Source organism: Bactrocera tryoni, chromosome 2 (assembly GCF_016617805.1).
Source record: "Bactrocera tryoni isolate S06 chromosome 2, CSIRO_BtryS06_freeze2, whole genome shotgun sequence".
NCBI lineage: Eukaryota > Metazoa > Arthropoda > Insecta > Diptera > Tephritidae > Bactrocera > Bactrocera tryoni.
In genome coordinates, this window is record NC_052500.1 from 47,273,813 (window position 1) to 47,345,901 (window position 72,089).

Here is a 72,089-nt window from a genome sequence, read left to right on the forward strand (position 1 = left end):
AACGTTTTGTCATATGAGCGATATTTGTTTTACTTACAGTAACTTAAAATATTTTCACGACAAAAAAATGGAATTAAATCTCGAAGATTTCCCGCGATTATTTTTTTCAACTTTTGTCGTGGATTAACACAATAACAATGCACCGATGTACTCAATTAAACTTTTGGCGATGAAGCTACATCAAGGACCAGTGTTTATCGATGGTATGGTGAATTCAATTCGTATTCGTAGAATATTCCAAGACGAAATTCGGGAAGGTCGTCCAAAATCAGTTGTTTTTTCGGAAACTATTGATGCGGTGCGCAAACTGATATTGCCAGATCGTCGTATGACCTATCGTGAGATTCAGACAACTATAGGCATTAGTGGGACTAGCATACATTCAATAATGCTAAACATTTGACTTTGTTCACTTTGGATCCCACACAATTTGTCAAAAAAGTTTCGTGTCGATAGCGAGAGAAACGTTAACGATCGTGATCGGAACACGTCTGTGACCTCGCGACAGGTGATGAATCGCTGATTTAAGTAAACAGCAATATATTGTATAGGTGTTCCAAGATGAGCCGAACACTTCCGAGCAAATGATTGCCTATTTTTTTCGTTCTATGGGCGTGTCACCGCCCACTTTTAGGTAAAATCATATATCTCGGGACCTGCTCGACCGATTTCAACGAAATTCGATATATATAGAACCACGCCACTTCCCAAATAATAATTTACATTACCTAGTATAAAGGTAAAGGTCAAACTTCCGAACTTAATACCGCAAAAATTCCTCACGCTCGTAGATTTTGTAAGGGCTACATCGCGTTAAGAAGTCAAGTTGGCTTCAGAAGACGATGAAATTGTAACTTGTCTGAAAAATATTTAGATATTTAATGCATGTAAAAACGGATTTAAGTATTATTAATAAGCTAATTCACCTCCTCAGCGTTAACGTTTAGCGGTAGAAAAGCACACCTCGACGCCTTTATTTAAGTATGTCAGTAAGTCAAAGGAAGGAAGGACTATTCTCTGACTAAATCATTCAGGCCAATTAGCCTAACTTCTTTCCTACTAAAAACTATGGAAAAGCTCATAGACTATGAAATAAGGTTGAAGGCGCTGAAGATTGCACCCCTGCATGCTGTTCAGCATGCATACAGAGCGGGAAAATTCACCAATACGGCTCTGTACCAGTTAACCTCTGAGATAGAGAGTTTACTGGAGAGTGGGGAAGTGATGCTATGCGCCTTCTTAGACATCGAAGGGGCCTTTGACAACACATCTCACAGGAGTGTAGTCAGGGCACTGGAGAGAAGGAGAGTGGCAGCCCCGGTGCGTAGATGGAAAGAGGCCGTACTGCGCACCAGAATTGCTGAGACTACAGTAGGAGATACAAGGATTCGTCTTGGCACAACAAGAGGCTGCCCATAGGGAGGTGTGTTATTACCACTGCTATGGAGCCTTGTCGTGGACGACGTGTTAGCACTGCTAACTGACAATGGGATCCGCTGCCAAGGGTAAGCGGACGACATTGTAATTATTGCCATAGGTAAATTTGAGGACACTCTCTGCGACCTGGTTCAACGAGGTCTAAACCGGGCAAAGGGGTGGTGTAGAGGAGTAGAATTGAATATCAACCCCTCAAAGACGACCGTAGTCCCGTTTACGAGACGCAGGTCCCTACCCGGTCTCAGGAATCTCACACTTGGAGGTAGAGAGGTCGAGATGACTAGCAAGGTCAAATATCTTGGTCTCACGCTGGATTCAACTTTGCGGTGGAAGCAGCATGTGAACCAGACCTTGGTCAAAGCAACAAAAGCTTTAATGGTATGCAATCGGCTGGCGGGAAAATCCTGGGGCCGTAAGCCTAGGATCGTTAGGTAGTTGTACACCATGATTGTGCGACCGATAATCACGTACGGCGCGGTGTTCTGGGCCTCAATAGTGTGGCAGGCTTTGGTAGGAACCCAATTATCGAAGCTGCAGCGGCTAGCCTGTGTCTGCATGACGGGCGCAATGCGTACTTGCCCAACGGCAGCTCTGGAGGCCCTGCTGGAACTCACACCGCTTCACTTAGTGATCGTTCCAGTCGCCAAGCATTCACTTCTACAGCAGAGGGGTGTGGCAAAGGCAAAGTAATCTCGTCCCAGAGGATGGAGGTGATAAGTGGCAATATTCCAATAGCCCTCCTCCCGAAGGACAGCATTACCAAAACAATTAACTTCACAAAGAAGTTTAAGGTTACCCTCGGCAGCAAGAATGAGTGGAACGACTCCACTCTTGAGCTAATGCTGAGGGATAGCACTTTGAAGTGGTACACCGACGGCTCGAAAACGTCGGAGGGAATTGGGGCAGGGATGGCGGGTCCACGCACCAAGCTCTCCATACCGATGGTTAGCTTTCCGAGCATTTTTCAGGCAGAAGTCAATGCCATAAGTCGGTGTATAGAGATAAACCTCTATCGCAAGAGCGAATAACCATACTTAGCGATAGTCAAGCGGCACTAAAAGCGATCTCCTCTTACGAGATCAAGTGCAGGAATGTAGAGAACGGTTGAACAGCCTAGCTGAACGGAACCAGGTGCACCTATCCGGGTGCCTGGTCATAGAGGTATAGCCGGTAACGAACTGGCTGATGAGCTCGCCCGCTCCGCAGCCTCCACCAATATGGTAGGGCCCGAACCATTCACCGGAGTGGGTCCCCATACCTTAAAGGAGCTGCTCCGCAAGGAAGAAGGAATGGGCAGAGAAAGGCATTGCCAACGAGTGCATGCTATGCGACATGCCAAGTTGATAGTTGGGGGGTACAACCAGAACAGGTTTAAATCGATAATCAACCTCCCAAGTGACAAACTCAGGCTACTGTTCGCATTTTATACCGGCCACTGCAAGTTGAATAGACATTCATTCAACGCGGGCCTATCCTCTTGCGCTAACTGCTGGTTTTACGACAGGGAGCCTGAAACCCCGGAGCACCTGCTACTCGACTGCACAGCAGTCTGTAGACGCAGGTTGAAGGCCCTTGGATCCATGTTTCCGGATAGGGATCACATCGCCTCACTAGCACCCAGCAGGATATTGGACTTCATCAATGTGCTGGGGCTAAGTGAGTCCCTGTGAGTTATTAGAAGGCACAATAGACTTAAGGTCGCGGTGCATTCCTCAATTATGTATCTAAGTCAAAGTTTATAGGGCCTGACTTTTTTGCAATATTTGGATCGTGATCCATATTGATGATTGAGGGATCACAAGTGAATGCTACATGTTCAATAATCATCACGTCGGTATTTATTCGAAATAAATCGTGTTTTTCAAGCAAAGATATTAAAAATAGTTTTGTTTCGTTATTTGTTTAATAAATGTCGAAAGAAAATCTAACCTAGGATTTTATGGTTACTAGCAAACATTTGAAACAATTCACCGGACATTTAATATGATAAAATTTTGATTTAAATAAATAATACAATTTCAATAAAATTTTCAGTTATTTTTAGTAATTTGTTTTGCAGATTTCGAAGTTTGTCATGTTTAATAAAGTTTAAAGTTAATTGGCATCCCCTTTTTCTTATTCGCAGCTAAATTTGTCAAATTGTAATTATAGACATAGTCGTTCATTGTAGTATAAACATGAAAACGAATATTTAAAATGTATATTATAATTAGGTTTTTATTTATTCATTGCCTTATATCGACTTTCAATCACATGCTTACAACAATGCGACTGCAACTGAACCAAACAAAAGAATCTAACTATGTATGTATTAGAAAAAATAATGTTACCTATGCGATTGTGGTGCTTATATCTATATTTAATATTTGTTGAAATTAATTTAAAAAATAGCAAATTATAATTTCCTTTGTACACATCTAATTACAGTTTTACAAGTTAAATTGTTGCTTTATGTTATTCTAATTTTTTTTCTTATAAACTTATGCGTTAACTATATATGTATATATATCATATCAGTTGGCTACAGTTATTATATTGTATGTATAATGGAATTAAAGCTACAATAAAACTTAATAATGTTAAGTATAAATACAAAATAATTATTCTCTTTAATTCATTATACATATTGATTTCATTCTACTCATTAAAGTACTAATTTAATTAATTTACATCACCCACATATTTAATTCATAAGATTTATAATATTAAATGTTTACGTAGAAAACTTGTTTTTACGCATTAAATATAACAAGTGTACGCATATGTTTTAAAAAGAGAGTTCAAAACAAGTGAAATGTAAAGCGCTGTTGATTCCAATTTGGAAATCTTAAATGAGAGGATTGATTGGATATGCTTAAATAAGTTTATGACTACTTTACTTTTTACAGATTTATAATTAATATTCTTTTTTTTGTGATTTAGAAATAACTTGATTTCATATTTCTTACAACCACTTATCCAATAGTTTCGGCTTGGTTTTTGCGTTTGTAACATTATAGTAACTATAGGCATATGACGAGAAATTATGATCATAACACAGTACAAAAAATGTTTAGCAGTATAGTGCTTGTGATGAACTGGCAGAATTTATGATTGCGGTCGCCGTTCGTAGTCACCTCTACGATAATCGGGAGGAAAATCCATACGACTGTCCCGTGGCCAATCACCAGTAGATGCATAGCGCGGGTCACCCCGATATGGGCCATGTGGTGGTGCTGCACCCGGTGGCAAACTACCGTTGCCCATGTAATAGTTGGCAGGCATGTGATAACCAGCATATGGCAGGGGAGGAGGTGCATGAGGAGGGGGATATCTAAGTGAAACAAAATTTGAATTGACTATTATTAATTTGCTTTGCATGAGGACTTAAGATCGAAAGTTGGAATTAAATAGGATATTCACTTGAACTCCTTGAATACATACAAATTTAATCTTATATGTTGAACTAACTTACCGTCTTTTATCAGGTCTTCGGTCTCTATCACGGTCGCGATGATCACGGTGATAACTACCACCGCCTACGCTTCCACGGCCACTATAGTTATCGTAACGCTCTCGTTTGTAATCTGCGTTGCCGTAACTAAAAAATTTAAGTATTGCGATTACTATAAGAGTTTACACTCAAAAGTTAAAATCAATAAAGCTTACCGATCACGACCATGGCCCCAACGATCATTGCCATCTATATAAGGAGAAGACATATTACGTGAGTCGGATGCCCCACCAGCAGAATTATAGTTGCCACTGCCAGCTACATTACCCGGGGTTCCTGCCGCAGTAGGCGGCATTCTTGAATTACCACCGTGTATACTACGATTATTTTGCGTTGAAGGCGAGTTCATGGAACTGCGTCGATCGCCACTACCAGCAGGTGTCATACCACTGTTGCCACGATTTATAGAACCAACGCCATCAGTGGTGTACTGTTTTTTCCGTTCATCATTGCGATCGCGATTTCTAGAAAATATATTTATTATGAAAGTAATTACCATTTCGCTTTTGATAATCTCTTTTATAATTTTTGTTGCAGTTTGCAGCAGTATAAGGGCTGCATATATGTATGTATATTTTATGAACACAACGAATGATTATGCTTTATAAATCGAATTTAACGAAGTGATGTAAGTGAGCTATGAAAAACATTTTGCTTATGGCCCGAAGAAAAAAGTAATATGTGAAAGAAAAAATACGAAACGTGAAAAAATTGTTTGCAAATCAACACTTGCAAAGCTTTTGAGTACAGATGTCGCCATATACATTATTAGAGAATACATTTAACAGAGAGGAATTTGATTGCATACGAGTATGCATATAATTGTGTAATTTAATAGCTATGAAACTTACCTACTAGCAACGTTCATATTTTGACGTTTGTACGACATTCCCTTGCTATCGATAGCATTTCCGCTGCCTACATCGTTTTCATCCCGCTTTCTCTTCAACGACGGATCTATTACAGGCATGCGCTTCGATTTATCCGCATTCGGGCCAACGCCAAGTTTCTCCTTCTTATCACGTGTCTTGTCCTTCTCTTTAGCTTTATCTTTCTCTTTGTCTTTCTTCTTCTTCTTTTTCTCAATAACCGTCGTGGTGCCGTTTTCAACTTGAGCTAAAGTTTCACTGCGGGGGCGTTTTTTGGGCGATTGAGAATTCGCTTTGGCACTTTTCTCAGTTGAATTCACAGCGCTCGCACCACCAGCAGCACCATTACCTCCTCCTGCCTCCTCGGCATTCTTTGATGTATGTTTGTACAACTTGAATAGCTTTCTCGCATCAAATTCAGTAAATTTCGACACAAAATACCATAAATTACTCCGCCATTCTTTCTTTTCAGGTTCCTTGTAAGCTTCCAAGCAAGCATCGATTTGACGGCCTATGGATAACAGACATTCGCGGGTGTGTCGCTCCTGTTCCTGACCGGAGAGACTAGTATCTGGTCGGTCGAGGGCAATTAGAGCTTTCTTCACAGGCCGCATTTTTTCTTTGCATTCGTTAAACACATTGGGATCAAGATCACCGAGTACTTCGAGCGCACGTGGTTCATTGTTCGCTGTAAAATGCATGGGTTTGTTGTTCGCCGTTGCTTCGGATGCACTTGATTTTTTTGGGCGGCCACCAGTTTTACCTTCTTTTCCTGTAGAACTGCGCTTGGATTTCTTTTTTATAGTTGCAGCTGCAGCAATATCTGTAGACTCCGCAAGAGTTGTAGTCGCGTCATGGTCAACGCTTTCAGTTTTGGAAGTACTATCGCGTGAGCGTGGTTTACGTTCAGCTCCTTCGTGTGCTGACTGCGATGCATCGTCCCCAAGGTGGGACTCGGATATGTGTCTTGGCTTACGTTCGGGTGTGAGAGACACAGTTGAATTAGTGCCGACATTACCGCTGACTTTAGCTTCTCGTGGTTTACGCGGTTTACGTTGTTTGCGTTGTACCCCCCTTTTTAGTTCAACATTCTTTTTAATAATTTTTAACAAGTATTCCGCTCTCGATTGTAAATGCTTCGCTTGTGGCTTACGAGAATCATTGAATAGAATTTTTTCAGTCAGTTTTAAACTTGGATCCATTTTCATCTGCTCCCATGAGCCTATACCATACTGATAAATGCCGCATAATAACTTAGAATCTTCTTCGACGCCCCAGTCCGTGTCGAAATTCGCAGGCCTAGTTTTAATGTTCAGCTGCCAACTGTAGCGTTCACTCGTCGCACTTGGTACGATATCATTGAGCGGCTTCAGTTCTTCTTCGCATGATAATAAGGTTTTGGCGTTAAACGAGACACCACCCAGCTTAACGGAATATGTGGCACGGGTGCGTCTTTGTTTTGCAGCGACAGTGTCATCTGTTTGATTTTTGGGCAATACTGGAGGGTCCTCTTTGTGTTCTTCAAGAAATTGCACGCATCGATCATGAAGCATCTCGCCGATTCTTTTTAATTCTGCCAACGGTTTCTCTTGCAGCTCAGCATCACATGCGATCGCTTCTAGACGTTCAAGTGGGGCGGGGAATTTCTTATATGACTTGATAAAACGCCTGATTTCAGCATCGGTAAATCCAGGTATTTTCTCTTTATTCGTAGGCCGGCCACGTTTTTTTGGACGGCCGTCTTCACCACTAACATCCGAACCAAGTTCATAATCTGAGTCCGCACCTGACTCTTCCGGTTGGCCCTTCTTTCCACCGCGTTTAGATGACACATTGGAATCCTTAAAATAGAATACATTTTCGTTACATGAATATACATATATAGACAATACAAAACTAAAATGTATGTATACATTTGAAATTCCATTCCATCCCTATTTGATTTATAACTGTTATATTTACCACTCAACTAATTAACCTTTTTTTTAATATATGTACATTGTGACAAAAAAGTACCCGCAAATTGTATAAAGCGTAAAATATTTAATTATTCCTAAATATTTATATTATCGCCTTCAAGGTAATCCTCACAAGATGTAATACACTTATGCCAATGATTTTTCCAGTCCTCGAAACATTTTTCATAAGCATTTGCGATGGTCTTCAGCTTCTTCAGCGAATTATGTTTTATCTCTTCGATCGACTGAAAGCGGGGTCCATTCCATTGATTGTTAAACCCTTGCCTCATCGGCAGTTCTGATGCTCTCCATGAATGTGGAAACGAAATTCGCACAATCAAGCAAGTTCTTTTTATGTTACTCAATTTAAAAAAAAATCAGTTTTATCGGGACGAGTCCAGCAAGAATGCGTTTCATACCCAAAATTCTATCATAATCATTCGAATTGACTCGCAAGAGATGTCGAGCTCTCTTGCCATCTCTCTAATACCTGGCTAGCACCATTATCCTTCACTTTTTTAATATTTTTTCCAGTTTGAAAAGGTGGAAAATCGTCCAGAACGAGGCATGTCTCCGTCTTTGAAGGCTTTGTACCACTTCCAAAACTCTTCTTTCGAGAGTGGAAACCGTTTTGAAAAACACTATTCTGAGAAAAACGCGTTTAAAGATTGGAGTCGCTATGTTCCCTTTCTACAAGATACGCTGTAGCGACCGTAATAATTTGAATTTCAAAATTTGAGAGAATGTTTATTTCAGTGTATACTATCCGATAATGCAACAAAAAAATCGATTTCTCGAAAAATTCACACACAGAAGAGGCCTTAAGCAACTGACATTATATATCGCACTCATATTTGGTGTAGTAATTAAGGACAGACTTACCTACTTAGCAAAATATATATTTTTGAAATAGCATTTCATTTCGGGGAATTTAATTACAATTTTTGGTTTTGGTGGTTTTTGCCACAATGTATACGAGCTATTGCTATAAAAAAAAAACGATACTAACCTGGTTTGCTGCAGCAGTCTTTCTTCGTGGAGGTAAATACAGATCTTCCATTTCTTTAACGCGTTCTTGATCTTCGACTTTCTTCCTGAAATCCTCCGGTATTATATCATCCCAATCTTTGGTATCTTCCTCCTCGCCACCCATATTATCGTCGTCTTTAGTCGCTTCACTGGGTTCCTCCTCAAATGTAGCGATACTAGCAACTTTAAACGCAGATAACAAATCATCACCCGGCATTTCGGGGTCTTCATTTCGCGTTTCTGCACGCCGTAAGATTTCATCAATATCGCAAACTAGCTCATCGTCATTCTCCTGCTCATCTTTAAATAACTCTTCGGCACCAAATTTTAAAATTGCTGACAAATCATCTTTATTAAATGGCGTAGCATTGGATGAGCTCGCACCACTTTTATCCAAAACAGTACGACCTGTAGTGTCCATACGCTGTATAACTAGATGATCAAGTACCATTTTCTGTTTCGCTCGTTCCACGATTTGCTCCTCAACTGAACGCGCTGTCACTAAACGATATATATTCACTTGATTTTTTTGACCAATTCGATGTGCACGCGCTTGTGCTTGTAAATCATTTTGTGGATTCCAATCGGAATCAAAGATGATAACTGTATCGGCCGTTGCTAAATTGATACCCAAGCCACCAGCGCGCGTGGACAACAGGAAACAAAAGTCCTGACTACCTTCGGCATTAAAGTGGTCTAAAGCTTGACGTCGCATTTCACCTTTTATGCTGCCATCAAGGCGTTGAAATGGAAAATGTCGTTTTTGCAGATAATCAGCTAGCACGTCCAGCATGCGCACCATCTGCGAAAAAATTAACACTCGATGGCCGGTCTCTTTCAGGCGGCACAATAACTTATCAAGAAGTACCAATTTTCCGGAACCCTTTAGCAAGGTTTGTAGTGCTTCCTCCTGCTGTAGACCTATCAATTCGAATTCTGATGGCCGAATGAGCGAAGCGTGATTGCAACACTTCTTTAATTCGATTACAATATTCAAGAACGTAGAGGTGGAGCCCTTTTTGCCTTTGCGTAAAGCGTCGAAGTTTTTCGTCAAAATCCATTTGTAGTATTGCTTTTGCATTAATGTCATTTCGACTCTTAATATTTGTTCTACCTTCGCTGGCAATGATTTTTCGACGTCCTTCTTCACTCGCCGTAATATGTACGGTTCAAGTTGCTGATGCAGTTTTGTATAACCCTTATCGGCAGCATTTCCATGTTGCAATTCGAACTCTTCCCAAGTAACAAATCGATCGGGCATAATGAAGTGAAGCAAGGCCCATAGTTCTTTTAGTGAATTTTGTAGGGGTGTACCAGTGATTAACAAACGATGATTTGTTTCGAACTCCTTGAGAGATTTATACAACAAAGAATCATCATTTTTCAAGCGGTGAGCTTCGTCAACTAGTAAAGCGGCCCATTGCAAGGTACCTAGGAATAATTTATCCTATTGACAAGTGAAGAAAATAAAGCAAAAACTTTGTTGAGGCTATTAGTTATAATACTAAAGGGTTCACAATAAATATTGCAAATGAAATCTTTCAAAAGGAAAATTCAAATTATTATTTTTCGAAGTTCACATCAGTGCTTTGTAATGCCAAAATTATAGTCCCGAGATAAATCGCTTGTTTTATAGTATATCATATTTTAACATTTTTTAGTTTAGTTTTTAATAACAATCGTGGAATAAAAATTGATTAGTTACAAAATTTTAAACCCTGCTCGAGATGTATTCATTTCCTATTCATATATTTATCTTTAATATTAAATTTTATTAGTTTAAAAATTTTTGCACATTACCTTCAGCACAATCTCATATGTTGTAAGAATGCAGTTGAATTTCAGTCTTTTCGAACCATCGAATTGCCATTCATATTGGCGTATCATTTCACGCGATTTTACATCACCCAAATATGTCACGACATTCATATCCGGTGCCCAGAGATCAAATTCGCGCTGCCACGCTGTCATAGTACTTAGCGGCACGACACACAAAAATGGCCCATATAAGTGATGCACTTTAAATAATGAGTAAAGAAAACAAATGGTTTGAATGGTTTTACCAAGACCCATTTCGTCGGCAAGTATAACGGAATTTTCTTTGCACCACGAGTGTAGTAACCAATTGAGACCATCCATTTGATAATCGCGCAAGGTTAAGCCTTCGCTTAGAAAGTCGGGTTGATCGCGTATTTTGTAGAATTTTGGTCGATACTTGAGCACCTTACAGTGGCGCGATGGTGTGCATTTGGATATTTCTCGCTCCTCATATTGTTCTACACATCGTTGCCATTTGCGTTGAACTAATGAACCATCTTCCCATGTAGCCTCAGCATATGGTAACGATTGCCATTTACATAGGTATTCAGACATGCCATCTGGCTTTTCGTTACGCGCTATGATACGATCTACATTATTGTAAGATTTGAGCAAATCGTTTTGTAATTCTAATTGGCATTCAAAGTAATCAATATCTTCGGGGCCAGCATACCGACGCCAATAATCAATATCTTGTTCCTTTTTCACAAAATTATCAAGTTTCTTCATGCCTTTAACTTTTTGTTCGCGCAGAGTAGTTTCTGACTCCCAAGTGTTGTGTATGTATGACCAACCCTTCCATTTGATCAAATACTGCGTTTCAGTATTCGCTAAATCGTTCTCATCGACACCGTCATTAGGATCGACGCCATGTTCCTCTATGGCATAAATTGTGGTTGGGTTTCCTGTACAGCCTTTTCGACCTTGACGTTTCGCCAAGATACGCTCTATTGTTTCACATTTCTCCTCTTCTTCTGCAGCCGCCGCTTGACTCTCATCATATTCGATTTCTAAGAGATCTTCCGAGTCGGTTTTATCATCTTCTGAAGCTTCTTTGTAGCTAACCGCGGCTGCAGCTCGTCGCGTTCCAAACCTAACAAAATAAATATCGAAAGTACAAAATTTCTGGCACAATTTTTTATGACGAGATTTGTTCATGGCATCGTAATTTATACGCATAGGTAATCTTACCTTTTGCTATCTTCCTCACCATCATCACTTTCATCGCTGGAATAGGAAGACTTTTTCCCGCGACGTTGTGATACCTTGGTACTGCCCGCCTTTGTGTTCACTTTTCGTCGGCGTGGCGCTGACATATCGCTGTCCGCATTGCTTTCATCACTTTCGTCTGAGTCCCAACTAAACACAAACAAAATTTGGTCTTAAATTATAGCCTTTTGTCTCCCTTAACAACACTGTGTTTAATTACTTTTGTTTTTTCCGTTTTTTCATTGCTTTCTTTGCGGTCTTCTCTGCTGTTGTTACAATTGGTGGTTTTCTAGCAGTCCGCGTACTTCGTTTTGGCTGGTAGTCGTCTTCATCGTCTTCACTGCTACTGCTACTGCTGGCAGTTGGTGACTCTGCAGCTGACGAGTTAGAACTCTTTTCGACAGATTCTCCAGATTCCGATGCTTCGCCGTCGTCATCGTCATCGTCTTCAACATGTTGCATTTTTTCAACACTGCGTTTGGATAATGTTGTGGTAGCTGCTAGGGTTGACTGGGATACCATATTTGGGGTCGATGTTGCCACGTTCTCGGTTCTAGTTTTGCTCTCGCTACCTTCGGCTGTGTTATTGTGGTCGACCTCATCCTCGTCTCCAAAGCTTGTGTCTCCTTCTTGCGAGTCTTCTTCGCCGTCGTTTGTTGTATTTGAGGTATTGTTGTCTGTTGTTGATGTGTTTGTGGTGGTATTAACTGTTGTTGCCGATGTGTTGTTGGTAAGATTGTGTGTGGACTTATCTTGGTTAATTTCTGCACCTTGATTTTCTTCATCTTCGTCTTCATTGCTTTCTGAATTAGAGTCAGAATTCGAAACGCTCTCCGAATCGTTGTCATCTGAGTAACCATTGGTTTTGGTATCCTCTTGAGCAGCTGCTGCCGTTGGCGGAAAGCCAGAACTGTCGACATCTTTTTTTGCTTGTTGTTGGGTATGTCCATCTTGGGCATTGTCATCGCTGTCATAACTTTGGTCACTGGCATGCGAACCGCGGTCTGGCGAACTATGTCTTCTGCTTGAGTTAGAAGATGATGTTGAGCTATCTGAATCGGAATCAGATCCTGAAGAACTGCCACTGCCACTGCCAGAGGCGTTCGGATCTTCTTGGTTGTCGTCATTTTCTTCCGATCCTATGCTATTGATGGATTCATTGTGTACCTAAAATATAATACAGTAAATTTTGTTAAATAAGTGGGAAATTATTAAAAAAAAAACAAAAAATAAAGCCGATTTATAACATTTTGATACTCTGAAGGTGAGGGATTTTTTAAACCCCAAACAAAGTTTGTAACCCCCAAAAGAAAAGGTCACGACTCTATTCAAAAAAAAAATTATAAATTATCAGCGTGACGAGCAGAGCCGATTTAGCCATGTTCGTCTATATACATACATATGTATGTGCGAAGTGGTCCTCATTTTTTGAGATATTATCTTATCGCACATCCTTTCTCCCCAAGAAGCAGCTCATTTTTCAAAACCGTCACAATCTGAACTATCAAAATCAAGTAAATGTATGGAAGACATGCTTCAATGCAACAAGAACGTTAATTCTATTTTTTTTTTTGATACAAGTATCTTTTCTAGACTTCTGCAACTCGTTTAGTAAGCGAATATTTATTTACGACTTACATATTTATTCATAGTAACATATGTTCAAAAGAATTGCCTTTATAATTCTTTTTGTCATTAATTATTGTACATATTTTTTCGTACAAATTTAGAGTATTTTCCTTAATCGATTCAGTGAAATTCCCCATTACGGGCAATCCTTATAACCAACTTTTTAATTAATACTTTCATGCCAAATCAATTCCTATGACCGAACATGAATACGTTCCAATGAACGGACACGGGCACAATATTGGTCGTATTACAATTTGTAGTTCCATTTTTTTTTATTCTTGTTAATTTGTGGAATTTTGCGAGTTTTTTACGCACAAAATGTAAAAATATCAAATTGGCTTGCGCTAGCGCCTCTGCTTTGCGAGGGAAACAAACTAACGTGATAACTATCATTCATTCCTCCTTGCTATAGATACGTATGTATATACCAGGTGTGTTCCAAGGTAAACAGGATTTTTTGAATCTAGCGCCCCTGGTGGTGCCATCTAAATAATCATTGAAATTCATGGAAATGGAATCGAATATCTCCAAAACATCGATTTATCGCATTTTGACCGAACATTTATGCTTACGAAAGGTGTGTGCACGGTTTGTTCCGCACAAATTGACTGACGACCAAAAACTGCTCAGAATCCAATATTCGATCGACGCTTGTGACCGATTATTTGACCAAAAATCACATTTTATTTGGTTACATGGGAATATTGTCCTAAATTTTCAAGTAGATCCGAGTAAAAGTTTCGGAGATACAGCCTTGTTAACTCAGCTATAACCGCGTAAGCGATTTCTACGCCAGTAAAGAAGAAGATGTATGTTTATAACAAATAAAATATTTAATTTTTTATATGAGAAAAATTGTTTAAAAAAAGGGTGTTTTTTACCCGAAGAAACCCATGTAACCCCTTAATGTTTTCAATTAACTTAAAATAGTTTCCTTGGAGCGGTCGTTTGAGATGCTGAAAAGCCAGTAGTCACACAGAGCTAAATCAAGCGAATACGGTGGTTGCGGCACGATGTGGGTTGAAAATTTGCCGAAAAAATCACGAAGCATCTACATATGTATGTAGTAAGCGACGATGCATAACACTCAACACTCACAGTCGTTAACGCGACGCAGTTTTTGGAAAAAATTGAGTGATTTTGGATAAGATTGGTTTTTCAGGGGCCGAAATGATTTAAACTAAAAAGTCTTACTATTTTTTACTCATAGTGCACTAGTATATGATTATACACTCGGCGAAAAAAATCCACGCAGTCGAAAATTTTCTAATATTCTTATTTTGAGCTGTCATTATTTGTCATGTGACTACATTATTTTACCTTTATTGTTAAAACCGTTAGCGTCCGCACGTGTTCATTACAGAATTTGCGGTTTGGGATCAACAAAAAAGAAATCAGAAATCGTAGCTTTATATAAAATAAATTATCCAAAGGTCAAATAGCTCGTAAAATGGGCATAAGGGATTGGAAAGTGCGTATTGTAATTAAAAATTATACGTATTTTAATTGATTAGCTCGAAAAAAGGGCAGTGGACGTCCGAAAATAGTAAAACCTCGTCAAGAACGACAAATTAAACGGATGTGCATTAGTGATCGCTTTCAATATGCTGGAACAATCAATGCAACATTTTATGAAACCACTGAGGTAAAATTAACTACAAGTTCTATGCAAAATGTGCTGAATAATCTTGGATTCCGACCGCGACATCCAGCAAACAAGCCACTTCTCAATACGCGAATGAAGAAACAGCGACTAGAGTGGGCAAAATAACACAAAACTTGGACTACATCAGATTGTGGAAATGTTATTTTTTCTGATGAATTGAAATTTAATTTGTTGAAACCCGACGGAAATACCAAAGTGCGTCGTAGGAAAGGGGAGCGTTTTTTGGAAAACTGCGTTTAGCCCACCGAAAAGCATTCGTCTTATTTAATGGTGTGGGGAGCTGTAACCAAGTTTGGTGTTGGGCCGCTAATTATTCTAAAAAGATCTGTGAATGCCGAAATATAAATTGGAATTTTGAGAGAAGGCGTTTTGCCAACTATTGAACGGCTGTCCGAACACGCCCAAAAAGTTTATTTTCAGGGTATTTCAGCCCCTTTTCATAGAGCCAAAGCGATAACCAAAGCATAAAAATATTGAAATAGATTTTTCAATAATTTATTACAAACACTTACAGGTTTCAAAACAAAAAGATTTTTATGGAATAGGGTCTCTCACGTGGCCAGGAAACAGCCCAGATCTCAATCAAATTGAGAACTGCTGGCATTATTTGGGCAAAATGATAAGAGAAAAGCGTCCAAAAAGTCTAAAAGAAATAGAAAACATTATTGAAGCTGTGCCGAATGAAGAAATCAATAAAAATTATCTTCAACGCTTTTTTGAATCGATGCCTAAACAAATATCCGAGGTTGTTAGGAGGAGGGGGTGTTCTACAAAATACTAAAAAATTTTTTATACCAAATATGTTATTTTGATTCGTTATATATTCTAATGCTAAATAAAAATCATATAAAACATAAAATATGTAAATAAATTGTTAAAAAATTACATTATTGTTCATAACAAAATTTACTTCTGTGGTTTGTTATACTAATGTGTGTTTTCACATTTTTCACTATAACACGTGTTTAACTATAAGTTTTTTATATAAAAATGCTTGAAACATAAACTAAATAAAAGTATAAAATATAGTAATAAAATAATATGAGTCCAAGTTTTGCGCTATATAAAAGCACTCTGTAGAGTGCGTGGTTTTTTTTTCGCCGAGTGTAATACACAGTCATTTTCATATAGTAAATAATGTATATACATATGTCTTACCTAAATGCAAATAATTTTGTAAAGTGTACAAAATTTAAAATATTAAATTTTTTTTGGATTCTATGGGTCGTTTTCTCAATGTCTGGTTAGCAGCAATTTGTCAGTTAAGTTCTGATTAAAAAAGGTTACTGAAAAAAGTCTTGGTTAAGTTAACCAGAACTTCACAATGTTCGCTCTTTTGTCTTCAAATATTATCACTATCGAATACACAAGTTTGGCTGGATTTGGTATGCTGGCCGACACAACCGGCATCATTCATTTATTCCGAAATCACTACTAGTATTAGCTAACTGATTCGGGCGCTTTGATCACTATTGGTTTAAAAATCATTTCACAGACATATTGTAACTTCATATGGTATGTAGGTTACCTTTTATATTTATTAGTAGCCGGAACGGAACCGGATTTTTTATTCGGCCAACGACTGTCAGCCGCGATGTCTAAAATTGGTATCCCCGCAAAACTAATACGACTGTGTAAACTGACGTTGAGCAACATCAAAAGCTCCGTCAGTATCTGGAAGGACCTCTCCGAGCCGTTCGATAGCAGATACAATCTTTTATAAGAGTGTACAGCTGCTGGCGTATGCCGATGATATTGATGTCATCGGCCTCAACACCCGCGCCGTTAGTTCTGCTTTCTTCTGACTGGACAAGGAAGCAAAGCAAATGGGTCTGGCAGTGAACGAGGACAAGACGAAATATCTCCTGTTATGTCATGACAAACAGTCGTCTCACCGGCGACTTGGCTCTCACGTCACTGTTGACAGTCATAACTTTGAAGTTGTAGATAATTTCGTCTATTTAGGAACCACTAAACACCACCAACAATGTCAATCCAACGCAGGATAACTCTTGCCAATAGGTGCTACTTCGGACTGAGTAGGCAATTGAGAAGCAAAGTCCTCTCTCGACGAACAGAAACCAAACTCTATAAGTCACTCATTATTCCCGTATGGTGCAGAGGCTTGGACGATGACAACAACTGATGAGTTGACGTTACGAGTTTTCGAGAGAAAAGTTCTGCGAAAGATTTACAGTCGAATATTGCATTCGATGGAACGATCACCTGTATAAGATATACGACGACATTGACATAGTTCAGCGAATTAAAAGACAGCGGCCACGCTGGCTAGGTCATGTTGTCCGATTGGACGAAAATACTCCAGTTCTGAAAGTATTCGACGCAGTACCCGCCGGGGGAAGCAGAAGAAGAAGAAGACCTCCACTCCGTTGGAAGGACTAGGTGAAGGACCTGGCTTCGCTTGGGATCTCCAATTGGCGCAACCTTGCGAAAAGAAGAAACGCCTGGCGCGCTGTTGTTAACTCAGCTGTAATCGCGTAAGCGGTGCCTACGCCAGTAAAGAAGAAGAAGGACTGTCAGCACGGCAGAATACTGCCACTAAAACAAGAAGAACCTACTTTTCATTATCAGCATCATCCCTTCCAGAAATCTATAGGTTTTGTTTTGCGTTAACTCATGTGGCACCCGTAATAAATATTTCAAGGGGCAGCGAGTCTTACGACAGTCGACTACACGTAACCAGAACAAACCTTGATATTTATCCGGACCAGAACAATAGAGAACTACGGTCTCCCGCTACAAAAGTCCCGCTACAAAAGTCTGAATGATCCTATTTGGTAATATGGATGAAGCTTGCTCCTCAATTGAAGCTTGTTTTAAAAAATAGGCCCCACTTAATATTTTCCTTGTATACTGGCTCAAATATTGTCGACTGAGCCTCAAGATTTTCATCGATGATGTAAAAATTCCAACTGTAAAAATAAGTCATAAGGCTCATTCACCCCACTGACCACCGCAGTTACAGTCAAAGAATATTGCCGCAAATTACTCAGATCGGTAGATGGGACTTCCCAGGAAGAACAATATTTTCTAAATCTTTTGCATAAAAACACGTTATTAAGAGAAGAGAGCCCCAGAGTAGAGTTCTGAAAGTCAAACTAAACCCATTATATAAGAGGAATATTGACTGCCATCCAGTTTCAATTACTTTAAAATTACATTCAGACTTGTAACCCAATGGTCTGACCTCGGCGGAACAGCTTTGTTCCCACAACTGGACAAGGACTTTCAACTCGACAGCGACTTCCAACTCGATATTATTTGGGAAATGTTACTTCCTAACAACACCGTTGTTGTTGTTCTGAAATAATTTGAAAAGATCGTGCCAAGTTGACAATCCATACACGGATAAAAAGCCGTGTCCATTCCCAACTGTCAGTTTGGCTCTTTGTATACGGGATTTATTCAAGGGATTCATTTACTGATTATACATATAGTAGCTACTCAGTTTTTCCTGGAAGGTATGTTATTGTCGTTGTTGTAACGGTTAGCTAGTTCCCGTTAGGATGGTAAGGAATAGGTAAGTTGTCATCGAGGTCATCCAACGGTAGGCCGAGTAAACGCGCTGTTTCGACGGAGTCGGACCATAGGGAGAGATTTCAGATGTGTGGTGTTAGCAAGGCATACAAAAAGGTGGTTAGTGACATGCGGGGCCTCGTTGCACGCTGAACATACATTTTATATGTCAGGATCGATTCTTGATAAGTAGAAATTTAACCCGCTACAGTATCCAGAGCGAAGTTGCGCAATGGTCACTCCAGATTCTCACGGAAACTCGAGCTCGTCGTCTGCAATGGGTGGTGACTTGACTCCAAGTACGTCATTCACTGAGGAGTCGGCGAAGGTTTTAATGGCTCCAATGTCAATAGCGGTCAGTGCATGTCTGAAGGTTGTTGCGTCCGAAGCCTGGTCGGCGAATTGTTTTATGTTTTAGACGTAGTTGAGAAAGGACCTCTTGATGCTTCTAGGAGGCGGTTCCGCTGCAAGCAGATGACTGCAGGGAGCAAAAACTGCTCCTTCCTAAGCAGTTTTTCGGAGGAGTTTCGATGGAAGACATCCGTTGTAGTGCGCAGTGCAGTGTTTTGTCATGTCTGTAGCTTCCTCGTCTGTTTTTCATTACATCCAGGCGACTATATTGCCTCGTTGCCTTGTATTTTGCAAAGGACGTTTCTATGTCTCTTCTCCCTGTGCTGCCGACTAGAGACTTGAGAATTTGCGACTCTGTACTTTGGCAATAATTGCGGTCGTGTGAGGTGTGAAGGAGCACAGGCTGTCGAATATCAAAGCAAAAATCTTAAGGTTATTGACAGTCGGAATTTTAACGCCATCGACTGCAAATTAAGGTCAAGTCGGTACTCCTTCGTCCAGTTAGTGAATATGGTTGTAGTGGATTTAGTGGAGAGGGTTAGGTTCCGTACAAGGAGGAAGCAAAAAAGGTCGGAGAGATAGCCGTTTAAGTTTGAACACATGCCATCTATTTCTTTGCCCGACGTCATTATCGTGCAATCATCAGCATAAGATTCCCTGGAACTTATAGTTTGTAAAAACGTATAGTTTGTGGACCAGATCACATGAAGAATTAAATAAGCTTAACAAAATGGATTTATACTTGGGTATCGAAGAACTACCAACAATTTCCGAATTGGCTGGTATGAAATTGATAATATCTGCCTAATGAGGCAGAGGGACACGTTTTAAAAAAATATATTAGAGAAATTTTTAAGTTATCCACATAAACTTACAATACTTAATATACATAGATTTTTAAGGGTATTTACACTATGTAATACTCTAAAGCGAGGCTATCTCTTTTAGTTTAAATATATTTCGTGTTATATTATTTTAATAACAAATGTTATAACGCTAATCTCTGGAACAATGAGATTACTCATACCTATACACCATTTATTTTCCCTCGCAATTGTAAAACCTTTATTTTAAAGAAAAAAAGTTGTAACCCAACATATAAAACATAAGCTATGGATTGTTGCCATTAAATATGTAATCGTATTAGGAATTTTTTCATAAAATATTAAAGATAATTTTACTTACCTTAAAATTGATGAAAATTTGAATTAATATTAAAGGACTTCTTGAAGTCTACCACACCACATAATATGTATTTAAGCTAATAAATTTCTTGTAAGCGTTAAAGGAAGTCTCTCTGAGTATATAGTATATGTTCCCTTTTATAGTTGTATACATTTAAAAAAATGTCTTAGATGTGATCGAATGTATGTTTTAAATGAAAACTACTTCCTAAGTTTAAACTGATTACAACTTGATCACTTTTTATTACAATTATTTTTTTTTTACCAAACTCTTAAAGATCATATAAGATTACACCAAATATACAAATAAATAACTAAAATTATCAAAACCAAATTCAATATATTAATATAATAATAAGGATTGTTACATTTACACAAGCTAAAAACCGATTGTAAGATATTATATAGAGACCAGGTCCTACAATAAACAAGCCAATCCTTTCAAGAAACATAAAAAAATATATATTTTTTAAAACAATAGCTCGGTTTTAAAAAATATGAGTCCATATTTGCAGAAAAAGGCTCTTTACTGAATGAATAATGAATAGAAATAATTACATATAGACTTTCCTTTCAACAAGAGCAAATCCTCACTAGCAATGGCCAATTAGACAATATTACAGCTGAATTCCTTCAAAAATACCATGGTATTTAAAAAATACTCTACCATTTTAAAAAATATGTTTCGAAGACCAAAAAATCATACATTTAGAAAATTTTTTAATGGGTTGTACATTCAAAAGCCTTATAATATTATCATAGTCTGAAGAAGATTACTTAAATCCAATCTTTGTACTCACTAAAACTAAAATCCAGACTTTAAAAAAATTTTCACAATGTTTCGCCAGTTACGTAACACGTGGAAATTCTTTAAAACTGAAATTATACGTGAAATAAACAGTGTTTTACACCATTTTGTAGATAATTTACTTGCAGATCGTCCAGATTCTCTAAATTTAAACTAAAATAGCAAAAATGGGTCCCCAATGAAAATTCTAAATTTTGGTCCCATCGGAAACGTAGATCTTTCTAGAATACATAGAGATCAAGAAAACGGTGAAACAATATAATTTAGTTTAAAAAAACTACATTTTTATAAAAATACCCGCGTATTTAAGTCTTTAATACACCTTTTGCCAAAGGAGCCCTAATTGAGACTCCAAAGAAATAATTTGAATTGTAGCCACACCCTAATCGCGGAAACACCATCTTTATTTTCAATATAAAATTTACACTTTCTTTTAACACGATTTATTAAAAATATCATAATATTTACATTTTTATGCGGTCAAATATACTATTTTCTGAACTTATTTCAATGAGGCACTCACCTGGCTCATGATATTTTTGTCTCAGCAAGCACCTTTTTCTTAAAGCAGACATTAAACATACACTATTCTCTTTCAAAATTATCTAATTTTCTTAAAAAATTTTCACTTTAAATCTGATAATTGCAAATGGAAAATTTTTTCTCCAACGCAGCACAAAAATTCACGTCGTCCTCGTCTCCCATTCACAAGTCATTTGTCGAAAATCGCCATTTTGTCTTTTCGTAATTGCACTCAGTGTTGCCAATTATTCGAAGCAAGTGTCGAACTTCGAATTTTCAGCCCGGATCGAAGGGAGATATTCTGCAGCAACTCACGTCGATATATGGAAATGAAAACTGAGGCAAATTTTCATGTTCGTTTGAGAATGGTTCCAACTTGTTATGTTTGTGTGACATCCACAGTTGTCAAAAATGCACATCCCATTGAATTTGATAATTTTATAACTTATTTTCACTTCCGATTATCTAAATGTTTGGTTCTTGTTCTGATAACTATAATAATGCTGCGCCAGCTATTGTCGCTTGTCTTCGTACACGAGTAGCCATTTTGAATAATCTTCGAAGTTATACTTCGAAAAATTATTGTTCATTGGAAAAGACTTGATATAGCAGAAAACAGAGTTGCAAATATTTTTTAATGAATATCTTAATGGCTGCATATTTATAAGATATTTGATAGAAAAACCCTTAATACCATAAGGAAATGATATCATGATAACATGTCATTATTCTCTTAAATTATTATCAAAATTGCTCATATTCAGTCATTATCTTCAAACTGTATTCAACACATACTAAAGTTTTATTTATGAAACACAGTATTAAATTTCTTCAGAACACACTAAATATTTATATTTTCTAAAGCAATATTTAATCAACCACATCTTAAGTCTATTAGAAATGTTGATTACAACTATTTGCCTCCGTTACTTGTTTATATGAGTGTAGATCTAGAGAGTTTGACATAATAAATGGAAAAAATATGAATTTTTACTTGCACTTTTTATGAATGACCGACAATTTATATTCCGTTATTTAAAATCATTGCAGTTGGTCAACATTTCAAAATTAGAAACAGAGGTGTTATTTGCAATAAATTTTCATCAAATTGAACCCTCATTCAGTAATATATGTATAAAATGCAATGAATAGAAATACTGGCAACGTCGTTAGATGCCGCCAATAAAATTAAAAACAAATTTATTGAAATCTTAAGAAAAATGGTAAATGTGGATTAAAAGAGTGCAGTTAGAAAAAATAATTAAATAAATATTTCATCTGCAGCGACGTAGCTTGGCTCCTAGCCAAAATCGATCTGTAAAACTGCGTCCAAGTTGCGATTTTACGCCGCCCCTTCAAAATAAAAGAATTCGTAGTTGTCAAGAGCAGCTTGATCGAAAACAGAAACAAAATAAACGGGTAGTACCATTAAGTGAATATGAGCTCGCTATTGCCAAAGTACTTTCGCGTCCATTCAGAGTTCCAATTGCGGATTATGTGCCAGATTACAATGGAGGTAACCGGTGTCTTGGCATGCGACGTAGCAATGTACGAAAAGCATTACATGACCCACAAGCATGTAATGCTTTAGTCCTGTATACACCTCCAAATTATACAGAACATGAACGTCTCACAATGGATTCGAACAAAATACAGGTACATGTCGTTGTCGATCCCCTATTAAGCAATATTCTCAGGCCACATCAACGGGAGGGAGTACGTTTTATGTATGAATGTGTAGAAGGCCATCGAGGGACATTCAATGGTTGTATAATGGCTGATGAAATGGGGTTGGGCAAGACCTTACAATGCGTTACGTTGGTTTGGACGTTACTGCGTCAGGGTCCATATTGTAAACCTGCTATTTCTAAGGCTATCGTTGTATCTCCGTCCTCATTGGTAAAAAATTGGGAAAAGGAGTTTAATAAATGGTTGCACGGACGCTTGCATTGTCTTGCCATTGAAGGTGGTTCAAAAGAAGATACCATACGCGCTCTAGAACAATTTATAGTTGATAGTGGTCAACGCTGTGGTACACCAGTACTTTTAATAAGTTATGAGACGTTTCGAATATACGCAAATATACTGTGTAGAAACGAAATGGGCATGGTTATCTGTGATGAGGGGCACCGCTTGAAGAATAGTGACAATTTGACATATCAAGCGCTAATGGGATTAAAGACGAAACGGCGAGTTTTGCTCTCAGGAACACCAATACAAAATGACCTTACAGAATATTTTAGTTTAGTAAATTTTGTAAATCCCGCCATGTTGGGCTCAGCCGCCGATTTCAAGAGGAATTTCGAAAATCCTATATTACGTGGTCAAAATGCAGACTCTACAGATAAAGAGCGTGAACGAGCTGTAGAGAAAACACAAGAACTAATTCGCCTAGTGAATACATGTATTATACGACGCACCAATCAGATACTCACAAAATATTTACCAGTTAAATTTGAAATGGTAATCTGTGCTAAACTAAGTGGTACACAAATGAATTTGTATAGAAATTTTATTAAGTCTGATAAAATCAGAAGAAGCTTAGCCGGTATGTATATCTGCAATGAGTTTATTTATGTTACACGTGTAAAGATAAATTTTGTATTTATAGATTGCAATGAAAAGGCTTCATTAACTGCGCTCGCTGATATTACTACGCTGAAAAAACTGTGCAGTCATCCGGATCTTATTTATGAAAAGGTTTTGGCACGCGAAAATGGATTTGAAAACTCGCATGATTTGTTCCCCTCAAATTATAATCCCAAGTAAGTTAACTTAAAGTTATAAAATTTCTTTTCTGTGTTTGATTAACATGGTGATTGTTACTATACCCTGAACAAGGTATATTAAGTTTGTCACCAAGTTTATAATACCCAAAAGTAGATCATATAAAAAAAGCAATATAAATTATCAGCGTGACGAGTTGAGTTGATTTAGCCATGGCGGTTTGTCTGTATATACACACCCTCTAGTCTTTCAGTTTTTGAGATGTCGTTCTGAAAATTTACACACATACATATGAAGCTGCTAAACTGCCGTACAAACTGAACGATCAAAATTACGTTTTTCTATGTTCTATGTTTTTTTTTTTTTTTGTTTTGCAGTATCTTTACAAAATTTGACTTAAATTATTGTCCAAAGCGACAGTACCATACAATGTCCGAACAAATTTTTCAGATGGGATCACTATAGCATATAGCTGCTATACAAACTGATCAAAATCAAGTTTTTGTATGGAAAACTTGAGTTCAGAAGGTAGAGTATAGATTTGGTGAAATTAACGTTTTTTATTATTTGCTTTATTTTGAAATGAAATAAAAACGGATCATTCCTCAATGTTTAATTATTCATAATATACGACCTTGAATATTCGTGTACCTACAATTTTCCTCATCTACCTTTCAGAGATTTCAGTCCCGAGATGAGTGGCAAGTTTATGCTGCTTGACTTTATGTTAGCTTCAATACGGGCAAATAGTGATGACAAAGTGGTGCTTATATCGAATTATACGCAAACGTTGGAATTATTCGAGAAACTAGCACGAAAAAGGTAAAATTTGTACAACTACATATAAATATTACTACATAATACTCTTATTTTATATAATTCAATGTTCGTTTTGGTAGAAAATACAGCTATGTCCGGCTCGATGGTTCTATGACAATAAAGAAGCGCAGTAAAGTAGTGGATAAATTTAATGATCCTGAATCTGACTGTTTTCTCTTCATGTTGAGTTCGAAAGCTGGTGGTTGTGGCTTAAATTTAATTGGAGCTAATCGTCTCTTCATGTTTGATCCCGATTGGAACCCCGCAAACGATGAGCAGGCAATGGCTCGGGTTTGGCGTGATGGTCAAAAAAAGCCATGTTATATATATCGTTTGGTAGCCGTAAGTTGTGCTAAATTTATGTTTGTGTTTCTTTATATTTGCAACGATTCATGTTTATTCGTAGACTGGCTCGATTGAAGAGAAAATTTTGCAACGACAGACTCATAAAAAATCATTATCGAGCACAATAATTGATAATAATGAAAGCAATGAGAAACATTTCACACGTGAAGATCTTAAGGATCTTTTCCGTTACGATGCTGATATCTTGTCCGATACACATATTAAGTAAGTAGAACGTTTTCTGATTAAATATTGATAAATTTCATTAATATCCTTTTATATTTGTAAAACGATAGGTTAAAGTGTAAACGTTGTGTTAATAATATACAAATGCAACCGCCCCCTGAAGATAGCGACTGCACTGTACATTTATCTCACTGGTATCACTGTTCCAACAACAAAGGGCTGCCGGACACCATTTTATCCCAGGCATGGCTCTCGAGTAAATGCGTCTCCTTTGTCTTCCATCACCGGTCGCAAGGAGAGGTAAAAGTAAAAGAATGCAGGGATAAGGAAAATATATCGGGTCATTGCAATAGTGCCAAAAATAATAGAAATCATAATGAGTGCGAGGATATTGATTCTGACTATGAACCGGAAGACCAAGCTGATAGTGATTACGCGTAACCTTAATTTAAATCTGAAATTTGAAAGCGAAAAAGGTGTACAAATCTATGTATATAATTTTTTCAATTAACTTCTTCACCAACCATAATATGTGACTTCGCTTTTCTTCTGATTTCGTGTATCATTGTGATTGGTGCATAATTATGATTAAAACCCAAGAACGAGGATTCTTTTGTCGCCTAAATCGGTGTTCGAAGGAAACCTGTCGCTTCAGCTGCTGTAGCGGCAGAATACTGCCGCTCGAGTTTGGGTGGCAAGCTTTGTGTTCTTTTTCACGACAGTTTGATGCACCGGGTAAACAAAATGCGGAAAATCGTTGTTGGACCCTATGCTCGCGTTAACGGAATCTGCGGCATTAAAAGAACATTTGACGAAAATGAGCGACAAAAGAGTCCGCATGTAACCCAGTCTAATACTGTGAACCAATAAAGTGATTGATGTAGTAAAAAGTAAACTTTGTGACAATTTTATCGCACATAATTTTGTATCCCGAAATGGAGCAGTTTTCAATGTAATGGCAATTAAATCTTGTTTGGTTTATATATATTTAAAAATCAGAAATTATTTAGCTTATAAGGTACATATATAGTACTATTATAACTGTAAATATGTTTTTACTGTCCTAAAAAATACTTTTAAGTTAATGCATTACATTTATTTTCGCTGTTTGTTATTGCAAATTATAATTTATTAAATTTACTGAAAATACGCATATTATAATAAAATTATATGCAAAAATATTAATGCTTTATAATTGAACGAGTTGCTCTAATCCAATACCATATTTAGTTAACTTTTAAAGCTATGCGTCATAATGTGTGAAACACCTAAGCATTGTTCCACACATTTTTTTTAAGTATATCAAAAGTATGGTAAATCACTCACATTAAAGACATGGAATTATAGTATATAGTAAGTTATAGTGCATTTATATGTGTTACTTCTAATACTCAGGATAAATTAAGTAAATACCAAAACCCTGAACCGCATTAGATATCGACGAGCTAAACATCCTGTATTTCATGCCACACATTGCTTTTTTCAGGTGGTTTCTCTAATGGCGCTGTTGAAATACTTTGACATTCGACTAGGAATTGATGAATACCCTGATAGTAGCTGAAAAGGAAGCAAATAATGTAAATCTATCGGTAAAATCGGTGTAAATCGTATGGTGCATACTATAAGCCGAAATTTAATGGCGTATTATTCTTGAATATTTCCTAAATCTGTTTGCAATATACGGTAACAATTTTAATAATTCTTTTGTACTCGAGCGTAATATATTTTCGGTTTTATGTCAATATGCACCACACCTTGAAATTTGCTATACCCGTCCATTATCCAGGTATCATTGTGAGCGCCTCCTATGAATTCGAGTATGCGCTTTTGTTCACTTCCACACTTCATATATAACGTACGCATCATACGTGGAGGTACAAGGTTATCTGCCAAACCTGATATAAATAAAAATGGTACTGAACATTTACCAATTTTCCATGAAGATAAATACTGAAATATAAAGGAAGTATGTAAATATTAATATAACATTATTTAAGCGACTCGCTTACTTTATTTTTAAAGCAACATCTTGGTATTAGATTGGCGGATGGATGAACCAACTCAACGGCCATTTCTGGTATGCTGGTAAATGTGTTTTCTACAATTGCACACATAATTTTTTGACTATACACCGTATCTGCCGCTACATCAATCACCACAGCACCGCCTAATGAACGTCCGAATAATACTATCTTTGTATGATCTAAATCGTTGCGTGTGTACAAGTAATCTATTACAGCGCGAGCATCTAATGATAATCCCCTTTCGGAGGGTACACCAGTTGAAAAGCCGTAACCACGATAATCTATCATTAATATGTTACAGTGAAGATGGTTAAATATTCCCCAAATATTTTGCATACGGTGACCCATATTGCCAGCATTTCCGTGAAAATAAACAAAAGTTGGCACCGTCTTTGAACGCTCCTTTGGCTGCGACACCCAAAATGCGTGCAATGTTACTTTATCTGGTGTGTGAATACTGACTGATTCATGTGGCAGGTTATGCATTTTCGGTATAGGCACATAAATGCGAGAATTTGCGGGAAGATCAGGATGATATAAGAGCATGTCTTGCAAGTAATAGAAACCAACTGGAAAGCAATATTTAAATTATTTGATTAATTTAAGTTAATGTTTGCATACTTACAAGATGTAATAGTGAAAAGTAAAAGGATGGTTAAAAGACTTCCATAGTAGTAATAAAATAATAAGAAGGCCAAGAGTACAGCTACGGATACGGCATATATGTTGCGTGACTTGGGCAATGCAATTGGCACGCCGCCGAATTCTTGCGACATTGGGCGGCTAGAGTGGTTTAATAGTTCTCGTGGGATAAACTGATATTGCAATGTGTGGAGGGTCATCAAACAAACGGATACTGTTTAGCGTATACCCAACATTTCCATGTTTTTCGATGTAAACACTGAAAAGTTGTAATATGTTATATTCTTTGGAAAGGACATTAATATTTTACATACTTAAGATATTGGTTTTTTTGTTAATATTCTTCAACAAACTACAACTCAGGATTACTATTTACAATAAATTACAGCTGATTTCGTTCCTTCACATAGGTATCGATATTATCGATTTATATATCTTCTACGTATGTAGATTTATTCTTGATGCTGTTTCACATCACTAACACTTATCTTTATTAGGGTCCAGCGGATTAAAAGAAATTTAAAGTCAGTCAAATCTGTACAAGTGGAAATCCTTTCGTTATGCAGGACATAAATGTTTCGCGTTGTTTAGACAATGAGTAAACACAAACGGATTGCGAGGGGATAACGTATATTTCATATTTTTTTTCATTATGTCTTAATTTTTCCTACTATTAACTTTGCAAATGATCAATTGGGCGAACATATGGTAAGAAGTGAGTAAATTTCAGATACAGAAAAAACACATGTAAGTCGCGGATGACCACCTTATATCAGAAATAACAAGGAAGTAGCACTACATTTGTTCATCCTCATAAATTTGCCAAAGATCATTAATGTAATGAGCAACATTATTGTAAATATATGAATGTATTATAATTCATATATGTATGTTTAAACAAATTTTTTATTACAGCTGTTATGTTTATATATATGTATAAATTATTTATTTATATATATATATAATTTATATATATATATATAAATAAATATAATATATATATAAATATAAGTTTTTATAAATTTTATATTTAACAAATATCTAAATATCGAAAGCATGGTAACTCTGAATAAAACTGACAGCTTTCGGTAATTGTTTATTGTAGAAAAGTGCATCTTCTTGAAATAAATTTGTTTAAGGACATTTTTTTGAAAACATTAAATTGCAATGGATAAGGCAGAGACATTAGATGTTTCAAACAGCTTAGCTGATAAAATTGCAACTAAAAACGCCAGCACTAATTCTCTGGATACAGCTGACTCAAAGTCTAGTTCAATTGGTTCGAAGCAGGGGGTAGACGTAGGTGCAACCCGCGACACGCCCTTTGTTTATCTCGATGGCGAGGAAGACCAAGATCTAAAAAATGATGTTACATATGTTTGCCCATTTAGGGGTCCAGCATTTGGTGCTTTAACAATTACCAATTATCGCCTATATTTTCGTTCTTTACGGGACCATGATCCACCTGTTGTTGTCGATGTGCCATTGGGTGTAATTGCACGAGTGGAAAAAATTGGAGGTGCAACATCTCGTGGTGAAAACTCATATGGAATTGAAATATTCTGTAAGGATATGCGTAATTTACGTTTCGCGCATAAACAACAAAATCACTCACGACGCACCGTATTTGAAAAGTTACAGTCGTATGCTTTCCCACTGTCGTTCAGTGGTAGGCTGTTTGCGTTTGCTCATGCTGCAGCATCTGGACCATCGCCGTCTCCAGCGGAAAATGGTTGGGCTGTTTATGAACCATTAGCAGAGTTACGTCGTATGGGTGTACCAAATGATATGTGGCGCATAACAAAATTGAACGAAGCTTACAGTGTTTGCGATAGTTATCCGGTAGTATGGGCTGTTCCCAAAGCAGCGTCTGATGAATTTTTGCGCCGTGTAGCTCAATTTCGTTCACGTTGCCGTTTGCCGGTACTATCTTGGATACATCCACGCTCCCAAGCAACTATAACACGATGTTCACAACCCTTGGTCGGGGTAGGAGGCAAGCGCAGTGCAGATGATGAACTTTACCTTAGTTATATTATGGAGGCAAACGTACAATCAGATAAATTGGCAATTATAGATGCACGACCCAGTGCCAATGCTATAGCTAACAAAGCCAAAGGTGGTGGCTATGAGTCGGAAGAAGCATATAAAAATGTGGAAATCCACTTTCTCGATATACACAACATACATGTGATGCGTGAAAGCTTACGAAAAGTAAAAGAGGCGTGCTATCCAACCATAGACGATTCTAAATGGCTTTCAGCGATTGATGGCACATTATGGTTGAAGCACATTAAATGCATATTAGCCGGAGCAGTGCGTATTGTTGACAAAGTTGAGACAATGAGTACATCGGTAGTGGTGCATTGTTCAGATGGTTGGGATAGAACTGCTCAGCTCACAGCACTATCCATGCTATTGTTGGATCCATATTATCGCACCTTGCGCGGGTTTGAGGTACTAATTGAGAAAGAGTGGCTTTCATTTGGCCACAAATTTCAACAACGGATTGGTCATGGTGATAATCGCCATTCGGATGCGGATCGTTCACCAGTTTTCTTGCAATTCATCGATTGTGTTTGGCAAGTTAGTCAACAATTTCCAAATGCTTTCGAATTCAATGAACACTTTCTGATAACGATCATAGATCATTTGTATTCTTGTCGTTTTGGCACTTTCTTGTACAACACAGAAGCTGAGCGCGTAGCGGAAGGTTTGTTACAATGTTTTACAATTTAAATCCCGACTGAATTATCAATTTCTAATGAATTTTATTACAGATCTTAAACACAAGACTGTTTCACTTTGGACATATATTAATGGCTCACTGAATCAGTATTTAAATCCGCTAGCTTTTTCGCATGGAGCTCAAACTGTACTGCGCCCAATTGCGAGTATGCGTTACGTAAAATTATGGAAAGGTCTATATTGTCGTTGGAATCCAAGCATACGACCTCAAAATCGAATATACCATCGTACACGTGAATTGCTCGCTTTACAGGATCAGCTCATTAAGCAAGTCAGCGATTTACGTATGAAGACAAGTTCTCGTCAAACGGCGCAAACTTCGACGCGACTGGCTTCACCAATGCATTGAAGCTTCTTGAGCATAAAACATAAATCACCTAGTAAAAAAGTATTTGTATTATGTAATAGTCTTACATATTTTGTACAGAATTTGCACATACCTATGTACATATATGTACTATATATGCATATATTAGACATATGTACACGTGTATGCATATAAAATTTGAATATGATAAGTGCGCTTGTCACTTCTTTAATTTTATATAATACTAAAGCTTTATCTTATGTAAAATCTTAATTCTTGATAATGCATTATAAATATATACAGTTTCATAAATAATAACACATAAATCACTTTAATCGTACAACTCTGAAACAAATTGTTTTCACAACTATAATTGCTCTCGAAAGCGACAAATTTCGTACAGAAATAATTTTTTTTGGATGTGTTGTTGTTGTAAACATTTTAAGTGATTAGATTACATTTGATCTCTTCACTTATCTCACCGTTCTCACTGCCGTTGGACAGATGATAAAACAGATGTTTTTGCCATTCAATAATTCACATCGCTTAATATTTATTAAAAGAAAACGGTGTTCTATAGTATTTTGTTATAAAAGCCATCTTCTTTTAAATATTTTCCATATAATGAAAATAATGGACGAATTTTTTTATTTGGGAAGTCGATTTTCAGGTCAATTTAGATTCATTGCGTTTAATTCATTTGTTTACAATCAGAGTCGCACCGAGAGATTTAGAGTGGATCAGTTTCAAATCACTTGAAGTGATTTTGAACTGTCATTTTTGTATGGCGAAATCTTGATAAATTTATAAGATTTGTGGGATAAACTACTCAACAGCCGAAATCGTATGATTAAGTGTCGGTCTGAACATGATATTAAGTTGGTAAGATTGAGATAAGTAGTCATCGATGTCATCCAACAGTAGGCCCAGGAAACGTGTTCTTTCGTCGGGGTCGGACCATAGGGAGATGGGTGTCAGATGTGTAGGGTTATCTGGACATGCAAAGAGTTAGTTAGAGTCATGCGAGGATTTGTTAGATATACATATATTTGAAATGTCGGGGTCGATTCTGGATAAGTAGGAGTTTAACCTGCTAAAGTATCCAGAAAAAAGCTGCGCAAGGGTCACTCTTGACTCTCGCGGCAACTCGAGCTTATCGTTTGCAATATGTAGGTGGTTGGTTGACTCCAAGTACGCCATTCACTGAGAAGGAGTCGGTGAAGGCATGGATGGTTTCAACGCAAACACCACAGCAGAAACTCTTTTAAGAGGAGTTCATTATGATCCTTAATTGGGCCTCACTGTGAAGATGTTCGATTGAAGACATCCTGTTATAATTCGCAGTGTTCTGGCATGTCTGAAGCTTCTTTGGAGCGTTCCACTACCAACAACGTTTTTTTGTCTTTTCTGCCGGCAAGTCTGTACTCCTTTGTTCAGTTTGGGAATATCGTCGCTGTGGACTTAGTGGGGGAGAGTGTTAGGCTCCTTGCAGCAAAGAAGCGAAAAAGATCGGTGAGATAACCTGACAATGAGCACATTCCATTGAATTCATTAATAATGACTCGTGCAGTCATCAGCGTATGAGGTGATTTCGAAATGTAGAGAATAAATAGCAACGGGAAGAGGACACCACCCTGCCGTAGCCCCCTTTTAAATTCTTCTCAATATGGAATTTTTACCTCGAAACAGTACGGATGTTTGCCGACCGCTCAGGTAGTTCATAGTCCACCTCTCCAACGCTGGTGGGAACGTGGATTGTTCGATGCCCTGAAGTAGTGTTGTGTGCTTGACTGTGTGAAAGGCTTTTGACAAGTCTAACGGTAAGAGGATCGTCCTGTGGTTGTTGTTTTAACGGTTACCTAGACCCGTTAGGATGGTAAGGATTATCTAAGTTTACGTCGACGCATCTAATGGGAGGCCCAATAAACGTGCTGTTTCGACGGGGTTGGACCAAAGGGAAGAGGGTGTCAGATGAGTGGGGTTGACGGGGCATGCAAAGAGGTGGCCAGGGTCATGCGGAGTCTCATTGCACGCACGACATATGTTGAATATGTCGGGGTCTATTCTGGACAAGTAGGAATTAAACCTGCTATAATAAGCAGGATGAAGCTGCGCAAGGGTCACTCTCATTTCTCGCGGCAACTCGAGCTCTTCGTCTGCAATGGGTGGTCATTTGACACCAAGAACGCTATTCACTGGAAGGGAGTCGGTGAAGGCGTTGATAGCCCCACTCTGAATGGCGGTCAGTACCTGTCGGAAGTTAGTTGCGTCCGAAGTCCGGTCGGCGTAATGTTCGATGCCGTCGACGTAATTGAGGAAAGACCTTCTGATGTTCCTAGGAGGCGGATCCGCTCCAAGCAGGTGGCTGCAGGGGTGAAAACATCCCAGCAGGAACTGCTTGGAGAGGAGTTCATTATGGTCCTTAACGGGGAGCATAAGCACCTCACTATGTAGATGTTCAATGGGAGACATCAAGAGGCATCCTTTTGTGGTCCGGAGTGCAGTGTTCTGGCAGGTCTGTAGCTTCTTCATCTGCGTTCCACTGTATCCAGGCGAACATACAGGTGTGGCGTAGTTGAGGACCGTCCGGCCGATTGCCTTGTAAGAGGCCAACAACGTTTCTTTGTCTTTTCCCAATGTGCTGCCGGCTAGAGACTTGAGGATTTTGATGCGCCTCTGTACCTTGGCGGTAATAGCAGTGGTATGAGGAGTGAAGGAGCATAGACTATCAAATTTTACACCTAAAATCTTAGGGTTATTGACAGTCGGAATTTTGCCGCCATCGACTGCAATATTAAGCTCAAGTCTATACTCCTTCATCCAGTTCGTGAATATGGTCGCTGGGGATTTGGTGGAGGAGAGTGTTGGGTTCCGTGCAGAGAAGAAGCGAGAAAGGTCGGAGAGATAGCTGTTTACCTTTGAACATATGCCATCGATTCCATTGCCCGACGTCAATATCGTGCAATCATCAGCGTACGAAGTTATGGAAACTCGCTCTGGTGGCTGTGGGAGTTTCGAGATGTAGAAATTAACCAGTAGCAGGGAGAGAACACCACCCTGCGGAACCCCCTGTTTAATTCTTCTCAGTTTAGATTTTTTTCCTCGAAACAGTACGAATGATTGACGACCGCTCAGGTAGTTCATGGTCCACCTCTTCAGTCCTGGAGGAAACGTAGTTTGTTCGATGTCCTGCAGTAGCGTTGTGTGATTGACTGTGTCAAAAGCTTTTGACAAGTCCAACGCTACGAGGATCGTTCTCTCACAGGATGGTTTCTGGTTGAGGCCACTAACTATCTGAGCGTTTATGACGTTAACTGCTGTGGTGGTACTGTGCACTTTTCAGAATCCATGCTGGTGGTTGGCTAGGCTCAGGTGGTGAGTGAAGGTCGGGAGTAGCAAGGCCTCAAGTGTCTTTACTACTTGGAAGAGGAGAGTTATCGGACTATAGCATTCCCCATTTTTGCCGGGTTTAAGTAGTGGGACCACTCTTCCATTTTTTCACACATCGGTTATTTGAAGAGTGGTAAACGACAGGTTGTGGACCTTGCTCACGTAGCTTTCTCCCGTAGAGTCTACGTGCTCTAGCATCAGCATGTTTTCTCTATCAAACCCAATGGACTTGAAAGCTTTTGCTTTATTTATGACACTTCGAACCAGTCTATTGGCATTTTGACAGCCGTAGGGTAACACATTGTTTGCCTTTGTCTACCGAAGGGTGTAGTGTGAATTGCGGCTAAAATAGCTTACGCACGTCTTCAGGTGCGAAGAGAGAATCATGTCATTTCGGGTTAGGCACAGCTTTGACAGTAGTCCAAAGATTAATCTCGACAGTAGAGAGGTGCAAGACTTCAGGTACTCTAATTGAGAACACTTATTCGGGGATCACAGGGATTGGCATGGTAGAGGGAGTCGTGCTCATTAACTAAAATATCTGCTTCAGCTCTCGGTAAGTTCTGTGAAGCCGACCCAGTTAGCTTAGTTTAAGTTAACAAAGATATGGTTGTCCACAGAAATAAAGTCGGGAGGTTTCTCGATTGAAATAATTATGGGCAGATAGTCTGATGAGAGAGTTAGAATTAGGTTGTCAGGTTATGCTATTTATCAGACCACCACTAGCGATGGTAACATACCTTACATAGTTGCGAGGAATGCTGAATGTCTGGATCATTTCCGTTACTTAGACCCGACTAATAATATACACTAGATTACATTTGTCCATGGAAAACTTGGAAAGTTAAAGGGACAACCCCTTTACTGGACAGTGAAACTATCGGAGAGCAGATACTTAGGCCGAAGAATGTTCAATAAGGTGCGGAGAAGCGGCTCAAGTGCCGATTGGGTAATTGTTAAACATAAATCTGAGATTAGGAATGCCAAAATGTTCTTTTGAGTCTTACAGGTTTAGACGTATTGTCGCTTAGAATGACATTCGCTTAAAGATTGGTAAAAACTCGCACGTCACTGCCAAGGCCTATCAGTTTATATTAAAAACCTTTGGGAGGGCCAATGAGCCAATATAAAGATACCGAATTTTCAGGAACAGGCTGTGAAAAGCTCAACAGGTGGCACCCACGTAAGTGGTAATCTACCCACAGTTTCGGCTGTGGGAGCCCCAACCCCGCTCACAGACAACGAAAGAGTTGGCTATTTCGACAGTAGATGGAAAACCTAAGGAAGGTTAACAAATGCACCGGAGCTGCTAGACGCGTGATACTGGCTGCTGGATGGTGGGGTTCTCCTCGGAAGTAAAAAACCTCCGGAGTCAGGGGAACGACTCCCAACTCATGAGCTCATGGGTCGCTCCATTAGTACACTCTCGGTACCTGACCCGATAAGTTCCGTGTCAGACATAGACTAAGTGGTAGACAGAATTACTTAATGCATCATTGGTGATTTAAAACAGCATACCCCTCGGGGACGGGTGGTAGATAGCCAAGGTTGTAGGGAACTAAATATGGAGGATTCATTAAAATATTACTAGATACTCATTTCCCACAACATATCCCGCCAAATCTTTTGGAGTTCAGGTAGCATGCGTATGTCAAAGGGAAGTTGGCTGTTACCGCCCTACTTGAAGTAGTTGGGACAATTGAATATTAAATAGAAAAATTAAAATTCACCCTAGCGGCATTCATTGATGTTGATGATGCTAGCACGGCTGCACTGTCATCGGCTGTTGCTTCTTTTGGAATTCATCCGAACCCGTTGGCCTGGTTAAGTCATATTCTAAATAATAGAAAGTAGGCATCATATCCTCCTTGTTTTGAATCACTTTGCTCAACGAATTATTATTTCTCCTCGACAGAGAGAACTTCAAGGCTGTCTGCTACGCGGAAGACTTCGCTTTTCTCTGTTCAGTATTGAACCCTTAATCGCTTATCCCGGCGCATGGAGAGCTCTTGAGATCTCCGTCGGCTGGGCGGAGGGTCATGGTCTAACTGTTAATCCACAGAAATCTGTCTCTTCATAAAAAGGACGAACACTTTGCAATTGAATTTCCCTACCCTAAGGTTTTGAACTATTGCACTCTCGAGCTCGAGAAAAATATCTCAGACTTATCCGAGATAGAAAACTAAACTGCAGAGAACACATTGAAAACTACGATCCCACATGGTCTATTGGCTCTATACATGTGTTATGTGCATTGGTGTGGTGGACGGCATTATCTCCTACATAGTGGAGATTACAACCCCACATAGTCTCTTGGCTCTACATAAGTGTCATCCGCTCCATACAAAGGTATTGCAGATGTGGCTTTAAACTAAATGACTACAATTCGGCATTTCAGGCAGAAATTGTGTGTACAAGTCAGCTTCTGCTTTGGGGTAGTGTTGAAGGTGGACAGACCAAAAAGTTGCTACTCCTTGGCAAGTTCCCTAGCAACATTGTGGGAGACATCATAGGGCACCTACCCTTAAGATCCCACCCTCAGAAAATGGAATAACTGGACTCGCAGGTCATACGCGGAGGATGATGCAACGCTGGAGCAATATCTAAGTGTATGTACAAGGGTAGATTACAATTGGTTTCAGAAGTAGGATTGTCAATTGTTCCAAGGAGATAATTGTTTGAAAATGGCAAAGATTAACGATCTGAAGATTCCACAACTGGGGATAGATCAACGTGTGTGAGCAACTAATAGAATAAAAACCGAATATGTCTTTCAATTGGAATAAGAGGAAGATACAATGAAGATAGAAGAAAAGGAAGACACTCAATGCTCTTCCAACGCTGTGGGCATAAACATGAATTTGGCTGCAATGTCGTAGATGTCAACGCAGATGGCAGCGCAAATATCGCAGATGTCAACGCAGGTGTCAACGCAAATATCAACGCAGGTGATTTCACAAGTTGTAAAGGTGTCATCACAAATGTAGGCTCGGTTGGATAAGCGGTTGTCAACAAAATTGGGAGAGCAGTTCGCAGCGCAAGAAGTACGTTACGTTAGCAGCTTTCGAGGCCCATGGAGAGCGTTTGTCAGGACAGTTTTAAACGGTTGGAGCGTGTATATCAGGACAGGTGTCCTCACAGTCAGAACAGCAAGAAGATGGTTTACCAGCACAAGTGTCCTCACGCGATGGCTGCCAGTAGGAATTTTAAACTCGATTCCGATTCTACTGGAAAATTGAGTTTTCTCGTAAAATAATCGATTTTTCGAATGTCAAGAATCGATTCTTAATCGACTTCGACTGCTGAAGATCGATTCCATCGCGTGCACATATAATAACCTCCGCACAATAACCACCACAAAAAAAAAAAAAATTTTTCCATGTAATTTATATGGAAAACAGAAAATTTGAAATAGGCACCTCTTAATATTAATATTAAGAGCTCATCTTTTGAGTGACTTTCTTTTTCACATTTTCGAAAGTTTTTAGCCTGTTTTTCAGTTGAAAAAAAAGGTTGCCTCAGAATGACACACCCTAATATACATATATAAATGATCAGGGTGACGAGAAAAGTTGAAATCCCGGTGACTGTCTGTTTCTCCGTGCAAGCTGTTACTTGCGTAAAAATTGAGATACCTTGATGAAATGATGAACGGGTGTCGGTGTGAAAATTGGAGAATGGACGTGGCACCGCCCACTTTTTGGTGAAATCCCATATCTCGGGACTCGACTGACCCATTTCGACAAAATTTGGTACTTGGCATTGCTCTCATATTCCTACGTCACAGTACGAAAATAAACGAAATCGGACAGCAACCACGGCTACTTCCCATATAGCACAATTTCAAATTCCATTTTCCAGTAAATCAAGAAGCAATTAGTATAACGGGATAAAACTTTGCACGAATAATGCCTCTAGTGTATGTCACCTTATGACTGAAAATTGTTCAAATCCAAGCAAAAATGTTCAAGCCCCTAGATACCGAATATTTGGACCCCAGCGATATGTAGCTAAAAATCAGTGATAATCCTTCCCTGATAATGCTACAATTCTCTTCTCAATGGTCAATACTTCCCTTAGCCCCAAATACTTAATATAAAGATTTGCGAACTTCCGGACTTTAAGTATAAATATATCTGCCAATATTTGCGTAACTTGACCTAGTCCCTATATACCTAACATCAGGATTTTGGAATATGCGGCTGACTTTATTTTATATTTGGTGTATGTGTGTTAATAGTATGTTTTATTGGGAAAAATAGATAAAATCGGGTTGGGTCTAACATATACTACATATTATGATTTTCCTTCTTCTAACAAACATTACGTGTCTATAAGTGTATGAGTTATATCTATGTACATATGTATATAAATAAAAATGAATACCAAAAATGAATGTACGCGCATAACTCAATAACGCCTGGGCCAATTTGGCCAATTCTTTTTCTTAAATGTTTGTTGAAGTTCAAGGATGGTTTCTACGGCGAGAAAAATTCGAATAGTTTCCGGAAAACCCCTAAAAACAGCCCTTTTCTTTTCCCCATACAAACGTTACAATAAAAATGAATGTTTGTTTGTTAGTAACACTAAGAGAACGGTTGAACCAATCTTCAAATTGAAAAGTTGTTTGTTGTGGATCGGGAGATCCAGAAACAGAATACCATATACTTTTATTGAGGAGAAGTCGGATAATTGGACAATTCCAAAAAGTAACCTTTTCCATACATATTTTTTTCAATTTTTGTTTGTTTTGTTTTTCAATATTTTGATTTGTAAATTATTTGAATCGTTCAATTGCGGTCGCTTGCTTTTTTATTCCGACTATCCAAAGGAAAAATTATTTAAAATTATTCAGTGAAAACTTTATGTGTGTTTCACACAATGTGATCAATTGCATATTGAAATTTGTTACGAAGCCACGAAGAGGTTGCGCTAATATTGGTCGGCGTTCTTTTTGCAATCAACGTATGGCAGCCCAAGAAAAGGCAAGATGTACTCCCAAAATGCGATGGCATACGTGCGGAATTATGGATCGTGGTCAATCAGCTAGCGATCGTAAAGGAATCACAGCACGACTTATTAAACAATAGCTGCGATGTTTGATGGTCTTTATCTTGAAGCAACCTATGGTATGTATATATGGTGCTATTAGATGCTGAATGTGTTCTGTTGCGAACCTTACAATCCCACTTTGGTTTGTATGTTTGACAATAAATGCACGAAACACTACTCATGTGCTTTTCTTTCGGAAACGGAAATGGGAAATGATGGATATTCACAGTATCGGCGTCGCTCACCGGACGACAATGGCAGAACATTTAGCATTTAGAGGCGTGAATATCGACGTTAACAACACATCGAAGTTGACAACACATGGATCGTACCATATTCGTCACTTTTGTCTAATTCACATTCAAAACTCATGTCAATGTTGAATATTGTAGATTGGTGAAATCGATCAATTACGTTTGCAAGTACGTCACCAAAGAAAGCAACATGGCGGCTATTGGCCTTGAACGATATGAGATCAGCAGTATCAAATGGGTCGATATGCGAACCGCAATATAGCGCTTTGTAGGATATTTACTTTTGCAATTCATGAAAGTTTTCCGATTGTTGTGCGTCTCGCGGTTCAACTTCATTTAAGTCATTGCGTATTGTGAATGGTACAGTGTGTGCAACTTTTTGAGAAGCATGCCAGCAGTTGCATTTGCTGGAATATGATAATCACTGGAAACAGACGAAGGACAATGCGATAGTTACTTCGCATGCCACTGAAGTTCGCATACTTTTCACGAAGATCATTTCGACGTATCAGCCTTCAAATTCGCGTTGATTATGGGAGACGAAAAAATTACATTGCCGACGACATTTCACATTGTATTCGCTTAGAATTGGAAATGGGCAAATTTCGGTTGATACTTCCAGTGGTTTGATATCAATTTCACCTCCCTTTTGTCAATTCACTTCAACGGAAGATGAATTCATCACGAATGTTTATTGCAATTGCTTGAGTGCACGCGCAATTTTAGCTGCCAAAAATACAGATTTTAATGACTTAAACTGGAAGATTCAAAGTCAAATTCTGTGAGGTTTGCGCTCATATAAATCGATCGATCGTCTTGATAAGGAAGACGAAACCGTAAATTATCCAGTGGAATTTCCAAATTGCGTCTCACAGTTGGATCTGTCATTATTACGTTTCACAATCTTCATGCGCCGAAACTGTGTAATGGAACCCGACTGATTATGACGCATCTATCGAATACAAGGGACAGCCATTTCAGTTCAAACGTATTCAATTTCCAGGGAAAATTGCCTTTGCGTTGACAATCAACAGGACACAAATCGGGAAATGCTATGTTTTTCACACGGCCAGATATATGTATGTGGCGTGTTGACGAGTTGGAAACCCATCTTCTATGTATATTTACGCACCAGAATAGAAATCAAAAAATTATGTTTATTAAGTTGCGCTACATTAAAAAAAATGTAGAAAAATCGAAAATAAATCATTTTCGACACAATATAATTTCAACTTTTTTTCATTTCAAAGCATATAATTTCACGCAGAACAACGGCTGCGGGGTCAGCTAGTATAGTATATATATACATATGTATATGAAATTGCTTGGATTCCGATATATTCACTGGATTTGATTCTTGCAAGTTGCAAGAGAATAAAATGTTCGGTTGCATCTGAGCTTAGCTCATCCTTATTTGTTTTCATATAAAATTTTGTTTTCTTTTTTTGATGTTCCATGTTAACCCCTTCGAGACCACTGGGATAATATAATACATCCCAGCAAATTTCGAACTTCTGTATTTTCTTTACTATGCACGTTATTGGTTTTGTAAAAACTCCCACACAACTGTCACATTTAACGGAATCTCACAATTTCACAAATTTTCATCAGTTTTGTTTCGTTTTTTGGCAAAATCAGTCGCAATAAAAGCCTGATCATAAATTTTAAATTTCGTTTATGTTAAGGAAAGTTTAATAAGTGGAATCAAGCGATATATTGACCTTTTTTGCTACAAGAGGGTAAGTTAAAATAAATTTTATAAATGCGGGACATATAATTCCAATAAGCTTTCTACCTGGGATCACTTGTCCCAATAAGCTTTTTACATGGTATTAATTGTCCCAATCTGCTCTTAGATGGCGAAACGAAAGTAAAAACTTGAGGACTTGGAACGTATAATGTGTGAAGAAGTTGATGTGGCCGATGGAACCACTGCAGTAAACGATGTAGTTGCGCAAGTAGAAATTCGTGATAATCTTGATGTGGTCCCTGGACCTTCCGAAGCAAACAGCGAGATGCATTTGGTTGCCCAGTGGGTAAATACTTTTCCCGATGACTGCCAGAACTTTACTCCAAAGCATGCATTTCCTTCTGAACGAGACTGCCAAATTCTTATTGCCATAACTCCTGATGACAGCGAATTTGAAGTATTTTCAAAAATATTTCCATACAGTTTGTGTATTAGAATCGCTGAATGCACTAATCAGCGATTGGTCGCTTTGAATCGTCAATCACAAAGAAATTTAACTGACCCAAATGAAATTCTTGTATTTCTTGGTGTTTCAGTAATAATGCACTACAACAAGTTGCCGTCCCTAAAAGACTATTGGAGTAAAAATCCATCGATGGGAAACTCTGTTATAAAAAATTGTATCTCGCGAGACCGATTTTTGTTGTTATCATCGAAGCTTTATTTCAATGACTGCAATAAGCCCGATGACGTGTCAAAAGATTATTACATTTCTGCTGTTTTGCAATGTCTAAAACATACATTCGCAGCTGCTCGAAGCGAAAGTGTATTCCAGTCTATCGATGAATACATGGTCAAATTTAAAGGCAGATCGAGCATGAAGCAATGAAACCAATAAAACGGGAAATTAAGTTGTGGATGCGTTGCGACTCAAAAACAGGGTATACTTACAATCTAAATGTTTATACTGGTAAGGAGGCAAATATTATATCTTCGGAAACAAGTACTCTTGCAGAAAAGGTCGTTCTTAAGTTAGTTTCTTCCATTCGTGAAAAGGATGTTTGTCTAGCCTTTGATCGCTTTTATACATCCATAAAACTATTAGAGACAATCCCATATCCAGCCCTTGGGACATATATGCAAAATAGAAAAAATACACCTAAATTCACCAGGAAGTTAGCCAGAGGAGAAAGTCAGTTTCAAGTTAATTCCAGTGGAATTTTGGCAGCCCGCTGGATGGATTCAAAAGAAGTCTTTTTAGTTTCAAACTGTCACGTGGCATCACTTGAAGAAATTCACAGAAAGCAAAAGGACGGATCAAAAAAGAAAATACAATGTCCAAAAAGTATTAGTGACTATAATAGAATCATGGGTGGCGTTGATTTGGCTGACCAGAAGACAGCTGTTTATGATTTCAACCGCAAATCTCAAAAGTGATGGAAAAAAGTTTTCTATAAGCTTCTAATGGCAAGCGTATTTGTCACGCATGGATAATTTACAGTGAAAATAAAAAGCAAAAGTCACCAAAGCCTTTCTGGTCCCACTTGCTGAGCAAATGATTGCGGAAGGAAGTAAAAGGCGCGAAGTAATGCCTCGTCGACAGGGAGGGAGACCATCCAAACGCTCAAGAACTGATTGCCTTAATAAAGGGAGATCACTTGCCAGTCGAGCAAGAAAAGCGTTGTCGTTGTGTATGCTGCACATCACTTAGAATCGAAACTCGAACAAAAATGATATGCTCAGGCTGTAACAACGAGCTCTGTTTCAAATGTTTTGGACCCTTTCATAAATAAGTTATTAATTACATTGTATTAAATCATTTTTGTTAGAAATAAAGCTTATTATTTTATAAATACAACTTTTATCTATTCCTTTCCAAATAAAACTCCGTCCCGAAAGGGTTAAACAGTGCCGAATAGCACAAATATTAACCGAGGCGTAAAATGTATCCGCCAAAACTAAAAAGGCCCAAGACCATTTCTTTAATTTTTCTTCTTTAAAGCGTAGACACCGCTTACGCGATTATAGCTGAGTTAACAACAGCGCGCCAGTAGTTTCTTCTTTTCGCAACGTGGCGCTAATTGGAAATTGCAAGCGTAGCCAGGTCATTCTCCACCTGGTCTTTCGAAGTCCATACGTACGACATAACCTAGCCAAGCAGCCGCTGTCTCTTAATTTGCTGAACTATGTCAATGTCGTCATATACCTCATACGCCTCATCGTTCCATCGGATGCCGGTACTCGCCGTGGCCAATGCGAAAGGACCATAAATCTTCCCCTAAACCTTTCTTTCGAAAAATCGTAACGTCGACTCATCAGATGTTGTCATCGTGCATGCCTCTGCCCCATATAGCAGGGAATAATGTGTGGCTTATAGAGTTTGGTTTTTGTTCGTCGAGAGAGGACTTTACTTCTCAATTGCCTACTCAGCCGCAAGTAGCACCTGTTGACAAGAGTTATTCTGCTTTGGATTTCGAGGCTGACATTGTTGTTGCTGTTAAAAGTTATGACTTCAACAGTGACGTGGGAGCCTAGTCGCGAGTGCGACGACTGTTTCTTAGATGACAGGAGATATTTCGTCTTGCCCTCGTCCACTGCCAGACCCATTTGCTTTGCTTCCTTATCTAGATCTTCCTTATTCGGGGATACCAAATTCAGATATGGCGGGATAAAAGCAGCAACTTTTCGTGCTGTCCAAAGTAGCTTAGAAATCGACGAAGAGTTGGTGTGTGTCTGCCACACTGATAAGATCTAATCAGTTTGTTGACGGTGGGCTTTAATCTTACGCTCGATAGAACCTTATATGCGCTGTTGAGGAGACTTATCCCACGGTAGTTGGCGCAGATTGTGGGGTCTCTCTTTTTGTGGATTAGGCAGAGCACACTTAAATTCCAATCGTCGGGCATGCTTTCATACGACCATATTCTACAAAGAAGCTGATTCATGTTCCGTATCAGTTCTTCGCCGCCGTGTGTTAATAGCTCGGCAGATAATCCATCTACCTCCATCGCTTTGTTGTTCTTCAGACAGGTAATTGCTATTCGAACTTCTTCATGATCAGGCAGTGGAACGTCTGCTCTATCGTCACCGATTAGGAAATCGGATTCGCTTCTCCTGGCGTTATACTTTCACTGCCATTCAGCAGGCTGCAGAATGGTTGCCTCTATAATTTTACTAGACTAGGTTACTAGATCACCTCTGGGGGTTCTACAAGAGTATGCTCCGGTCTTGAAACCTTCTGTTAGTCAGCACATCTTTTCGCTTCCCTCTTCAACTCTCGATATCTATCCCATCCCGCACTTGTTGTGGTCGATTGTAACATTGCTAGGTAGGTAGTTACTGGAGACGTGTCTTCCGTCTATCACAACATGATCGATCTGGTTGGTGGCTTTTCGATCCGAAGACAGTCAGGTAGCTTGTTGAATTTTTCTATGCTGGAATCTATTACTACGTACAACCATATTTCGGGCCCCAGCGAAGTCGATCAGCCTCAACACATTTGTGGATGTTTCCTCGTGGAGGCTGAATTGATCGACTGTTGTGCTAAAGATACCTTCTTTGCCCACCCTGGCGTTAAAGTCACCAAAGCACGTCGCACCAAGCGCTCATAGAAGGCATCTTTGTCACATCGTCATTCTCTTCCGTGCGTGGGCGGAAATCAGCGATAAGTTGAAGAACTTCGCTTTGATGCGGATTGTGGCTAGACGTTCATCCACCGGAATCTCACACCGAATTTGCGCTCCTTTATATGGCCACTGTAGTAAATGCCACAAGGGCCTACTTGCTTCAGTCCTTGTCCCATCCATCACTTTTCTTTGAGGGCGATGATGCCAGCCTTCACTCTAACGAGGAGATCAACCAGCTGCGCAGCGGCACCTTCCGAATTAGGCCACCGGACATTCCAGGTGCATCCCCTTAAATCGTTATCCTTAGTGTGTTTGCCATGGTCGTTAACTAAAGGGGGGTCTCTCATCTGAGGCTGTTTATGCTTTTTCATTGCTAGTGTTTTTTACGTGGTGGGTTCCAAACCCAGAGCACAACCCTGTGGAGGGGATGTTTCGCCTTCTTATTTTAGCTCGCCTTCAAATGGATGTTACTGCCCAGAGGTGATCCCAGCTGATGCCCAGCAATTACCCGCCTGAAGAACAACAAAGCGGCGGGTGTCGATGGATTTCCGGCCGAGCTATTCAAACACGGCGGCGACGAAATGATAAGGAGAATGCAGAATATGGTCGGACGAAAGCATGCCGACGATTGGAACTTAAGTGTGCTCTACCCAATCCACAAAAAGGGAGACCTCAAAATCTGCGCCAACTACCGTTTGATAAGTCTCTTCAACAGCGCATATAAGGTTCTATCGAGCGAATTGTGTGAAAGATTAAAGCCCACCGTCAACAAACTGATTGGACCTTATCAGTGTGGCTGTAGACCTGGAAAATCAACAACTGACTAGATATTCATCATGCGCCAAATCTTGGAAAAGACCCGTAAGAAGAGAAGCGACACACAACCCTCGTGTTTCGTCGATTTCAAAGCTGCTTTTGACAGAAGGAAAAGGTGCTGCCTTTATGCCACGATGTCTGAATTTAGTATTACCGAAAAACTAATAAGCCTGTGTAAACTGTCGTTGAGCAATACCAAAAGCTCAGTCAGCATCGGAAAGGACGTCTCCGAGCGTTCGAAACCAAACGCGGCCAGGCAAGGCGATTCCTTATCGTGCGACTTCTTCAATCTGCTGCTGGAGAAACTGATTCGAGCTGCAGAACTAAATAGAGGAGGTATCATCTTCTACTTATGTATATGAGTGTACAGCTGCTGGCGTATGCCGATGATATCCATATCATTGGCGGGACACATCGAACGAAGAGTTGTATGAGATATATGACGACATTGACATAGTTCAGTGAATTAAAAGACAGCGGCTACGCTGGCTAGGTCATGTCACCCGAATGTACGAAAACACTCCAGCTCTGAAAGTATTCGACGTAGTACCCTCCTGAGGAGGCAGAGGAAGAGGAAGACCTCCACTCCGTTGAAAAGACCAGGTGGAGAAGGACCTGGCTTCGCTTGGAATCCCCAATTGGCGCCAAATTGCGCGCTGTTGTGAACTCAGCTGTAATCGCGTAAGCGTTGCCCACGTCAGTAAAGAAGAAGAAGTGTATCATTCAGCCTTTTCAAAATTTTAATTGCAAACTAACTGGATTAAAAATCAACGCTATTTGCTCACTAGGTGCACAAACCCAAAGTGTCCAAATTCATGTTTATATTGTACTGTTATTTGCGGCAATATGCAGTAGCAATTTAATAATTAAACAAGCATACTTCATGGCGCACTAAACCTATGTATTAAATATTGCATGTCATAGCGCGCAGAAAGTGCTCCTTGAGTTTAAAATGTTACAATTACTTTCATAAATTATCACAGGTGTCATGTTAAAGATTTCAAAGACATGGCTCCATTCGTGTTACTTTTAAGGGGTCAGTAGGATAATTTGGCCTGTTTTTTTTGACATTTTTTTCAAATTTTTATTAATAGATTATTTTTCACATATCATGAGGTATATCGTGGAGTGTATAAACAAAATTTTTCGGAATTCGATGACATCTGTCTGAGAAATGGCTGGGTGAATGAGATGCGTTTTTTCACTGGCGGACACGATTTCTTGTGTTTGGATCATCTGAAACACTAAAAACACAATTTATTCTTAAAAAGTACGTGAATGGTTATCGTCCCTACCAGAGTCATGAAAAAATGTTGATAAATAAAAAAGTAACCAACGTTTTTTTTTGAGTTTTCCCCATGTTTTTAAACATAAATTTTGTCAGAACATTGTCAATAAATTATAAAAAATTATGAATTATGAAATAGGGACGATAGCCAGGCGTTTTGTGAACATTAAAAAAAATAAGCAAATCGGTTGAGTAGTTCGACCGGAATCATGTCCGCCAGTTTAAAAAAGTGTGTTTTGAGAAAAACGCGTTTAAAGTGCCAGGTGTGCACTCCGAGCGCTCCGAACGTCGAGCGGTATTATTATTTTTGGGCCTTTTTCGAAACCTTTCAATGGTTGAGTGGGTTTCTACATTAATTCTAAGGGTATAAGAGTACAGAAAATTCTAAAAAAAAAAAATTTTGATGAAATTGTGGGCAAAAATTAAAAAAAAAGTGGGTGTGGCCTTGCTCTCTAACGAGCTTAATGTACATACCTCTTAACCACAACAACCAAATTTGCTGAGTACAAATATTATAAGAACTTCTACCGTCAGTGTGAAAATGGATGAAATCGGAAGATAACCCCGCTCACTCCCCATATAACGGTACTGTTAAAAACTACTTAAGGCGCGATAAATCAGTAAATAAATATGTCACAGACATTAAATTTTACCACCGAAATATTATGAGAGAGCTTTATGAAAGTCGATGAGAAAATTGGACTATGGAGGTGGCGCCTTTTGATCAAATCTCATTTATCGGCACCTGACCAACCGATTTCAACAAAATTTGGTACTTGGCATTCTTTTTGAATTCTTATGTCACATTGTGAAAATGGACATCGGACACAATTTAAAATTCCACTTGATTCTTTCAGTTTCTAGTACACAAATCAGGAAGAAATTAGTATAACGGGATAAAACTTTGCACGAATAGTGTCTTTAGTGTGTGCCACCTTATGACCAAAAATTGTTTAAATCCAATAAAAACTGTTCAATCCCCTAGGTTCCGAACACTTAGACCCCAACACTTATATAGTCCAGTCATTATAGTAAGTTCACCTCGGAATTCGATATACCCATTTATATGTCTGTAAAAATTAAAAAAAAAAACGTTAGGGTATACCTACCACATGTAGGTTTTGAGACAACTTTAGGGTATCAATATACAAGTATTTACAGACATATAAATGGGTATATCGAATTCCGAGATTCTTACCTAATTTAAGCTTAAATGACTGGACTAATAGTTGACTTTTGATTGAAAATATCGGTCAATATGTGAGATATATAATTGAAATTCAGAGATAATCCTTCTCTGACAGTGGTATGTCTGTGTGTCAAAAATGGGTTAAATCGGGGAAATACTTCTCTCAGCTTCTTATGTGGTATTGGGAAAAATAGATAGAATCGGGCCGAAATCTCCCAATCTCCATATACTACATATTATGATTTCCGTTTTTCTAACAAACCTTATGTGTCTGTAAGTGTATGAGTTATGGATGTATATTTATAGGGGTTTCATATAGTCTCATAAAGTTATAAGCTATAACGATCCGAAAACATAGCGTTCAGAGTTGTATTTGCGTAAACGTATTTTAGTATGCAATCCAACAACACATTTTTTAAACTAGTATAAAAATATATGATTTTATGATTTTACGAAGCTTTATGACACGTTGTGAGTATCCCAATAGTATAAATATATGTACATATATGAAATTACTTGGATTTTGATTCTCTGGTTTAAGTTTTACAGTTTTAAGTATTTCTCTGGCTTTGATTTGTGCAAGTTGCAAGAGTATGAAATGTTCGTTTGCACCCGAACTTAGCCTTTCCTTACTTGTTGTTTTCAACGTGTCAGGCTTATGTTTGTTGAAAGAGTTTTTTGTTAATTTTAAAAATTCACAATTGGTCGGACCGGTTAATCAGTAAATTTGCCGCACGGTTTCGCAACTTTTGGCTTTTAAACGTTCTTCATACTTCAAGACTGGTATTGTGTTCTAGTGTATATATGTAGGCACAGAAATATGTTAGAAATGACGCAATGTTTTTTTGCATCATGAAGTTTCCAGGCTGCCGGCCTTGGTTAGGTAGCTGTTCACAAGAAAGGCGGTGTGCACTGGTCGTCAGTGAGCATTTTTGGGACCATCTTCGCCCACACCTTGCGCATGTTCAAGTGCTCTGTCACAATGTCATGAGCCACAGATTTTGATAAACTTAACATCTGGGCAATTAAACGAAGACTTAGTCGATGGTCTGAGTTCAAAACTTTTCGCAGCTCTCCCAGCACGGTCTTCATCAGCGACCTCTTCTCGGCCCTCCAAAAAGGCCTGGTGCCACTGAAACACACCCCTTTATTGCTAAAGCAACATCTGGGTAAGCCTGAGACATCTAGCCATGTATACCATAGATATACATATAACTTTTATATTTGTGGCATTTTTTTGCGCTATAGTCTGCGTTTGCTACCCAAAAATTAGTTTTTAATCTAAGATGGTTCATTGCCCGCTAGCAAAATGAAATTGTCAGTGCCAAGCTTCTTAATCTTGGTGAACTCTGTGTTCCCACGTAATGTTAGAATTATGCAAAATATCTTACGAATTTCTCCACCTCCACTTAAACAATACAAGAGCATAGTTGAATGCTCCTTAAAGTGTGCAAAAATGGAAGTTTGTATCAGGCTTTTATTTATGCATATACATACTTAAAAGTATGAACAGGCGTACATATATACATACTTGCAGCAACGTGGTTTGTTTGTAAGTAATGAGATTAAGAGATTAAGTTTCTAAAACTTAATACGAGGTACCTTTGCATGTTTAGTGGATACGCATTAGTTTGAATATGATTAAATCTAACACAACTCTTCGTATGCTTTTTAAGGTTTATACAGATTTTTTTCAAATCATAATGACTTGAAATATTTTTTTTTGTAGAGCACATCGGCTGAGCGTCTTTGCCTAAGTCTACTGAAGCGTGATGTTTCAGAGTAAATGGTAAGTTCTCCTGTTCAATTATCGTGAAATTGCGATATTTCATTAAATCTTTCGATTCATTTTCCGAATGGCAGACTCATGCTTTTAAACCACATTCTATAAACGAATAATGTGAACTTATTAAAATCATGACATACAAGTATGCGACGAAATTGTTTAAAACTGTTTGCAACAGACACCTTACATCAATTGAAGTATAGTATATAATTTAAAAAGCTTTACGTAGTCGGCATATAATAAAATTTTTGAGAATTCTATTTCAGAAGAGATATCGATAATAAATAACAAGAACAGAATCGGGCCGAGATGACAATCTTGCGGAACTCCTGCAGAGACATTGACTAAATCTGAAAGAGTATCCTCAAATATTATTTGTTGTGTTCTTTATAAAGATAAGAATATACCCATTGATAAATCTTGGTTGAAAGCCCAGAAGATAAATTTTATGCACGAGAGTCGAGTGGTTTACGGTGTATTAATATCAGTGCTTGTGTTACCTAAAACCCAATGATAAATGCTTTACGTATTCAAGTAAATTTGTTAGAGCAGATTTCCCTATCGAAATACTGCTCGGAGGTTTTGATGATAAGATGGACACGCAGACCATTCAGAATGTACTATACCTTCGCCAACAGGTTATGGGAATGGTTAAATTCCAAACACTTATGTTATCTTCAGTGGGTTTCAGTGTGGTAATACAAAGGAACAATTTTTAGTGAACGCGAAATTTTAATTACCATATACTATGTATTTACCTGTATTTGACAAAGTCGGTTATAAGCATCGCACTACTAAGTATGGCGTTAATAGAAGTAACTTTCAGATTAGATGGATATATTATTTATACATATACATATATTTGCTTTGATACTAAGATTTTAAATCCTGTATATTTTTCTAATACTGTAATATTTAATTAGACCCTGCAAAGGGTATATTAACTTTGCCACGAAGTTTATAATACCCAAAAGGAAACGTCAGAGATCCTATAATGTATATAACGAGTGATCCAAGTAGACGTACTTTCTTCAGTAGCATTTTCTTGACACATTACGAATAACAATGGTTGTGGTTTGTGGCCGATGGAATCACCGGTCCATATTTATTCAAAAATGTTGCCAGTAAGAACGCAACTGTCAATGGCCACAGTTATCGCGTCATGATAACCGGCTATTTCACGTCCGAAATTGAAGCTCGTGATCTTGCCGACATTTGGTTTCAACAAGACGCGGGCCACTTCCCAATCAATGGATTTATTGAGAGAACTGCAGTGAGCATATAATTTCCGATTATATCATGCAGTTAGACTTTTTTCTGTGGGGATATATAAAGCTGAAGTCTATCTTCAAAAAAATGAATACCAAAGAATGTTCTTTCGAATGATAATGAACATTCCCCATTAAATTTGAAGTTTCTGTGTTTTTCTTTAAAAAAGTAGGGAACTGCGAAATGGATCACTCTTAACATACATACATAATTTATCAACGTGACGGGCTGAGTCGATTTAGCCATGTCATGATCGACAGACTGATCCGTTCGTCAGTATATATGCAAATTAGTCCCTCAGTTTTTGAGATATCGACCAGAAATTTTGCACACGTACTTCTCTCACCAAGACGCTGCTCCTTTGTCGGAACCGCCGATATCGGACCACTATAAGATATAGCTAGTATCGAAAGCTTTGTCATTCGACAAGATATCTTCACGAAATTTGGCATGTAATGACTAAGTCAAACATCTTTTTATACTCCTTTATGCTCTGAAAAATACATCAATATTATAGCTTTGGTTCAGCCGAAGTTAACGTTTTTTTATTATCAATTCAATCAATAAACTTGTAAGAATACTTTAATTTGTTATTTTGTAGTGAAATTCGATCACAATTAAGGGATCGTATCAGTGTGAAGTTTTCGAGAATTCGATTGTTGCATTATTGGATAGTATACACTATAATAAGCAATCTCTCAAAATTTGAAATCGAAATTTTTGTTTCGGAATTTAGAAGTTGAAATTATAGTTTTCTTTTTAGACTTGCTGACATATTGATAAATATATACATATATATTTTTTGTTATACCTGATCGGCGGGTTGAGTGTTGCTAAAATTATTTGGGGTTACTAAAATCGGTATATATAGTAAACGTGATGTGTTTTAGTCAAGTGAGGTAGCGGTCAAATCACCATCATTTATTAAAATAACCACTATAGCATATGGCTGCCACGGAATTTACACTTGGCATAGATTATTGTCCAAAGGAACGGTGCAATCTCCGAAGAAATTGTTCAGATCGGATCACTGTAGCATATAGCTTATATAAACATATACATACAAACTGACCGATTCAAATCAAGTTTTTGTATGGAAAACTTTCTAATTTGTAATTCCGTGCAACAGATACTAAGGTTTTTTCTATTTTTGGTTTATGTATTTACTATTCAAGGAACTTATGTTATTTATGTTGGCGCTGGTGATTATTTTAATTCAATATTTTCTGATGAAAGTTTAATGAATTTCGTCATTATCCGTGAATTTATATGTACATAAGTTAATTTTAACAATATACTAATGCTCTTATTATTATGAATTTATTATTCATTAAAAAAATGTTTTAATGACATGAACGATGTAATATTATTAATTATACAAGAGGCGTTCCAAAGTAAAAAGGACTTTTTGATCCTAGCGCCCCCTGGTGGCACCATCTATATGTATGTCGACTGGTCGATCTGCTATTTTTATCGATTGTCCAGTAAGAATTTCATGATTGGAAGTGAAGTTATTGCGTTTTAAGTGTCAGTATTTTTGTGTTATCGGTTCGAAAATGAGCTTCGAACAAAGAGCCAACATTAAATTTTGTTTTAAAATGGTAAAACTTTTACCGAAACGTATCAATTGATGAAACAAGTTTATGGCGATGACCGCCTATCCCATAGCAGAGTGCACGAGTCGTTTCAACGCTTTTAAAGTGGTCGTGAGGACATAAATGACGATCAACATGTGGCCCAATCAAAACCCGTGATCACCCGAAATTCCATCGAAACTCTGCGTGAATTCATCAAAAATCACTCGAAATCATCATTGAAATTCATAGAAATGAAATTGAACATCTCCAAAACAACGATTTATCGCATTTTGACCGAACATTTGGGCTTACGAAAGGTGTGTGCACGGTTTGTTCCGCACAAATTGATTGACGACCAGAAATTGCTCAGAATCCAACATCCGAAGCACCGTGCGAATTCTTCTTTTTCGGAAAAATGCATTTGCCCATTAAAGGAAAGCGATATGCAGATGTAAAGGCCATTCAAAAGACTTGCACCGGCATACTGGTGGCCATACTGGCCAACGAGCTAAAACACTCGTTCGACATGCTTTTGGACCGTGCAAAAAGCTGTATTGAAGCAGAAAGAGACTATTTTGAATAAAATAAATTGATTTTGCCGAAAAAACCATTTGTTATGATTTAAAGTACTGTTTACTTTGGAACGCACCTTGTATATATATATATCTATATGTACATTGTCAAATTCTAAAATAAATTAAAGTGTGAAATATTTTGTAGGTAAACCAGTTAGATCTGTATTACACAGTTTTTCACTATATTGATTTCGAAGTTATTATGTACTCTATGCTTAAATAAATCCACATTAACATGGATTCAATAATTTAGAGATCCGTTACTGATGTAACTAAAACTTTTATTACAACTTTGGATAAGCCTATATTCGAACATGGCTCTGTGGTATGGGCAAGTTAGAGTTTGTTCAGAAACAATTTTTATTTTTGCTTAATTTTATCTACACTTACTTCATGAATGGAAGAGTTTGCAGTTTCTTTCTCTTGACTTTAATTGAATCTAATATTCAGGCTCGCTTTTCGAGGCAGAGAAAAATCTGGCAGATACAATTTTGTACTAAAAAACTCTCTAGCCACGTGCGGTTGGGCCTCTCCCGTCGGAGTTCCTGTTGGGTTATCATTGTTATTAATATTATAATTAAGCGAGAAAATTTGCTTTAGAAACATATGATTAATTTTAACTTTTGTAAGTGATGTTGATTTTAAAACAGGTATTGAGGATATGAAAATGATAATTTAATGAAGAGTGTAAATTGGTAGAATATTCTATAATCGGAGGAGCCCGAACTTTGAGAGAAAGGTTATTATTTAATACGGATATGCTTATTTTGAGACCTTGGTAAACATATTTCTATTAACAGTTAGTATTAGTTGTCAGATTGAGTTCATACGCTTCTAGTATAATATTAGCTGATCTTATGCAATATAGCCAACCGTTGGAACAGGAAGTTTTTATATATTTGGTTTTCGTATGCTTGGTCACGGCAAATAAGCACCAGTGACCATATCACGTCCCAATGCAGTAAAATCAGAAAGTAGAAAAATTCTAGACAAGATGTACCCCAAATCTAACTGTAAACTACACAATTACGCCAGACATTGGCAATGAGCATACCATGCAGTACCGTTAACTATGCACTGCACATACTATATGCGCCTTTTTGTTGTTACATGGGGTTGCTCGCCGTTGTATTATATTTGTTAATATTGCTTGGATAGCAAAGTTTTTTGTTGCTGGCTCATTACATGCATGCATACGTTGGCCGAAAGCACGTATTTTAGATTTTGGTTTGCGGTTTGAAATGTTGTTGTTCAACTCGACTGTGCCGGGTTGCTCATACGCCACGTTGCCAGCGGCACGAGTATGCATTTAACTATACTAGTCTAAATATAAATTTTAATTGTTGATCAGTGTAAAAAGTTCGCATTTTAAATTTATTCCAACACATTCGGCTGTTGCTTATTGTTTTGGTTTTAATGTGTACAAAAAATGTGTTGAATCATTTATTTCAGTAACAATTTTGTGGTTTTTGGGTGCGATGTTGTGGCGAATTTTTTGTTGGTTAAAACAATTGTGTCATATGGCTGTTTTCGCAAATAATATCCAAAGTTTACGCTGGAAATATGAAATCATAAATTTTTTATAAATTTTTTGAGTGTGAAAATGTAATCATAATTAATTTCTTGTAGAATAATCAGTTTCTTAGCTTTAGTAAAGTCCGAGACTTCATTCTCATTTTTATACCCTGAACAGGGTATATTAAGTTTGTCACGAAGTTTGTAACACCCAGAAGGAATCGTCGGAGACCCTATAAAGTATATATATATGATCAGCATGTCGAGCTGAGTCGATTTAGCCATGTCCGTCTGTATTTCTGTATATATACGAACTAGTCCCTCAGTTTTTAAGATATCGTTTTGAAATTTTGCAAACATCATTTTCTCTTCAAGAAGCTGTTTGTCGGAACGGCCGATATCGGACCACTATAACATATAGCTGCCATACAAACTGAACGATCGGAATCAAGTTCTTGTATGGACAACTTTCAAATTTGACAAGATATATTCACGAAATTTAGTATATATTATTTTCTTAAGCAACAATGTAATCTCCGAAGAAATTGATCAGCTCGGTTAACTATAGCATATAGCTTCCATACAAACTGAACACATAGTTACTAACAGAAATGCACCTGTGAAGGGTATTTAGCTTCGGTGCAACCGAAGTTAATGTTTTTTCTTGTTTTTTTTTTTTGAATTTCTGGGTTTTGGTATAAACTATTACTCAGAGCTTCACAACGAGTTGGCTACGTAGGTTTCTCATAGCGAAACATGTGGGTGTATTTTTGTCATGGCTTTTTCAGCACCATTCAAGATCAAATTTGAATAGGACAGGTCCAATTAAATTAGACGAGCAAATAGGATCGATAATATTTTTTTCATAAAAAGATCGTTTTTTGGTCGTCAATCAGTGTGTGATTGGCTGATTGGCAACGCTAACAGTTTGTTTAACGACTTTTATATATTGGGTAAATGGACACGTGGTGTCGTTTCAGAAGTGTACTTTTCAGTTTGGAAAACAGAAAAAAAAATCACGGACTCAATCTGCTGAGTACGATGGCTGAGCAATGACTCTCGATTTGTGTTGACACGCTTCATACCTAAAACATTAAATAAAGTGGTGTTGTCCATCCATAAGAGATGTTGAAATTCTCTGCTGCCTCTCTGATGGCGCAACGATTTTCTAGTATTGTTTCTTTGACTTTTGCTATCGTCATTAGCAGAGGTGGATGGACGACTCGCAAAAGACAAGTTATCGACAACTTCTCGATCTTCACTGAATGCTTTAGTATTTCTTAAATACTTGTGTTCGCGAAAAATTCTTCTTCTTCTTTATTGGCGTAGACACCGCTTACGCGGTTATAGCCGAGTTAACAACAGCGCGCCAGTCGTTTCTTCTTTTTGCAATGCGGCGCCAATTGGAGATTCCAAGCGACTCCAGGTCCTTCTTCCCCTGGTCTTTTCAACGGAGTGGAGGTCTTGCTCTTCCTCTGCTTCTCCCGCAACGTACTGCGTCAAATACCTTCAGAGCTGGAGTGTTTTCGTTCATTCGGGCGACATGACCCAGCCAGCAAAGCCGTTGTCTCTTAATTCGCTCAACTATGTCAATGTCGTCGTATAACTCATATAGCTTATCGTTCGATCGACTGCAGTATTCGCCATTGCCAATGCGCAAAGGACTCTAAATCTTCCGTAGAATCTTTCTCTCGAAAACTAATAACGCCGACTCATCAGATGTTGTCATACTCCATGCCTCTGCACCATATAGCACGACGGGGATGATGAGTGATCTGTAGAATTTGGTCCTTGTATGTCGAGAGTGGACATTACTTCTCAATTGCCTAGAGTTCGTATTGGCAAGAGTTATTCTGCGTTCAATTTTGAGGCTGACATTGTTGGTGGTGTTTACCCTGGTTCCAAGATAGACGAAATTATCTACGACTTCGAAGTTATGACTGTCAACAGTGACGTGGGAGCCAAGTCGCGAGTTCGACGACTGTTTTTTTAATGAAAGGAGATATTTCGCCTTGTCCTCGTTCACTACCAGACTGACAGAAAGCAGAACTAAAGGGTGTGGCCATGTGTAAAAGTTCATGCAAGTGAGGAAAGTTCTCTGAGAGCCATTCACTTGAGAGTGGCCAGAAACGATTCTTTCACATATAACTCAAGCAGTTCACGACTTCCGGTCTTAGACCAAGTACGCACTGTGTTTACAAAGAACATCCGTTTGAAGTCCACGTAAAAAACGCCCCCAAGAAAATGAAACACCAGCTGAAACATCAGAGAATCTACAAATTTACTTTGGATGACTGTAAAATAAAGTTAATGGAGATTGTTGAATTTTTAAAACGACATTATTCATGAATATTTGTGTATGCGAAAGCTCGGGAGCCTAGCGACTTTTGTCTGTTTTTAGAAGCTCCTGTTCTATTCCAAAAAAATTTTGCGAAAATTAAAGCGAATAGTAAATAGCAAATTATAAGTCCCATAACTGAATTAAGGCACTGTACTCCAGTGGAAAATACAGGAAATGATGTTGATCTTAATCGGAGTGCAAGAAATCCAAATATGTATGGCTCACTAATCTGATGTTGTTTGAGTATATTAAAAATTGTGACTATATAAAGGGGGAAATTATTGAAATTCAAACAAATTAAGAAATTACTGATTTCATACTGCTTTTTGGGTCGATAATTAAAAATTTTATTTAAAAGTTACGCTAAGCCCGACTGCAGAAAACTTGAGTTATTTAGTGTAGCAAATAGTGATCTTCGAACAAGAAAAAAAACCGGGTTATAGGGCCAAGGGTATATATTTGTATGTATAATAATATTTTGCTATTTTTCGAAAAATCCGTTTTTTATTTTGTAGACTTTGTGCTATTGTAAACTCGGCTATAACTACGTGAGCGGTGTCTACGGCAATAAAGAAGAAGAAGACGGCTTCGTACTTATCGGCCCGCCTTTGTGATTTATATAGTCTTAAAGGCTATTTTTCTACTTTTTTTCAATTTTGCAAAATTTGCAACCACGAGAAGATTGTTGTTGGTGTGATGAACATTTTTCTACAATTTTATGCATAAATATATGCTATATAGAAATATGTTATATATCTATGCTGGTTATGAATTTAATGGCATAGTACGCTGCAATGCTCAGACGCACACTAGTTGCAGATTTTAATTTACAAAAATGAAGTATACCAAAGAGTATAAAATTAATTACGTTTCGGCACAAAAGTTGTGGTGCATTGCAGGCACAGACTATGTAGTGCTGCAGGTCGTCCCGCTGCAAAGTGCTTAAGTCGCGGTGCCGTAAGAGTGATATAAGCGCTAAAACGGACAATAATTATGGTGGCGTACCTTTATGTGATTGCATGTAGCTTGTGCCTCGAGTTTATTTATGTATAAGCGTGAAAAGCTCGCTTTTTCCAATGGCAAACAAATTAATTCCACTGACAGCTTAACTTTGCGGAAATGCAAAGCAAATACCTAAACAAACACACCCATATATACATGCATGTAGGTATGCCTGTTTCTGACATTCAAAGCCTTTCGCGCATCTGTATACAAGTATATGTTTATGTATATGTATGTACATATGTGCCAGGTGAAAAGGCTTTTGCCACCTGCGGCATAAAACAAATGTTCGACGTTAATTTACTCTGTCGCTAGTTGTGTGCAATCTGGTGCACACTTCCTTTTCGATTTGATATCAGCGTACACGCACACACTCATACCCACACAAGTACAATACCATACATGTCCTTAGCGTAAATATTTTGGCTTCCACTTTCTACATAATAATCATGTGTGTTAGCAAATGTGCGAACGTTAGCGCCACCTATTTACAATCCTCCATTAAATACCCATACATACATATGTATACTAGGTACATATGTATGTATGTTTGTGCGACGGTGGATGTTGGAATATTAGCTCAGCCGAGTTGAAAAATGTCTACAAATGGTCGCAGGTTCAACTTTTCTGTTATTTCGTTATCAGATCACGTGCTCGCTCGCTTCCTAGTTCGTGAAGCGTATCCAGTTTTAGGCTTCCATGTATGCATGTGTGTGTATAAAAGCTTCCAAGCACATACAGTTGGAAGATTACGTTTGTTTGCTTGGCAGCATTCAAAAACAAAAGACTTTCGACTAGGCAAATGATAGTGAACAAAAACTTAGAAGCTCCCTTTTCGATCTACATACATGCAGGTGTGAATTTTGACTGAAAATTATCAGTGGTTGTGTAATGATTTTTTTCTTTTTTTGCACTAAATTTGTCTATAAATCCAAGTTCACAATGGGGCTCTATACAAAATGCAATTTTCTTCGAAGCTCTTACCGTACCGCACATACTCTGCGTTCTATTAAATTAAGTAAGACATTTTTAAAATGGGTACTCACATTACATATTTTATGGTTGTCTGGGATAACTGTCCGGAGTTAGCTATAAGGCATTCTTTTAAGCTACCGGATACTGCAGCACATTTCAAACAGAGGTTTTTGCTTTTGAGAAAGCCACCGAGCTAGCCTCTAATGCATCATCAGGTGTTAACATACTAGTATACGTTGACAGCCAAGCAGCAATCGAGGTAATTACTTTGTTTCGTATATCGGCGAAAAGTTACTTAGTTGGCAGGGCTGCAATAGCGAGGATCGCAAGGAACAAATGACAATACTTCTACTGGGTGCCAGGTCACAAAAGCATCGAGCATATTGAGATTGTTAAGAGTGGTGTACAGTTGTCATCTGAAAACGTGTCGGTTATTCGAAAACCTATGCATTGACTATACCACGATCTAGAGACCAGCATGTCAAGGTAGATCAAAACGCGATGGAACGATCTACTGTGGTGCACGACTGCAAAAAACCTGTGTAAAGCGGTAGATTAGATATACATCAAGTTCTTACTGGCACATGAGAGAAGGGACTGTAGGAATATGGTTGGAATGCTCATTGGTCACAGTTTCGTGGCGGGGTACAGGGATATGTAGAATGGGTCTGAGGGTTCAAGAAGGAATATTAAGAGCAAAGCTTTTACAATTTGGCATCTTTTGTGCACTTATCCCGCATTGGCAAGGTAACGTTTTAAGTATTTATGGCCCCGAAATTTTGTTCATCATGGGATAAGTACTTGTATAAGCAACGAATAAAAATACAACTTAAAATATTTAAGCAATTTAGGATGGAGTTCATGCAAGTGAGGAAAGTTCTCTTATCGCCATTCACTTGGGAGAGGCCAGGCTCAAGCAGCTCACGACTTCCGGTTTAGACCAAGTAGCCTAAGAAAATCCGTTCGAAGGCAGGCTAAAGTGAGAAAGCGAAATATCCCCTACACAGGGTTGTGCGCTGCTTTTGGGACCCGCCACGTAAAAAACGCCCCCAAAGAAAAGGTATAAGGGAACTGTGAGACGGCATTTCAAACTCCTTACGTACAGCTGCAACCTAAACCATTGCATAAGAACAGCTGGTACGACGAGACAGAAAAAGAAAGAAGCGTAAAAGCAAAATGCGTGAGCTTGACAAGCTGGTCGACAGGGGTAATGCTCGAAAATTCTACGAAAAAAAGCGGCGGCTAACAGAAGGTTTCAAGACCGGAGCATACTCTTGTAAAACCCCGAAAGGTGGCCCAGTGACCGATGCCCAGAGCATACATAAATTTTGGGGGGAACACTTCTCCAGCCTGCTGAATGGCAGTGAACGTACAACGCCAAAGCGGCGGTGGCCGATGGATTGCCGACCGAGCTATTCAAACACGGCGGCAAAGAGCTGATAAGGAGCATGCATCAGCTTCTTTGAAAGCATGCCCAACGATTGGAATTGAAGTGTGCTCTGCCTAATCCACAAAAAGGGAGCCCCACAATCTGCGCCAACTACCATGGGATAAGCCTCCTCAATATCGCGTATAAGGTTTTATCAAGCGTATTGTGTGAAAGATTAAAGCCCACCATCAACAAACTGATTGGACCTTATCAGTGTGGCTTTAGACCTGGCAAATCAACAATTACCAGATATTCACCATGCCCCAAATCTTGGAAAAAAACCGCGAAAAGAATATCGACACACACCCCCTTTTCGTCGATTTCAATGTTGCCTTTGACAGAACGAAAAGGAGCTGGCTTTATGCCGCGATGTCTGAATTTGGTATCCTCGCAAAACTAATACGGCTGTGTAAACTGACATTGAGCAACACTTAAAGCTCCGTCAGGATCGGAAAGAACGTCTCCGAGCCGTGCGACTTCTTCAACCTGCTGCTGGAGAAAATAATTCGGGCTGCAGAACCAAACCGAGAAGGTACAATCTTCTATAAGAGTGTACAGCTGTTGATATGCTGATGATATTGACATCATTGGCCTTAACAACTGAGCCGTTAGTTCTAGGTCTGGTCTTAACGAGGGCAAGACGAAATATCTCCTGTCATCAAACAAACAGTCGTCGCACTCGCGACTAGGCATCCACGTCACTGTTGATAGACATAACTTCGAAGTTGTAGATAATTTCGTCTATTTAGAAACCAGCATCAACACCAACAACAACGTCAGCCTGGAAATCCAACGCAGAATAACTCAGCCAAAAGCTGCTATTTTGGACAGAGTGGGCAATTGAGAAGTAAAGTCCTCTTTCGACGAACAAAAACAAAACTCTATAAGTCACTTATCATTCCCGTCCTGCTATATGGTGCAGAGGCATGGACGATGACAACAACTGATGAGTCCACGTTTCGGGTTTTCGGGAGAAAAGTCCTGCGAAAGATTTATGGTCCTTTGCGCGTTGGCCACGGCGAAGATCGCATTCGATGGAACGATGAGCTGAATGAAATATACGACGACATTGACATAGTTCAGCGAATTAAAAGACAGCGGCTACGTTGGTTGGTCATGTCGTCCGAATGGACGAAAACAATCCAGCTCTGGAAGAACAAGGTGAAGAAGGACCTGGCTTTGCTTGAAATCTCCAATTGGCGCCACCTTGCGAAAAGAAGAAACGACTGGTGCGCTGTTGTTAACTCGGCTATGACAGCGTAAACGGTTTCCACGCCAGTAAAGAAGAAGAAGAATATAGGGTTAGTAGATAATTGAGAAGTGAAGTCCTCTAGCGATGGAGCAAAAAAGCGAAGATATGAGATAGTGTTAAATCTAATGATAAACAAGTCCATGGGTATGTATTCTTTGAAGTTCATAAAAATATCTTATTTCAATATGTAAGCGTTTGCCATTGTGCTTGCATATGCTTCATAGTCCACCGGAAGAGATATATTCGGTCTCAGTTCATGCGATGCAACAGAGAAAAGTTTGACCTAGTAGCAATCCCCACTATGGTGACAGAATATACTTTGACATATTGAAAAAATCAATCCCATACATCTATGATAAGAGCCTCCTTTGATGTCTTTGTGTTGAGGTTTAATATTTTGGAAAATTTGCAATTTTACTTTACCGTACCCTTCCGCCATTATGTTCAAAAGGATTAGGTGCTTTGTTTGTTTAATCACCATATGAAAAGGGGTGGATTACGGATGATTTCCAACTATGACGTTTGGAACGGTTTTGAGAATTACTACTCCAGTCTGGCCCTTTTACTCCATATGTGATTATGGTCTTATGATCGTGATCTTCATGCACTTTATGATACCTGCTATGCAGCACCCTAAGGCATACACGAAATTATATGTAATTCGTGATCTTTTATTATCTCATTCTTGGTAATTTTGAATGTGGACTCCTCCTACTTAAAACCTATTGGCTGTTTCGTTTGGTTTCCCTCTTGGGAAATACTTTATTATTATATATTTATATTATTTTTTTACGAAAACAACGCCATTGGGGTTTAACATCTTGGTTTATTCGCTTCATCTAATACCGATTATCTTTGACATTGAAGATACTCTTAGTTACTCATTACTTATGACCTTGAGTGTATTGATTCTGTTAGTTAGTTGGGAGGACAGTTCGGGTGCGTAACTAAGATGGACTACCGCGGAAACGACACTCCCTTTCGTTTTACTTTTACTTACTGGGATATTCTCAATGTGCAAACCTAACTCACCTGAGTTACTTACGTTGCTTACATCTTTGATATAGCCACAATGCATATGGAGCGAAAACCTCAACAGGAAGTTGAACACGAACATTTAAGCAAACTAACAACAACATTTACCCCGATTGCAACACTCCATCACACACACAATTAAGTCCTACTCCAACAGTTAGGATTTTAAAGCCGAAAGTTGTTGCACATGCCATTCTACTACTAAAACGTTTCCGCAATTGATGGGTGGACAGTACCGTTAACTGTGTCGCACTGCTGTTAGTTGTCTTCACTTCACTTCACACACAACATACACAAATACCTATAAACAAGTTAATATGCACAGCGCATAGTTGCACTGGTCTAGGCATACCATATACGTTTGCCGAGCACGACGCCTGCTAAGGAAATCGCTCACGTCTGCATTTAAACGTGATTTATTCCACTGTGAAATCGCAGATCTTGCAATCAGCTCATTTTGAAGCGACTGCACGCTCGAGTGCGTATTAAAAGTGTTGTGGCATTGTGGCAAGTTTCCCATTGAAAGCGCACGGTTTCTTCAGCTTGGAATGTCGCCGTTCCGTCACCTGTGAAAGTCTCCTCAAACTATCGAGTGTGACTCTACAGTTTCAGACGGCTTGCCAAATGTTACTGTTTTGCCGTCTAACTGAATTTTATTAATTTGATTCACTTTTAATGGACATCTTTAAGGTTGCTTACCCAAATACAAATATAATGGATGAAAATTGAAAATTACATATTGATGGTTATAATATGTGTAATATGATTATTATTTTGAAAAAAAAGAAAAAATAGTAATAATTTCCCGTTAGATAAAAAAAATTTCACGACTACACCACTCGACAAGTAGTTCATTTCTTATGACACATTTTGGCTGAATCTAAAAATGTGTACAACTATGTGAGATAGGAGTAAATGTTTTGAATGTCTTGAATTACATAAGTTGAAGGATTAAAATTAAGAATTTAATACAATACAAAAGAGTTAATTGGTTATTAAATTTGAACGCTTTAATTTTTTTATACTCTTACAATACGTGCATAGAGTTTTAATGTTTTGTTCTTCTACTTAATTGTAGTGTATGTATCTATATCATGATTAGTTTTAGGTATTACGAATAACTTTTCAACCTTGTAAGTACACATGTTCCTTGGCTGTGTGCATATGACCAACTTTTTGCAGAAAATATTAGAGAATCTGTGAAATATATCATTAAAACTCAGAGACTAATGAAATGTTCTCTCTTTTTTTAAGTTTTTCGAAATTCCAGTTGCTTTATGTCGTATATATCATACCATATGTGCGATTTCATAAGGTCGTGATATAAAAAATCGATAAATGCGGATCAACCCTACCCTATATACATCTATATATATACATATATAAAACAAAGACGGGTTTGTTCGAACACTTACATATGATTCGAGATCTGCTGAACCAATTTTCATGGTTATTGATTCGTTGGATTTGTCTCCGCCTCGAATAGCAGAATATATATTAAAAACAATGAAAACTCGATATGTGTAATGAATACTTAATCTTCTTATATATGTACATATATACTTTTTTCATACAAATTTTTTTTTCAATTTTTGTTTGTTTTGTTTTTTAATATTTTGATTTGTAAATTATTTGAATCGTTCAATTTCGGTCGCTTGCTTTTTTATTCCGGCTATTTAAAAGAAAAATTTTTGAAAATTATTCAGTGAAAACTTTATGTGTGTTGCAGATTGAAATTTGTTACGAAGCCACGAAGAGGTCGCCGTAATATTGGTCGGCGTTCTTTTTGCCATCAACGTATGGCAGCCCAAAGAAAGGCAAGAAATACTCCCAAAATGCGATAACATACGTGCGGAATTATGGATCGCGGTCAATCAGCTAGCGATCGTAACGATATCACAGCACGACTTTTTAAACAATAGCTGCGATGTTTGATGGTCTTTATCTTATGATTCATGGACCTTGCGAACCTTACAATCCCACTTTGGTTTGTATATTTGACAATAAATGCACGAAACACCACTCATGTGCTTTTCTTTCGGAAATGGGAAATGATGGATATTAACTGTATCGGCATCGCTCACCAGACGACAATGGTAGCTTTTAGAGGCGTGAATATCGATGTTAACAACACATCCAAATTGACAACACATGGATCGTACCATATTCGCCACTTTTGTCTAATTCACCTTCAAAACTCATATCAAAGTTTAATATTGCAGTTTGGTGAAATCGATAAAATACGTTTGTAAGTACGTCACCAAAGGAAGCAACATGGCGATTATTGGTCTTGAACGATACGGTCGATACGTGAACTGCAATAAAGTGAACTGCTATAAAGCGCTTTGTATGATATTTACTTTTGCGATTCATGAACGTTTTCCGGCTGTTGTGCGTCTCGCAGTTAATTTGGAGAATGACCAAATAGTCTATTTCAACACAGAGAATACAGTACAGGCAGGGGAAATACCCCCAGCAACAAAATTAACATTTACGAGTTTTTTCTCAACTTTCGTCAGTGAACCGTTTGCGAGAACTTGCTCTATTCAGAAATATCTTGATATTATACATACAATTACAATTGCTGGAACATGGCAATCACTGGAATGAAGTTCGCACACTTTTCGCGATGATCAGCCTTCCGATTCGCGTCAGTTATGGGATATGACCAAAAATTACATTGCCGAAGGCATTTTACATCGTATACGCTAAGAATTGGAAATGGGTCAATACCGGTTGATACTTCCGGTGGTTTGATATCAATTCCATATGCCGTTTATCAATTCACGAAAGATGGACTCTTGAGGAATGTTTATACAACATTATCGTTAGTACGATTCCTTAAATGCATGCGCAATGTTAGCTGGCAAAAATACCGATGTTGCTGACTTAAACTGGAAGATCCAAAGTCAAATTCCGGGAGACTTACGCTAATACAAATTGATGGATCGTGGAATTTCTAAATTCTTTGGAGAGGCTTGGTATGCCACCGCATCATTTGCGTCTCAAAGTTGGATCTGTCGTTATTATGTTTCGCAATATGATTGTGACGCACCTATCAAATACGTGGGGCAGAATGCTTGATTCTACGGATTTCTTTTGAATTCTAAGGATTTGCCATTTCAGTTCAAACGTATTGCGTTTCCAGGGAAAAGTGCATTTGAAATGACAATCGACAGGACACAAGTATAGTCGCATAGTGTGTGGCATAAATTTCGAAATGCTATAATTTTCACACGTTCAGATATACGTGGCGTGCTCACGAGTTGGAAAACCATCTTTTCTGTACACCGGAACAGAAACCAAAAATTCCGGATTATCCAGCTGCGTTACATTGAAAAAAATTTAGAAAAATCTCAAATAAATGATAATCAACACAATATGAATTTTTGTCTTTTCAATTCAAAAGACATAATTTCGCGCAGGACAACGGCTGCGGGGTCAGCTAGTATAATATAAAAATTGCAAACTTTCGATTGATCTTGTATCATAAATACCGGTTAATATGCAAGGCATTTTAGAAAAATTACGTAAACGTATAACATTGAATAGTAAGACTGGTATGACTATCAGTGACATCTGTGCCAATTGTCACACCAAAATAATCATTAGTGTAAAGCGCATTCGGCGATTTTTTCGATGGGTGGAATTATTCAACAAAGAAGTTCCATTAAATTTTGTTGTAGGGATCAAATTTCTGCTGCCTAAACGTTCAGAATGTTGGAAAAGGCCTTCGGTGAAAATTTTTTGTCTCGAGCAAGTGTTTTTGATTGGTAAAAATGATTTTAAAAGGGTCAAAAATGCGTTGACGACGAACCAAGTCCAGGACGGCCATCAATATCAACTCATGATCAACATGTCATCGACGATTAACAGTCAGAGATCTTACTGGTATCGTTGGAATATCAGTGAAAACCGTTTTGAAAGATGATTTGGTCCTAAGTGAAAGTGAAAGCACGATTGGTTTCAAAATTGCTAATTTTTTTCGCAAAACAGCGTCGCGCTATCGACTGTGAAACAATGCTTTCCGACTAAAAGGATGCATGAAACGTATTATTACTGGCGATGATTCTTGGATCAATGCTTACGACCCGGAAACAGACGATCAATCGAAAACACCACGTCAAAGCAGGCCAAAAATCAAGGATATGTTGACAGTTTTCTTCGACTATCGAGATGTACTACACTCCGAATTCCTTCCGAGCGGCCATACTGTCAAGAAGGAATACTTATTTGTAAAAAGAGGCCGGAATTATGCGCCGATAACTCTTGGTTTTTGCACCACCATAATGCACTGTTGCATACTACTTTGGTTCTTCGTGAGTTTTTCAGCTAATATCGTGCTGCAACCACCGTGTTCGCTTGATTTAGCGCCATGTGACTTTTGGCTATTCAGCAGACTCAAACGACCGCTCATGGACGTAGCCGTTTAAGGCTATTCCGAAAATTGACTTTAACAGCTGTTTCGAGGATTGGAAAAAAAAACGTTGTCACAATGTTAGATAAATTTTGAAGAATAAATTAAGAATTTTGAAATTATGAACAAAGTCTTACTATTTTTTGCTCATAGTAGTATATATAATAGTACCTTTACAGTTTTCAACTGGACTCAATTGAATTGTGGTTGAAGTAATTCAATCTCAGATCAATCCAATTCTTCTTTAGTATTAAGAACTTCGGCTATTTTCAGTTGATGCTGGTGTTGGCACTCTTAAAAATAAAGATTTCTATTAAACTGATATGTTTATTGATTGAAATCAATGTGTCTGGATAAAACTTTGCATAAATATTTTCATAAAGGTATTTCACTTATTTTCAAAAATAGTAGAAATCGGACAATAACTTTTCAAGAACCTAGAAATCCAAATATGTGGATCCTAGTGCCACAATCAACGGTCAATCTGTAAGATCCTTCAACACGCCTTTCGGGCTATTATCGTGGACTTTTCAACATGGCAATGCTCCGATTCATACAGCCAAAGTTATGAAGTGATGGATTCAGCAACAAAATCGTAATCGAGTGGCCATCCTATTTCCCTGACTTCAATAAAATGGAGAATGTGTGAGGATGGTTCACATCACAATAGTTGTACCCCTCGGGTAGACAATTTTCAGTTTTTTAATCAAGTATGGATGCTATTAAGGGGGTATTGTCATGTAATTACTTCGAAAAATCGATTTTTTTTTTATACTTTGACAGTAAAACCGATTGAAAACATACTGTGAAAAATTCAGACCGAAATACATAGTATTTGATAAGTTACAACTCATAGCCGCCGACGTGTCGTAAGCGACTGTCTACCAGGCGCCATGACAAGTCTGCAGCTGCTACGTTTTTATACGCATTTTTCTCGAATCATCATTTTCTGAAACTGTCATGATCCCAAAAAAAAAACTATTCAACCGATTGCTTTAAAATTTACATATGTATGTATGTTCTTCTACTCATTTATAGTTATCGTCCCTACCAGAATTGTTTATTTTCGAAAATATTTTCATATTTTTTAAACGATTTTTAACGAAAAAAAACAAGATTTTCGTGACTTTTTTTTGAAGTTCGACATTTTTTTTTTGTAATGAAATTGATTATATTTGGTAGGGACCGCAAAGGTACTGAATAATAATCCATTAGATTTTTTTATTTCAGTTCATGTTGTCTGCTATCCGCCGCTATCACTATGACCAGTGAACTACTTTTTTTTGTTGGGGACTACTTTGATTTAAAAAAAAGGACATTAAAAATGTAAAAAACGAAAAAAATTTTTTTTGTACATTTGAAAATACAAATAAAAATATATTAAATAATTAAAATGATTGAATTTTGTTGTCGCATAAAAAAATTTCCCTAAAAAGTGGTAAAATGTATGCGTTCACATGAGAGTACCCCCTTAACAGCGTCTGGAACGAAATAATTTTTGACAGGGTGTATGTATACGAGTATTACGTGACTATATGATTCATTACCTAACAGATTTACAAAGTATTTCCCAACAAAGGAGGTCCACACGCTTAAATACGCTTATATATATTTTTATATTATTGCAACATGTTGCTACTGAGTATAATATATTTGGTCACCGAACGTTTGTCTGTATCACCTCAGAATATATGAGTTAGATAGATCTTGAGTAAAAATTAAGATATCAAAATGAAACTTGGTACAAGTGTTTCTTGGCAAAAAAAGTGTGGACGAGTTCGTAGGTGGGCGTAAGGCCATAAATAAGTACTAAATTAACATATAGAACTGTAATTTGACACAGGGGGTCATAGTAGAATCGGGCACTTGTCGGATACAATTTGTGAAAAAGTGGGCGTGACTTACCATCGAGTAGGTTTTATGTACGTATCTTCTAAATCACTAAAGCAACAAACACCAAAATCAGCTACAGCAAATATTATAAAAACTCCTAGCGACAGTACGAAAATTGATGAAATTGGATGGTAACCATGCCCACTCGCCACGTAGCGGTACTGTTAAAAACTTGGAAAAGCGCGATAAATCAATAACTAAATACTCCAGAGACATTAAATTTTACCCCCGAGATGGTATGAGAGAGCTTTAAAACAGCCGGATTCGAAACTGGACAATGCTCGTGGTTCCGCCCGCCTTTAGGTGAAATAACATATCTCGGGACTTCCTCGACCGATTTCGACCAAATTCGGTACATGGTATTCTTCTGACAATCCTATGCTACAGTGTCAAAATGATGTGTGATCGGGCTGCAACTACGCCTACATCCCCTATAATACAATTTCAAATTTCATTCAAACACTTGCTAGTATGCAAATCAAAAAGCAATTAATATAACGAAAAAAACTTAAAGTGTATATCACCTTATGACCAAAAATTGTTTAAATCAAACCAAATATTTCCTTTAGTCCCCATATACCTAACATAAAGGTTTACGAACTTCTCGGTGAGAATTTTTGAACATCCGGCTGACTTTACTTAACATAATTGGTTTTTCAGTATGGGCATGTTAATTGTACTTGTATGAATAGTAATAGATAAAATCGTGTCGATACTACCCCAACTCCCACATATGTAATAACATATAGTATAATTGTTTTGGTTTTTCTAACTAACCTTATGAGTCTGTCAGTAAAGGAGTTATAATACTATATATATGTTATATGTAAATATAAAATTGCTTGTATTTCGATTCTCTAGTTGACGTTTTACATCTTAAAGTATTTCCCTGTCTTTAATTCTATATACAAAAGGTTCAGTCCCTTCAATTTCCAAGAGTATAAAATGTTCGTTTATAATTTAACTTAGATCTTTCTTACTTGTTAATATATTGTTTTTCCAACACTTGGTTATATCTCCACCGCTTTGATCTTTACAAATTTCCAGAGAAAATATTCTATGGCATCTAAACATTCTTATTTCTTATTTGCTTTTTAATAATCTTTTGCCAAATCGATCACAACAGAAGACTTATACCATTTTGAAGAATCCGAGCGCATGAAATGCACAATGCCGCTTTTTATTATCGAATCAGAGCCTCGTAATTGATTTCCACTATCCATCCATACCAGTGGATTTCAAAAGAATGAATATTTATTTTATAAATTTATAAATTTAAAATACAATTTAACAGTACCAAAATCATTGTGGCGAACTCTCCGGCTCATTGTAAATAAAAAAGTATTGCAAATAAGATAATCCTTGGGAATGTGCTCGCTAAGTGGAAAATTAAAGGAACATGTGTGTATATATGTGTATATACTATATATGAAATTAATTGGAAAAGGGCTATGGATGCACGCAATAAATGCAATAACCAATCGGACAATTGAAAAATACAAAAGTGAAACTCATGAAAGAATTACAAATTTAAACCTCTTTCACTAATTGTGCAAACAATTTAAAATTTAATTGAGTTTTTTTATTTAAAAATGATCTTAAAGAAACTTTACTTTGCACTTTTTTGTTAAAGTACAGAGAAGTGGAAGACGTATACACAGTCATAATATTTAAATTCATTCCAAAATATTCTAATTATTAGTTAGTATCATAATCTAAACATTTTCGGGAAAAATCAAAGATTGCCAAAACAGGTTTCTTCAAATTGCGCTTGTAAACTGAAAAAAAAAATCGGCTGGTTGGTGCAGTTTTTTGGAAGCTAGAATATAAATATCGAAAATGTATTTTAGTTAGATTAGGTAGGTACACAAATGTGGCTTCAGGCTCAATTAGCGCTGGATGCGTCATTTTGATGCACTATAGTCGGACTTCTATAAACTTGCTATTTCGTTTCATCAATCCATTCGGTGCTTTCGATGGAACTGCTTATGTACGCTATGCTTTTTTGGGACAGCCATTCAAGGTTTGGTGCCAGACTTGTTCCAAGTATTCTACATCCTAATTTGGCCAACTCGTCTCGGCATTTCTTGCTCGGTCTTCTTAGGCAGAGAGCGATTTCTTTTCTGTGATGCACTCTGCTTGTTGATTTAGGTAGTTTTTGATTGTTAGCTTTTTAAGAAACTTTAATACTCCTGCACTATAGGTTTTTAGAGGTTTAATTCCCTTTCGTCAATTGAGGTGCTGGCAGCCTGGTATTTGCCAATCTTGCCTATAATGAAGACTGCTCTTTGGTAACAGCTTTTCCCTTATCTGATTAAGGGATTCCTTTCTCTACTTTCGCTGATCCTCTTCTTTAGACGCCAGTGAACTTTGGTTGGTACTCATGGCTGCTCTAGAGGTAAAGGGT

General features: G+C 38.0%; 5 protein-coding genes across 5 annotated transcripts; 2 read left to right on the forward strand and 3 right to left on the reverse strand.

The window, feature by feature from the left end:
- Nucleotides 1–3,627: 3,627 nt before the first annotated feature.
- On the reverse strand, nt 3,628–22,039 carry LOC120769754 (chromodomain-helicase-DNA-binding protein 1). The gene is made up of 9 exons (XM_040096917.1): nt 21,515–22,039; nt 12,034–12,980; nt 11,796–11,963; nt 10,587–11,697; nt 8,767–10,233; nt 5,782–7,640; nt 5,086–5,394; nt 4,892–5,017; nt 3,628–4,750 (listed from the first exon to the last, which is right to left on the reverse strand). The coding sequence occupies exons 1-9, from the start codon at nt 21,521–21,523 to the stop codon at nt 4,525–4,527; spliced, it is 6,222 nt and encodes a 2,073-aa protein (XP_039952851.1). The 5' UTR covers nt 21,524–22,039; the 3' UTR covers nt 3,628–4,524.
- Nucleotides 22,040–22,671: 632 nt separating this feature from the next.
- LOC120769026 (DNA repair and recombination protein RAD54-like) lies at nt 22,672–26,536 on the forward strand. Its single transcript, XM_040095867.1, has 7 exons — nt 22,672–22,736; nt 22,798–24,061; nt 24,125–24,278; nt 24,919–25,062; nt 25,140–25,401; nt 25,466–25,629; nt 25,701–26,536. The coding sequence occupies exons 1-7, from the start codon at nt 22,734–22,736 to the stop codon at nt 26,029–26,031; spliced, it is 2,322 nt and encodes a 773-aa protein (XP_039951801.1). The 5' UTR covers nt 22,672–22,733; the 3' UTR covers nt 26,032–26,536.
- Nucleotides 26,537–26,700: 164 nt separating this feature from the next.
- LOC120769358 (protein ABHD13) lies at nt 26,701–28,672 on the reverse strand. Its single transcript, XM_040096319.1, has 5 exons — nt 28,571–28,672; nt 28,240–28,515; nt 27,600–28,183; nt 27,362–27,540; nt 26,701–27,147 (listed from the first exon to the last, which is right to left on the reverse strand). The coding sequence occupies exons 2-5, from the start codon at nt 28,454–28,456 to the stop codon at nt 27,036–27,038; spliced, it is 1,092 nt and encodes a 363-aa protein (XP_039952253.1). The 5' UTR covers nt 28,457–28,515; nt 28,571–28,672; the 3' UTR covers nt 26,701–27,035.
- Nucleotides 28,673–29,341: 669 nt separating this feature from the next.
- On the forward strand, nt 29,342–31,628 carry LOC120769118 (myotubularin-related protein 2). Its single transcript, XM_040095978.1, has 2 exons — nt 29,342–30,969; nt 31,037–31,628. The coding sequence occupies exons 1-2, from the start codon at nt 29,424–29,426 to the stop codon at nt 31,351–31,353; spliced, it is 1,863 nt and encodes a 620-aa protein (XP_039951912.1). The 5' UTR covers nt 29,342–29,423; the 3' UTR covers nt 31,354–31,628.
- A 508-nt stretch (nt 31,629–32,136) lies between these two features.
- On the reverse strand, nt 32,137–34,260 carry LOC120768733 (the record flags this gene model as incomplete). The annotated part of the gene is made up of 2 exons (XM_040095506.1): nt 32,137–32,303; nt 33,693–34,260. Coding segments are annotated over 2 exons (735 nt in total), but the record flags the coding sequence as incomplete, so codon positions are not given.
- Nucleotides 34,261–72,089: the final 37,829 nt, after the last annotated feature.

Coding starts and splice junctions, on each gene's coding strand:
- LOC120769754 (XM_040096917.1), bottom strand. Junction 7,641..8,766: donor AGACTGCTGCAGCAAACCAG/GTTAGTATCGTT, acceptor TTCTATTTTAAG/GATTCCAATGTGTCATCTAA. Junction 4,751..4,891: donor CGAAGACCTGATAAAAGACG/GTAAGTTAGTTC, acceptor TGTTTCACTTAG/ATATCCCCCTCCTCATGCAC.
- LOC120769026 (XM_040095867.1), top strand. Junction 25,063..25,139: donor GAGAAACTAGCACGAAAAAG/GTAAAATTTGTA, acceptor TCGTTTTGGTAG/AAAATACAGCTATGTCCGGC. Junction 25,402..25,465: donor ATATATATCGTTTGGTAGCC/GTAAGTTGTGCT, acceptor GTTTATTCGTAG/ACTGGCTCGATTGAAGAGAA.
- LOC120769358 (XM_040096319.1), bottom strand. CDS start 28,456: ATGACCCTCCACACATTGCAATATCAGTTTATCCCACGAGAACTATTA. Junction 27,541..27,599: donor GATGTTGCTTTAAAAATAAA/GTAAGCGAGTCG, acceptor TTTATATTTCAG/TATTTATCTTCATGGAAAAT. Junction 27,148..27,361: donor GATACCTGGATAATGGACGG/GTATAGCAAATT, acceptor CTTCCTTTTCAG/CTACTATCAGGGTATTCATC.
- LOC120769118 (XM_040095978.1), top strand. CDS start 29,424: ATGGATAAGGCAGAGACATTAGATGTTTCAAACAGCTTAGCTGATAAA. Junction 30,970..31,036: donor AGCTGAGCGCGTAGCGGAAG/GTTTGTTACAAT, acceptor ATTTTATTACAG/ATCTTAAACACAAGACTGTT.